Below are 61,585 nucleotides of genomic sequence, written 5' to 3'. Positions count from 1 at the left end.
CCTTTAAAGTGAAAGTTTGCTGACCTCTGCTCTAGATCTAAATAGTTTAGAAGAAATATAGGGAACAAAGGAACATGTTAAGAAACACCATGGAGATGCAATCAGCAAATTCAAAACGTGGAAAATTCTATAAGATTAACAACTTAATTTCTTAAACAAATAAATGATAGTAAACATTTTTTAAAGGGTGGGAGAGAAAACCTATACCACTTATGAGACATATGACTTTAATGCAATGTGTAGTCCTTTAAGAAGAAAATGATTCAGAAGTCAACTTAAAAATATGTATGTAACAATCAGGGAAATTTAAATACTGACTGTATATTTGATGGAATTACTACTAATTGTTAAATTGTAATAACTGCATTATTTTTATGTTATTCTTTTAAAGAGTCCTTCCCATTATAGGGGTTTGGGAGTAGGGAAAATGGGTATATACAAAGTAAAAATGGACATGAAATGATAGTTAATTTTGTTATTAACTGTCATCATGGTTACCTATACCTATGGGTAAGTGAGGGTTCATTAAGTTAGTCTCTCTACTTTTGCATATTTTTGATATTTTTCTTATTATAAATTTGTATAAGAGCAAGAATTTTTAAGGAAATTATAAACGTTATTGAGAGACATTAAGAAGGCCTAAAAGGAGAGATATGCCAGTTTGTAGGTTGAAAGACTCAATATTGTAAAAATAAATGTCAGTTTTTTCCAGTTGAGTCCCAGTAGGGCTCACACCAGGGAGTTCAACAGCAACCCCACCCCCACCCCCCAGTAGCTTTCCAGCAAGTATTGTCAGCTTCCCAGTGGGGATTTCTGGTCCCAGGCAGCAGTTCCCTGCTAACCAGACTTATCCTCCTGACTGTGAGCAGCTCTGTCTCAGGCAACCCAGAGAACTTCATCACCAACCAGCTGGCTGCAACCACACTCTCTCCAGTGAGGTCTGAATCCCAGGCTTGGCTCCAGGAATTACCTTCCAAGTTCATTTGTTTCCTAAATACTCTTCTTCAGCCTTTGAGTATTCTTTTATGCCCTTGTAGTAGCTAATTCCCAACTAATTTTTTAATATTGAATAGTCCATGTTCAAATTGCTGTGTGGTTTGTCTCCTGAGTGGGACTGACACACTAGTAAAATTGAAGTTGTACGTGTATAACATGTGTGACCCTGCAATCACATGTATGTGTGTGTGAGAGAGACATGCACACGTGTGGGAAAGTACAAATACAAGAATATCCATAGCAATGTTGTTTAGCATAATCTAAAACTGAAAACAAATACAATTGTTGGTCAACAGGAGACAGATGGGCTGCAGGATGTGAGAGAAAGAGAGGAGTCAAGGATATCTCTAAGGTTTTTCACCTGAACAACTGGAACATAAGAGTTGCCATGTTCTGGGATAAGGAAGTCTGCAAGGGGAACAAGTTTGACATTTGCTGGTAATATCAGAAACCAGTACTAGACTTAAGCATGAGATGACAGGCATTCAAATGGAGGTGTTAAGTAGGCAGTTGGAAATGCAAGTCTGGAGGAACAGCCTGGGTTACCACTGAACCTATATATTTGGGGGTCCTCAGTGCACAGCATCCTTAGAGTCAAGAGATTGGGTAACGTCACCAAATGAGTAAGTGTGGACAGAAGGAGAAGGGGGCCAAAGGATGAACATGGGGGCACTCTTCTCAGATGACTGTCATAGTCTCGCTCCCCCTGCTTCAGTGTCACGACCACTCTCCTTCCCCGCCTCCAAAAGCTCATCTTCTCTCAGCATCCAGAGTGACTGGGATTAGATAACACCATTGTCTGAGTCTCTTCAGTGGTTTCCTGTTGCTCATAAAGTCCAAACTCCTCACCAGGAGTATCTGGCTCCTCCCCATGCCTTCACCTTACTTTATTCTTTCCTTCCTTTGTTCTCTACCGACCAGTTCCTCTATGTAGTGCTGTTTATTCCTCAAATACATGTATCTTTCTCATTTCAGGTCACTTGCACTAGCTGTTCCCTCAGCCTGGAGGGGGGAACCTATCTTTGCAGGGCTGTCTCCTTTTCCTTCAAATTTCAGTTCAAAATACCACCTCTTCACAGAATTTCTTCCTGTGCTCACTAGTCACTCTAACAAGTCACTCCGTAGCACTTTTTCACGGCACTGATATCTGACATTATCTTATTTATTCGCACATTGACTGTGAATCTCAGCTCCCCCATGGCAGTGCCTGGCCGTGTTTACTATTATATATTCCCAGCGCCTCAAAGAGTGATGCCACCTGTAGGCAGTCGATAAATATTTGCTGAATAAGTGAATGAATGACTTATAGGATTTTGCATACTTTTAAGTATCTTTTTTAGCTTCCAAATTCAGGGAGGGACTGCTGGGCTGCCATTTTTCTTTGTCCAGCCTTTATCTTTCTTTATGTCCACTTCTTCACCAGCTCCCCTGTGTCACAAAAGCCCAACAGTGCTGTAAAGATACTAGAAACAATATTTTATTCCGAAGCCTGTGAATCAGAGGATTGTGTAAAGAAGTTACTCCAATCTGAAAGCCTCGACACAGTGACGCGTTGGAATGTGCCCAGTGACTCCAGAAGGGGACTGACTGACACTCCTCCGGAGGAGTCACGCTCGCGCCTGGAGGCTGTGAGGGCCCCAACCAGGTCCCAAACAGCATCTGCTGCAGTGCCATCATGGGGGAGGTTCTGGCACAGTTCTTCATGTTTGTAGGGCTGCTGGTGTGCCTGGTCCACCTGGTGAAATGCGTGAGATTCTCCAAATGTATTTTCCTGCACTTCTGGAAAGTTTCGCCAAGGTCTTTCTTGAAGTCCATGGGACAGTGGGCAGGTAAAGAAAGTTTTCCATCTCTTGTTTTTTTTGTTGTTCTTGCTTATTATCACTGAGGTCTCAAAAGATATATTGCATCTTTTCCTTTTGAGAGCAAAGATGTAATTCCTTTGGGTTATTTTCATTTGGGAGGCTGGAAAGCACGAATGAAATTAGGATTGTCTGAGAAATGAGATGTGGGGCGTCAGGAGGATAATTAGGGAACAATGTGACTCAGTCCTTGCCTGGGTGCTTCTCCTCTCATTCTCACTAGTTGGGTTTTCTTATTTTTGGAGTTTCTGATGATACAAGTAATAGATGCTGCAGAAAATTATGTATCCTCCTCTTCAGATTTTCAAAAGCCCAGGGTGCTTCCATTTTCTTAAAGGGTGTTTCAACATTCTGAAGTCCAATAATTTAAATTCATTTTATTAAAAAAAAATTTCTCTGAGTCCTTTCAAGAAGTGAGGGTAATACAAAATCAAGGCAATAAAGATCTCTGTGGAGACATGTTTTTAAAATGGTTCTATATGGAATCTGGGTCTGGTTTGTGTCCCAAGTAGACTGATTAATTGCTGCCTCCCAGTGGGATTTAGCTCCTGGAACTGCCATGCAGAATTTCAGCTCCATACTGAGTTTAAGGTGAAGGACATGAGGCTATGGTTTCGGCATCTCCTTGAACGAAATGCTAAGTTTGCATTTCAAAGTTGGTGTTATGTGCTGGTGTCAGTCTATCAATAACCAATACTGTGGTCGGGCTGGCCCTTGTGGTTCTTACTGTGATTGCAAGGTGGTTTTCAGCAATAACCATCAGGACACTTTAAAAAAAAAATAAAGGTTTATTACTTTCAGGACCTGGAAATTATGTAGGACACCTGGTGCCACATAGCAAGGTCATGGGCGCAAAGAGAGAGAGAGAGAGTGAATGGGCCTGGAGTTCTGCTTTTATTTTATTCTGGGGTGGGGGCCTAGGGTTTCACACGCTCACTCTTTAATGGTGAATTTAAAACATAAAAGCAGGAATTTAAAGCACAGGAAGAGAAAAAACAAGTGGTCCAAATGGTCAGTTATTGAAATCAATCAAGATTTTTAAAACAAAGGAACCTCATTTGGGGGAGATGGCCTGGCTCTTTACATGATCGTGTGGCCAGCATAGCTTTTATTAGAAATCACCATCTTTAAAGTTGATGCCTCTTTGAAGTTGATGCCTCATTGGCAATCAAAGTCAGGCACTTGCATTACAAAAAAGAAAAAAACAAAACCAAAAACCCAACTGTCAGGTTTTACACTATGGTTGGGCACGAAGAAATCCAATGATTTAAAAAAAAATAAGAATTTGTGTGGCTTTAGAAATACAATGCCCAGGCTAAATAGGAAAGATTGTAAACAGCCTTATAGGGCTGCCAGGTAAAATACAGGATACTCAGTTATATTTGAATTTCAGATAAATAAAGAATCATTTTTCAGTATATGACACCCCCAATATTATGTGCGACATTCTCATACGAAAAAATTATTTGTTGTTTACCTGAAATTCAAGTTTAACTAGGCATCCTGTATCCTTATTTTCCAAAGCTAAAAAAATTACTCTATGAAAATTGTTTGGCATGAATAAAATGCGTTTTTAACTGTTACTTGTTAATCTGGGGAAAGAGAGAGAGAGAGAGAGAGAGAGGATATGTGTGTGTGAGCACTCCCTCTCAGGGCAGTATGATGTCTCCAGTGAACTTGATAAGCAGTTTGAACTTGAATGTTCTGGATCCAAATACTCTGCATCACACAGATCCAAATGCCTGTGCTCTGAGGGGCTTAGTACTCTGCCCATCAGTGTACGGCAAAGCCCTTCTGAGGACACACGTTCTAAAAGAAGTGCATGTGCGGTCATATGTGGTTGATTTCCTAATTTTGTCACTGGTATTCTTTTTATTTTTTTGGCTATGCTGGGTCTTCCTTGCTGCATGCAGGCTTTCTCTAGTTGCTGCGAGTGGGGGCTACTCTTTCATTGCGGTGCGCGGGCTTCTCATTGTGGTGACTTCTCTTATTGCGGAGCACGGGCTCTAGGCATGCGGGCCTCAGTTGTTGCAGCACGTGGGCTCAGTAGTTGTGGCTCGTGGGCTCTAGAGCGCAGGCTCAGTAGTTGTGGTGCACGGGCTCAGTTGCTCCGTGGCATGTGGGATCTTCCCGGACCAGGGCTCGAACCCGTGCCCCGCATTGGCAGGTGGATTCTTAACCACTGCACCACCAGGGAAGTCCCATCACTGATATTCTTTATAGATTTGTGACCCTAAAGTCAGAGCCTGGGTTCAAATCCTGTAGTCATCACTTTTAGCAGTGTGGCCTTGATTGGGTTAAGAACTTTCTCTCCCTTAGCTTCCTCAAATATAAACTAAGGAAAATGATGTTCCCTGAATTATAGGCTTGTTTTGAATATCAGATGAGATGTGGCTGTGGGGTTGCCCATCCACATGGTCTTTCTGCATTTCTGTAAGCCGGACACGGAAGAGCTTTATTGGACCTACAATGCCTATTCCACTTTCTCCCTGAATTCCAGCAGCCTCATCTGTCACCCTCACCTAGACAAACTGATGCCTTCACATTCCCACCACCCGCCATGAAGAAGCTGCTAGTGGGAGCCCTGGTGCTCTGGGGTGTCAGAGCCAGAACCTCATTTCTGGCTTGGAAGCTGTGTTCCGAGGCCTGACCTGGACACTGGGGCAGAGGCAGCACTGAAGACTTTGCTACGCACCGAGGAGGGGGTGGAGGTGGCCAGGAACCTCAGGAGCCAGCTTCCTCCCCTCTTCTCCCTCCAGTCCATCTCATGCTGTGTAATTTAACTTGTAAATAATAAGGTCCAAGTGACTAAAAACAAAACCCAAAAATATAATGCACGGCAGAAAGTAAACGCTCAGTAGGTACCAGCCACTTATTGATGTTATCTTGACTGTAGTTCAGGCCTTGTACTGGGTGAATTTGAGGATGCCTGTGATGGAGGGGAAGGTGAGGCAGAAGACAACAACCCTGAGCAAAGTACCTCTACAGAGTAAAACAAGTCATAAATGTGGAGTCACTTAAAAGTACCCAAATAAACAAGTAAAATCACTGGTAATTATTACAATGAGGGTGCTTCTGCCTGAAGCACTGCCTGAAGTTTTTTAGCTTGGTCTGCTCTCCCTCTCAAGTAAACTAAATGTATACATAGCTTTTGTACACACTTTTGGAAAGCATATCCTCCGATTGTTGGTGCAAAGGTAAACTGCAGATATGTATATACTGAATTGTACTGTGTTTTGAAATTGTGACATTCACACGAATGAAGTTTACCCTAGAGCTCAGTCATTAAATATGTATGTGCTGTTGGCTATAAAAGGACTAGAAGGCCCATCTCATTGTTATCTATTAATCAATAGATCCAGTGAGCACAAGTTCTTTAGGTTCCTTCATGTCACTGCATCCTCTTTTTGCATTTCTGTATTTTCCTCTTTGTTAAGTTCTCTATCTTCAATGGGCTTTGATTGCTGCTGTCCTGTGAGAGTGAGGATAGGAAGTGGGGAGAACTCAACTTTTAGTAGGAACCTTGAAATGTCCTTACAGTGATAATTGGGTGTGTGGGTAGAGAGATAATAGCATACACTGCTTGTCCTTGATGAATTAAGGCTTAGAAATGTCTAAACCCTTCTGGGGTCTGAATAAAATGTTCGCTGGCTAATGTTCTTTGTTTCATTTTGGAGCATGTTTTTCATAGCCTCACCAACCCTTCCCCCCAGACCCCATCCAAAAAAAGAAAAAAATGCTTCATTTTGAACATTTAGTGAAGGGAGTCAAGGCTGGAAACTTCACAGTTGAGCGGAGTAGGGCTGGAGAGCAGAAGGGCAGTGCTTTGGAATATTGTGTCCTAGAGAGTAGGCCTGCAAGAACATGTAGCCAGCAAGAAAGGGGTTTAAAGATTAATTCTATCCTTTAAAACCATTTCTGCTTTTTGCAGTGATCACTGGAGCAGGAGATGGGATTGGGAAAGCTTATTCATTCGAGGTAAGTTGTGTCCCTGGAGACTTTCTCCTCCCCTTTTATTAAACACATCATAGTCACATGACTCCCACCCCAAACACTAGTTTTCTGATTATAAAAGCAATGGACATTCCCTTATGAAGGAAACTATTTTCTATAAAAAAGGAAATTTAAAAATCATAATCTCACCGCCTGGCTACCTTTTAAAAAAAATACAATGATATTCAAAGGTGGCAGTATCTCCCCTTAGGAGTTGTTTTAGGAATTTATGGGGACACTGTTATTTCCTAGGGTAATTGTACCATAAGCATTTATATACTTAAAGCAATAAAAAAATTATAAACTACTTTCCTTTTATTTACCCTTTACATTATAGCTAGGGCATATGTTGATTTAAAAATCATTTGTGTAGGTAGGAGATATATATATATATATATATATATATATATATATATATATATATATATATATAAAACTTTCACTTCAAGAAGATTAATGGGCATTAAAAAATATAAAGAGAGAATCTGATAGGGCTGAGAGTCACTGGAGTGTGATTAGTGTCCTTGAGTGTTTCCTTCCAGGGTTTTTGTTTCTCTGTAGATAGATAGATAGATAGATAGATAGATAGATAGATAAGTAGGTAGTTACGCTTTTCTAAAAATGTGTTTACAGCTTACGTAGTTTTGTATGCCATTATTATTAGTATTATTACAAGTTCGACATTTTCACTAATGAAGTATTGTTTCCTGGAATTCCTATATATTTTCTTTCTTCCTTGTGCCTATTATACTAACCTCTAGCACCATGTAAAATACAATAGAAGAAATAGAATCCTAGAAATTATGAGGATGGCTGTTAAAAATCAACACCTTAAAAACATAATGAAAAGCACTTCAATTATGAAAACTACATTCAACAATAGTGTAGTACTCATGTGGTTTCTTGTTCCTGAAGGCCTGTGTCATGAGAGAGGTCAAATCATCTTCTGTGAAATGAACATTGCAAGGTATATTGGAGGTACCTGATAGATACTTCTGGTTTTCTTTTTAGTTAACAGAGCTGAACCATACCACTTAAAAGCTCCGAGTGCTGGTCTTTTGGGTCTACCCCCCATCCTCCATGCCCTGAAGATAATTTCTTTGGTACTGACATTCTACTTCAACTCTGTTTTTTAATTCCAGCTAAAGAGTTCATCTTTGCTCTTATCCTAATTTGTGTATAGCAACTTTCTGATGATCAGTAGTGCCCAACACTCAGTAGATGAGTGGTTATATTTGAGTGTTGAGGTTGGAAAGACCATGTGCCAAACCCTTTCCAAAGTCTTGTATCTTCCATACCCCAAATCAGAAGGAAAGTTTTTCTAGCTATTTGTGTTAAAACTATATCACCTCTTATATAACTGTTTTTTCACCTTAGACCAGTTTTCTGGAAAGGGTCTTATCTTTCATCTTTCATTTTATCTCTCAGTTCTCTGGAGAACTCAGGTTATTTCTTTATGATTTTCCAGATTCTTTCCTCAAATTCATGCTGACCTGATATACCTATGGCCCCCTTGATATCTTAAGACTCAGACACTTTTCTTTCTTCTTAGAGGAGACCCATGTGCGGATTCCCCTTGGCAATTCATTTCCTTACTCTTTCCAAAAGCAATGGCCTGGGGGTCAGGAGCTATGCGTTCCAGTCCTCATCCAGAAACTAACTGTCTGCAGATTTTGGACAAGTTACACATCCTTTCTGGGCTTCCAGGTCTTTATGAGCACAAAAGATGTCTCCTAAGAGTCTTCAAATTCTAAACTCTGTTTCTCTTCTAGACTAATTCTTGCTTTGCTCTTCTTGTAGAATCTTATTCTCTGTTTCCTTTTGTTCTTTTCTAAGGCTGTGTTACACAATTTTCTGGGATCCCTACCTTTCTGTCATGCAGGATTCCCTCTCTCCCAGAGAGCCTGTTCTTGTCTCCCTGTTAATTGCTGCTTCAAGGAAAGCAGTTCAGAGTCTGGAATGCTATGGATTGTAATGGTTAAGAATTCGAGGTTGGGAATGGATCAGATGTCCGTTCAAACTCTGCCTCCAATATGCTCACTGCAGAATTTCCACATCAATAAACTGGAGGTGATGATAATTCCATCTGGGCTTTTGTAAAAGTTAAACGGGATGAGACGGGCAAAATGCTTTGCATAGAGCAAGCTCTCCAAGTTTAGCCACTATTATTATTGGATATTTAATCTGTGTTTTCTTTCCCATATATTGCTTTTCTCTTTCTCTTCTTGAGAAAGAAAATGTGTTGTACTTACCCATATTTTTACTCTTTCTATTCTTTCTTCTTCCCTGATGTTCCAAGATTTTTTCTTTTGTTATTTCCTGTCTGTTTAGAGAAGTTCCTTTAGTTGTTCTTCTACAGTAGCTCTGCGGGTGACACATTCTTTGTTTTCCTGCATCAGAGACTGTCTCCATTTCCCCTTCATTCCTGAAGGATAATTTTGCTGAATATAGGATTTATAGTTGGCAATCCTTTCCTTTCAGCACTTGAAAAATGTGTGCCACTTCCTTCTGGCCTCTATGATTTCTGATGAGTCTGATGTTATTCAAATCATTTTCCCCTATAGGTAAGGTGTTGTTTCTCTTTCATTGCTTTCAAGATTTTTTTCTTTGTGTTCAGTTTTCAGGAGTTTAGTTATGTTTCTTGGTGTGGGTTTCTTTGGGTTTATCTTGTTTGAGATTCACTCAGTCTCTTGAATCTGTAGGTTTATACCTTTTCACAAATTTGGAAATTTTTCATTCATTCTTTCTTCAAATATTCTTTCTGCCTAGCTGCCTAGCCCTCTTCTCTTCTTCTGGGACTCTAATGACACAAATGCAAGACCTTTCTTATAGTCTAGTGGGTCTCTGAGATGCTGTTCATGTTTTTTCAGTGTATTTTTTCTCTGTTTAGATTGGGTAATTCCTGTTTTTTTATCTTTAAGTTCATGGATTCTTTCCTTGGTCTCTCCATTCTGCTATTGAGCCCATCCGTTGAGTTTTTAATTTCACTTTCTGTATTTTTCAGTTCTAAAATTTCCATTTCATTTTTCTTTATATCTTCTATTTCTTTGCTGAAATGTCCTATTTTTCATTTGTTTTAATTGTGTTTGTGATTGCTCTCTGAAGCATTTTTACGATAGCTGCTTTAAAATTCTAGTCAGATAATTCTAACATCTCTGTCATCTTGGTGTTAGCATTTGTCCATTGTTTTTATCTTACTCAGATTGAGATCTTCCTTATTCTTGGTGTGATGAGTTTTTTTTTTTTTAATTGAATCTTGGACATTTTTGGTTTTATGTTATGAGACTCTGGATCATATTTAAATCTTTTGGTTTAGGTCTGTACTGACATTGCTTCAACAGGGGGAGGAGGGGGTGCTTTTTCCTACCAGGTGAGGTAGAAGCCCAGCTTTACTACTTGGCCTCCTTTGGGGGGTGCTGCCTCCTTGTTACTGCTGGATGGGTGTAGGAGTTCTGGCTTCTCATAAGCCACTCTGGATTTTCGGGGCAAGAGTGCATCCTTACTGCTCCCCACAAGCAGTACTTGGAGGAGGTGGTCTCACTATCACTGCGGTGATGGTATAAGTCCTGAATCTCCACTAGGCTTCCTCTGTCATCATCCCAGGGGAAGGAAGAGGGGAGAGAGCAGAAGGGGTGCTCTGGCACTGTCAGGTGGAAGTGGAAGTTCAGGTCTCTGCTGACATGGTGGGTGGGGTGGCTGGGATGAAAGTTCCAGCTCCCTGCTCATCCTTCTCTGATGCCAACCTGGCAGGGGGTTGGAGTCCTTGTTAGGACTCAACCTCACCAGAGTGGAAGTGTTAGCTCCCCACTCAGCCTTTGGAGGCAGGGGTGGCAATAGGAACATAGATTGTTTTTTTTGAGTTGTTTGTCTGGAGTACGACAGTTATTGTCTAAAGTTTTCTGCCTTGCTAGGCTGCCAGTTTTTGGTTCTTTGGTTAGAGAGAGCAGGCTTTTATTGGGACTTTTTATGTCTGCACTGTTGGTGTTTCTGAATATCCAGCTTCTCCAGCAATAAGTCTGGGATATATGAGGCAAAAAGAAAACCCAGGAGACTCACCACCGGTTTCCTCAGGTCTCAAGGCCCATAGCTGATCTTCTCACTATCCTTTGGAGTCTTCTTATATTTATTTTATGTATTATGTCCAGGTTGCATGTTTTAGTTGCATTTCATGGTAGAAATAGGGACTTTGACTCCAACTTTCCAGTAGCCTATTCTATATTACATTTTAACCTAATCTGTATTTGTATTTAGAGTGGCAATAGTGACTTTGCCTCCTTTTAAAGGAATTTCAAGCATTATTGGAAGCAGCGTGAAAAAAATTGTGGAGAGGGATGGGCTGGAGGAGGAAGGACAAGAATGGGCCTGGTCTTCATGCCTCTGAAGCCTCTGCTTCACTCTGTATTTCACACCATTTCCATTCCTTTGGCACCTGAATTCAAGCCCCTTATTTTATTTACTGCCACACAGAAGAAGCCCTGTCTTCCCTGGCATTCCCACCACCTGTTATAGATTAGCAGCAACAAGCACCTTCCTTGACCTAGGCCCTAACACACAGCAGAAGGAAAATGGTCTATTCATCACAGCAGCAGTCATTCTTCTTTTAGCACAGTGCCTGGCAGGGAATTCTGGGAGAGGGCGTGCTTCTGGGGCTTAATTCCCTGAAGGGGGGTGGTGGCAAAACCCACGTATGGAGCCTGTCAGCCTGGACATTCTAGAAAGAAGATTGAGCCCTGCTCAAAAGGACAAAGAGAACATGCTGGCCCAGACCACCAAGTGTTCTCCGTGCCCCCCTCCTGGCTCAGACCACTTCACATGGAACCTTTAAAAAGTCTATGGCTCTTGGGCTTCCCTGGTGCCGCAGTGGTTGAGAGTCCACCTGCCGATGCAGGGGACACGGGTTCGTGCCCCGGTCTGGGAAGATCCCACATGCCGCGGAGCAGCTGGGCCCGTGAGCCATGGCCGCTGAGCCCGCGCGTCCGGAGCCTGTGCTCCGCAACGGGAGAGGCCACAGCAGTGAGAGGCCTGCGTACCGCAAAAAAAAAAAAAAGTCTATGGCTCTTGAGATAAATGGCACAATTCAGGAGAGGCTGGAAGCACACAAGGCAGAGAGCATCCTTTGTGTTGAAAATGCAAATTGTTTTCCATTTAATGGACAATCTCCCCCTCTGGAGGCTGATGAAGTGAATTGTGAGACGAAGGTGCTTAATTCTTTAGCCATCCTTTGATAGATTCCCAGACTGAAAATGAGGGCTGGAGGTGGGGGTGGGGAATTTTCCAGGAGAGAAAGAGAAGACTTCATGATATCACTGGCCTTAAAATGGGACAGTTCTTATTTTTTTATCTTTTAATTTTCTATTTATTTTTAAAGTTTTAAGATAGACTTTATATTTTAGAGCAGTTTTAGATTGACCACAAAATCTTGCAGAAGGTACAGCAAGTTCCCATATACCCCTGTCTGCACACACACCCCAGAGTGGGAAGTTTGCTACAGTGAACATACACTGGCACGTCATTATCACCCAGAGTCCATAGTTCACCTTGGGGTTCACTCTTCTTGGTTTAGTTTTTCCGTGGTGGTTGTTTTTCAGGGGAAAGTGTGTTACAGGCTCAGCTGAAGATGAGTTTCTCTTAGAGAACCTGTTTCCCACCTTCTCCTTTGCTCAGTCTGGTCTGAATGAAGCTTTCTTTACCTAGGGTCAGTCAAAATTGACACAAAAGTCTTTGAGACATTTTCTGTGGCTTATTTCTTTTCCATAACTGTGTTCCAGCCAAAATGTCTGAGTAAACTTCTTTTTATGTCATTTAAAAATATACTAGGAAATCAACTATTTAAAGGAACAACAGATGCAGAGTATCACCCTTAATTACATTCTATATACGTCTAGATATTGATTGATTGTCCTTTTACAAAGTGAAACCTCACTAGATAGGATCCAGGCCCGGGGTGGGACTTGTTATAATACTTTATGGCTGAAGATCAGCTGTTAGACTGAATATAATTTACTTTAAAATACTTCAGCATGCATAATATGATATGCACGGGAATCAGTTTTTTATTTTAAACAGCTTCTTGAGATATAATTCATGTACCATAAAATTCACCTGTTTTAAGTGTATCGTACAATGATTTTTAGTAAATTAACCAAGGTTTTCACCATCGTCACCATCCAGTTTTAGCACATTTCCATCATCCTAATAAGATCGTAATGAGATCACTCACAACTGGTCACAGTTAATCCCCCATTCCCATCCCTAGTCCTAGGCTGCCACTAATCTTTTCTGAACACTTCATAGGAATGCCGCCACACAATATGTAGTCTTTAGTGCCTGACTTCCTTCATTTAGCACAGGATTTTTGAGGTTCACCCATGTTGTAGCATATGTCAGTGGTTCTTTCATTTTTATTGCAGAATAATATTCCATCGTATGGATATACCACAATTTGTTTATTCATTTACTAGCTGATGAATGTTTGGGTTGTTCCCATTTTTTGGCTATATACTATGCTGCTGTGAACATTCTTATATGCTTGTTTTCATGGACATATGTTTCCATTTCTCCTTTTTTTTGGCTGCATCGGGTCTTCGTTGCTGTGTGCGGGCTTTCTGTAGTTGCGGCGAGCAGGGGCTACTCTTTGTTGTGGTGCACAGGCTTCTCATTGCCGTGGCTTCTCTTGTTGGGGACCACGGGCTCTAGGCGCACGGGCTTCAGTAGTTGTGGCACACGGGCTCAGTAGTTGTGGTGCACGGGTTTAGTTGCTCCACGGCATGTGAGATCTTCCCAGACCAGGGCTCGAACCCATGTCCCCTGCATTGGCAGGCAGATTCTTAACCACTGCACCACCAGGGAAGTCCCTCCATGTCTCTTGGGTAGATTACCTAGGAATGGAATACAGCACCACACCTAGAGGTGGTGTGTGTTGAGTTTCTTCTACTTGCCCCTCGGGATTCACCCTCCGCCCTTCTTCGCCCTGCTGTGTGCCCTAGGAGGCTGCCCTGCACCAAGGGCCTCAGATGGCTTCTGGTTTCAGTGGGGTTTGGTGGGGGTTGGGGGACACTGGCAACAGGTAAGAGAGAGAGAGAGGAGTGTGAGGTTGGGTTCCTTTCTGCTCTCTCCCCGTGGGCTGGCTGTATCCCTCTGCTGAAGGCCGCAGCTCTGTCAGGCAGCCCTCTCCACCCTCTGGTTCTGGTAACTGTTCATCCCCCAACCCTTTCAGGTTCACAGGTGACAACAGCTCTGCCCTTATTAGCTCCAGAATCTCGTGGGTTCTCTACACACTTAGTCACACTTTGTAAATCATCCTTTTATTAAACTCTCTTCTAGGTACCCAATTTGAGTGTGCTGTTTTTGCCAGGACCTTGGCTAAATCCAGGTTTTAGTTAATTTTTAAAGATGCTAAATTAGAGTTCATCAATATCTGTGCTTTAGCTAACCTGACTTTCATTAGAGGGTTTGCCCCTTAGCCTAAGAGATGTTATAAATAATTTTCCTGAGGAAGTGCCTTCCAAGATATGTGGATTAGCTAGAGATATTGTACAGGTACTTCTGCCCTCCTGTGAGCAAGGATGTAAAATCTGTGAGCGTCGCAGAGTGGTGTTCTTGGCCTTTAACTGATTTGGCCCCATGTCCTGCTGACAGTGGGGGATTCTCTCACCCTACCCTGCTAGAAGTTTGACTGCACTCTGCCCCCAGAACATTATCATATCTGCCTGGGATGAGCCTTCACAGAGTGCCTAAGGGACAGAAAGCTGGGACTCCACTGAGCTATAAGAATAGGTTCATGACTATTTAGATGCCAGCTTACTAACGAATGTTTCTGTTGGTAGGATTTGGTCTGAGGCTTGTTTAAATCTTATAACACACCATCTGCTGGCTGGTTGTTGGGGAGGAGATCTGTAGCCAAAATCTATCTCTAATTACTGGAGGCAACAAGAAAACCCAGTGATTATGAACAACCAAACAGGCTTAGGTCAGAGAAAGACATAATATTTAATGCCTCCCAGGGTTCCAGCCATTCAGGGTTCTAGTCAGCTCTGCCCAGTCCTTAGGAGCATGTGCAGCTGCCCTGGTCTGTACAAAAAGCAGCCCAGCTGACCCCAAGCAGCACCAGCCCCTCTGGCCTCCCAGCTCATCTCAGCCCCAGCTAAGCACAATACAGCCCCATACAGCATCTACTCACTTCACATCCCCAATTCTCTTTTAAAAAGCACTGTTACCTAATTTTCCTGTATTTATTTAGCTTCTTTTAGCTTCTTTTTTAAAATTAAACTTTTAATTTTGAGATGATTATAGATTCATATGCAGTTGTAAGAAAGAATACAGAGAGATCCCATGTACCTTTTACCCAATCTTGCAAAACTATTCTACAACATCACACTCAGGATATCAACATAGATACAGTCAAGATGCAGAACATTTCCACCACCACAAGAACCCCTTGTGTGGCCATTTTATAAACACCCCCACCCCCTCCTTCCTTCTTTCCTCCCTCCCTCCCTTCCTCCCTTCCTTCCTTCCTTCCTTCCTTCCCTCCTTCTTTCTTTCATTATTTCTTTCTTGACGTATAGTTGATTTACAATGTTGTGTTACTTTCTTGCTGTTTAGCAAAATGATTCAGTTATACATATATATATACATCATTTTTATATTCTTTTCCATTATGGTTTATTACAGGATATTGTTTCCAGTTTTGGGCAATACTTATAAAGCTTCTATAAACATTTGTATATAAGTTTTGTGTGAACGTAAGACTATTTTTTCTGGAATAAATGCTCAGGAGTGCAATTGCTGGCTGGTATGATAGTTGCATGTTTAGTTTTTTAAGAAACTGCTAAACTGTCCCCCAGATTGTTTGTACCATTCTCACCAGCACTGTATGTGTGGTCCATTTTCTCCACATCTTCACCAGCATTTGGTGTTGCTATGTTTTATGTTAGCCATTCTGAGAGCTGTGTAGTAATATCTCATTGGGGTTTTAATTTGCACTTCCCTGATGGCTAATGATGTTTATGTATACATTTTTAATTCAAAGAAGTATAAGGAAGAAAACAGCAAAAAGGCCATCATCTCTTTGCCCAGATAATTTCTGTTAAAGATAAAATAATACAGGCATAAAATGAGAAAACTCAAGCAGCACAGAAAAGCATACAAAGGGAAATAAAGGCCTCTCCTCCCTCACCCCTGCCCTTACCTGGCCCTTCTCTGTAAAGGTCACCAGTGTTCACAATGTCTTGAGATTCTTTTCAGAAAAGGTAAAGGAAAACCATGGCTATATTCATACTTACCTGTCGACATGGATGTTGATAGTACAGAGTAACTTCAGCGTAACAATCCAGACACTTTCCTGATTAGTGGGTGGCTCTGTCCAGTTCCTTCTGTCTTGCTTCTTGTCTATCTTATAAGCCTTTGCGCTACTCTTAAAGGCTGGAGCTGGGTCATAAGCATGTCTGTGTCCTGCAGCCCACTGCCAGCACTCAGTCCTATGGCCAGACATAGGGCAAGAAAGGCCAGGAGTGTCATCTAGTCACATGCCCAGGAAGAAGGAAAGTAATTTATAGTCTCCTAGCAGAATTCACACCTGTATGTTTAGTTTTTGCCCACATGAGCACAGATGGGATCCTGCTTCACACAACCATAAACCCTCTTCTAAACTTTGCTTTGTCCATTAAATAATGTAATATGGAGATCTTGCCACAGCAAAGGCATACAGATGGCCTTCATTCTTTTTAATGGTTTCAGGGTTATCCTATCCCAGGGATGTACTATGTCTCTTTTATCGGCCTCTTAGGGATGGGCACTAGGGTTACTTTTGGTTTTTGTAGTTACAAATAATGTTTCAAGACACACCCTTGAAGATAAACTTACACATATCCAAGTATACATCCCTATCAGTAAGATGGCTGGCTCATTGGGTATGTGCATTTAAATACTGGATACCATTGCCAGATGGTCCTCTATATGATTGAACCAATTTTAACCCATCTTATATTACTATAAATTTTAATACTTATATACATATATATGTAAACATTATAAAACTTACTTTTTGTCACTTTAATATATATAAACATGCATTCTTGGCTATTAATGCCCACAGAATGCTAGAAGCAAAATATATGACTAAAGATTGTCTGGTTTAATTGCTCCATATCTGGGCAATTCTAGTGCCACCCCCAACGTCTAGGATGGTATGGATGCTACAAGCTCCAGTGTGACAGGCAAGGCAGTTAGAATGCTTCTCAAGACAGCGCTCCTGTCAGTTACAGGTAATGGCACAGTGTGGCCCCTTGCATTAAAATCCCTTGCCTTAGCCCAACCCAAGAAAAACCAACTGCTTTGCTCTATTCTTGAATATTATCACACCTTTACTGTCAATATATGATGGTGTCTTATGCCATTTCAGGAAGGAAATTCTTCTTCCTAATGTCTAAATTACCCTAGTCTAAATTACTCCAGCTGCACTCTAAGCTTATTCTCTTTCATCTTCCCTTAAATGAAAGCATCAGCTTTTAATTATTTTTATGTTTCCTTGGATTCACTGCTTTGTTCCTGTGTGTCTTCACTTCAACCCTATACTTTCTGAACCAGGCTTTGAGTATCCTCAATTCATTGTAGTATGTCATGGTTGTGTGTGTGCGCGCGCACGTGTGTGTGTGTGTGTGTGTGTGTGAGAGAGAGAGAGAGAGAGAGATGTATCAAACAAGAGTGTACATAATATCTAAGTGTGGTTACAAAAAAAATTAAAATGAGTACAGTGTCTCTTATCACCAAACTTAAGAAATAGGGCATCACCAGTTTCCTTGAAGTTTGTCATATAGGCACATGTCATGCCTTTGTGTTTCCCCTCCTCACTCCCACAGATGTAAGCACTATTAAGAACGTTGTGTTAATAATTTCCTTACTTTAAAAAAGTTGTTACACATGCGTGTATCCCTCAACAACATTTGGTTGCATCACTTGTTTTGAACTTAATATAAATTGATTCATATGTCTTCTGTAATCTGCTTCTTACTGATCAATATTGTGCTTTTGAAATTCATCCGTGCTGATGTGTGTAGAACCTGGTTCATTCATTTTCAGTATTGTATAGTATTCCATTATATAAATTGACCCCATTTAGTTATCCATAGTAATTTAATTCACAATGGCAACAGATAAACATAGGATATTGGTGGCAGGAACAGCTAAGTTTCCCCCCAAATCCCTATTCTCCCATTGTATAAAGTTGTAGCTAGTAAGTGGCTATCCAACCAGGGAACTTCCCAGATTCCCTTACATATAGCTGGGGCTATGTGACATTTTTCCAATGAAATCAGGCAGAAACGATGTGTGTCATTTCTTGGTCAAGGTGGTTGAGGGAGGGGATATATCTTCTCTACCCTCTTCTGATCCTTGTACTGGCTGGATATCAACAGCTAGGGCAATCTTAGAAACCTGGTGTTGAAGGTGGAAATGCCTTTCTCAGCTGTGGGTCCTGAAGGGCTGTGTGGACTAGAGTCTGTTATACAAAACAAAAACCAAACTTCATTACGTGAAGCCACTGAAATTTTGGAGTTATTTGTTACAGCAGCTTAAGTTATCCCAACTAATGCAAACTAACAAGAAATGTCCAAGATTTACATGAAGAAACTTCTAAAAGTTTTAGAAGAATGCATAAGATCTGAATACATGGCATAGTACGGATAACTGATTAATGCAAAGATGCAACTTTTCCCTTAAATCTCTCTAATTTCAATATAAAATGTTAAAAAATATAATCTTATCATTTACTTGGAAAATTAAACTAAGAAGATAACACAAGAACATTTTGAAAGAAAATAATAAATCATAGGGACTTCCTGTATGAGACACCAGATATCAAAGCCTATTATAAGATTATCAGAAGTGGCACTGGCATAGAAGTTAACAAATAGGCCAGTGGAACAGAACAGATAGATTAGAGACAGATCCACGTACATATGAGAATTTGGCATAAACATTTCACATCAGGAAAAGATGGACAAATAGAAAATTGTTGCCAAAACAATGAGCCACCCATTTTGAAAAAAATAATGCTAGATGATTTCAACCTCACACTATTCTCAAAAATAAACAACAACAACAAAAAATAAAAAACTACAAGTGTTACAGGAAAATGTATTTATATCCTTGAAGTTAGGGAAAATCATAAAGGAAATTCTAAAAAAAAATAAGGAAAATATTCACAAACTTGGTAACATTAGAATTAATGTTTTGTAATGTATGGAAAGAACACCATAAACAAAGGAGAAAATAATTACTGCATATATAGTAGGCAAATAATTAATACCAAGTATATGTAAAAATAAAGCTCCTACAAACTTATAAAAAAATGACAACCCAACAGTAGAATGGGCAACGGGTATATTCTGGTTATATCCAGACAAAACTATAATTCAGAAAGATACATGTACCTCTATGTTCATAGCAATACTATTCACAATAGCCAAGACATGGAAACAACCTGAATGTCCATCAACATATGAATGGATAAAGAAGGTGTGGTACATATATACAATGGAATACTACACAGCCATAAAAAAGAACAAAATAATGCCATTTGCAGCAACATGGATGTGTCTAGAGTTGCAACATACTAAGTGAAGTAAGTCAGAAAACGACAAATATCATAGCATATCACTTGTATGTCTAGAGTTGCAACATACTAAGTGAAGTAAGTCAGAAAATGACAAATATCATACGATATCACTTGTATGTGGAATCTAAAATATGACACAATGAACCTATCTATGAAACAGAAACAATCAGGGGCATAGAGAACAGAGCCGTGGTTGCCAAGGGGGAGGAGGTTAGGAGAGGGATGGATTGGGAGGTTGGGGTTAGCAGATGTATGCTTTTATATACAGAATGGATAAACAAGGTCCTGCTGTATAGTACAGAGAACTATATTCAATATTCTATGATATGTACCATGTCTTCTTTATCCATTCCTCTGTCAATGGGCATATATACAATGGAATATTACTCAACCATAAAAAAGAACGAAATAGTGCCATTTGCAGCAACACTGATGGACCTAGAGATTGTCATACTGAGTGAAGTAAGTCTGACAGAGAAAGACAAATATCATATGATATCACTTATATGTGGAATCTAAAAAAAATGGTATGAATGGACTTATTTACAAAACAGAAATAGAGTCACAGATTTAGAAAACAGACTTATGGCTACCAGGGGAGAAAGGAGGGTAGGGAGGGATAAATTGGGAGATTGGGATTGACATACACACATTACTATATATAAGATAGGTAACTAATAACGACCTACTGTATAGCACAGGGAACTCTACTCAATACTCTGTAATGACCTATATGGAAAAAGAATCTAAAAAAAATAGTGGATATATGTATATGTATAACTGATTCACTTGCTGTACAGCAGAAACTAACACAACATTGTAAATCAACTATACTCCAATAAAAATTAAAAAAAAATAAACATACTGGGAAAATTTAAAAAAGAAGATGCACTTAAAAGTTCATTGATGACGAATGAATAAACAAAATGTGGTGTATGCATACAATGCAGTATTATTCAGCCTTGAAAAGGAAGGAAATTCTGACACATGTTACAATGTGGATGAACCTTGAGGACATTATGCTTAGTGAAATAAACCAGTCACAAAAAGAGAAAAACAAAAAACAAATAAACAAAATATTCTATGATAAACCATAATGGAAAAGAATATAAAAAAGAATTTATATATGTATAACTGAATCACTTTGCTGTACAGCAGAAATTAGCACAATGTTGTAAATCAACTATACTTCAACAAAAATTTAATAAAAAAGGGTATATGCTGGTAATTCACATATAAACATACAAAAAAATCAGTCCCACTGATAGTTGGAAAACTGCAAAGCAAAACAGTAGAGAGATGTAATTTCTTGACTTTTAGGTTGAAAAATTTGCTAATATAATATATGGGCCAGAGTGTGGAGAAGTAGAAACTGTATTTTTGATGGTACAGTTTTAAGGGAGGATATTTTGCCAATACTGTGAAAATTTAAAAAGCATGTACCTTTTAACACAGCATTTCCACTTCTCCTTGGCTATCTACTCTAGGAATTAATTCACTTGTATATACAAAGAGCAGTATTGAAGGGTTTTCACTGTAGCAATATTGGTAATAGGAAAACTTAAATGCTCACCCAAAAGTGAACTATAGAGCACTATGAAGCAATAAAAATGTGGCTCAGCATGGACTGACGTAGAAATAGATACAATACTTAGAGATAAGACACATCATTAAGTTAAAAAGACAAGCTTATAATGCCATTTATAAAGTGTGAAAAGAAAGAAATCCCACAAAACAAACTTCTATTTCTGTATGTACTTATAGATGCATGTAGATGCAGAGAGAAAGTTAGAAAGGAGGATCAATACCAAACTAAAGACAGCGGGAGCCTAGCGGTGGTGGGGAAATGGAACCGTGGGTGTGGCTTAGTGACAGCTTTTACAGTGAGAATGTGCTTGTGCATTTAATAGTATAATTTAATAAATCAAAATAGAAAAATATGTAAATACTGAGGCTTCAGCTCCAGAGATTCTTAATTGGATGGTTGTGGTGGGAATTGGTGTTTATTTTTGACGTCTTCCTGAATGATTCTGATACCACAGGTTTGAATATTGGCTATTGGAGACCATATAGTAAAGTCTTCAGTTCAGCTTCTTATGTGTTTTCTATAATAGAACTCCTTGTTAAATCTGGCATAGTGCTTGTTTTGGCAACATATACACTAAAACTGAAGTGATACAGTGAAGATTAGCATGGGCCCTGTGTGAGGATGACACACACATTGTGAAACATTCCATAATTGTGAGACATTCCCTATAGGTAAATTTTATGTCCTGTGTATTTTACCACAATTTAAAAATATAACAGTTTCATTTAATTAAAACCATAGAGAAGGATTTCAGTTAACTGGGACCTTTGTCACTAACTCAAATGTTGTCTGTCTCTGTTTATTTTATTTTTTAAAATTTTTTGTGTCTTTTTTTTTAACATCTTTATTGGAGTATAATTGCTTTACATTGGTGTGTTAGTTTCTGCTTTATAACAAAGTGAATCAGCTATACATATACATACATTCCCATATCTCTTCCCTCTTGCGTCTCCCTCCCTCCCACCCTCCCTATCCCACCCCTCTAGGTGGTCAAAAAACACCGAGCTGATCTCCCTGTGCTATGCGGCTGCTTCCCACTAGCTATCTATTTTACGTGTCTCTGTTTAAATGAACATGGGTTTTTCCATTTGTCTTCAGGCAAAGCTCTATCTTTTCTCACCTGTAGCATTTTTAGGTGTGAGGAGTCTGGGCCTGTCCATGACAACTCAGCACACTGCGTTTACCTGTCTCCTATGCTATGTTCAAGCACACCACTTCTGCACACTGTCGCTCAGCTCCCATGAGTCGAAACAGTGTCCAATCTGAAGAGAGTTCCTTCTGATCTCAGGGAAGCATCCGTTTACCCTCCAGTTTCCTATTCCATTTTCTGTCCTGTTGGGAGCCAGAAAACAGAAAGAAAGGGCTCAGGTCCATGACTGTGCCCAAGTGAAGAGAACCACAGGAAGAACATTCTTGTGAATAGGAGGCAGCTCACCAGGTCGCTGCAGAAATATTGTTTTTTATTATGGGATGCTACTCTAGGCCCTGTTACATAAATTATAGTATAAAATCCTCCAAATTCTGAATTCCACCACACATCTGATCATAGGTGGTTTAGATAGGAGGGCATTCAGATTGTGGATCTGTGCAAAAAAGCACTTAGAATAATAATTCCCGGCACATAATAAACACATGCAAATAAACTACTGTTATGTCACATTTAGCCTGGCCCAGTGTGGCTGTTTTACTCATAACCCAGAAACCTTTGTCACATTCTGCATATTTAAACTCAGGAGAAGCATGCACATCACCCTGTGACCAACTGAGTGATGCCCCAACTCACCTTTAATGTAACAAACCTTCCCTGTCTGCTTATCACCTCCTTTTTGGTTTTCCCGTCTCTACCCTCAGTTAGCAAGACAGGGACTCAATGTCGTGCTTATCAGCCGGACACTGGAAAAACTACAGGCCATTGCTGCGGAGATTGGTGAGTGACCCCAAGAAATAAGGGAGATGTTTGTGGAGCCCACCAGCCAAGTCTGCTCCTGTCCTGCCCGTAGAGACATCAGCATCCCTACGTCTGCTCTCTGGAGGCTGGGGTACCAGCCTCCTTAGGGCAGCCCAGTTTACAAAGTTAAGTGCAGGATATAAGTGGCTTTAGTTCACTTCAGTTTAGTTCACCAGGGGTTCTTCAGGCTGCATGAAGCAGGGGCAGACTCACCCCACAAACAGGTCTACTCTCTTCTTTGGTCTAGCGTCTCCATATCTAGAATCAGACTCCCTCATCCAGAGGCCTCAGCTGTCTGATTGCTTGTGCTACTCCCTTCAAAAGCAGGATCTGGGCTTCCCTGGTGGCGCAGTGGTTGAGAGTCTGCCTGCCGATGCAGGGGACACGGGTTCGTGCCCCCCGTCTGGGAAGATCCCACATGCCGCGGAGCGGCTGGGCCCGTGAGCCATGGCTGCTGAGCCTGTGCGTCCGGAGCCTGTGCTCCGCAACGGGAGAGGCCACAACAGTGAGAGGCCCGCGTACCACACACACACACACACACACACACACACACACACACACACACAAAGAAAAGCAGCATCTGTGTTTGGGACTTCACTTCCCTATGTCTATGCTGTGCTCCTTGCAGTAGGGTGAGGGACAATGCTTACTGCTAGTTGTTAGATTAAAAAAAAAAGATTTGATCCAGGGCTGCCACGTATGGTTTTGAAAGTTGTACACTATGCAACCCCAAGAGACAGCATTTATATTATAAAGCTTTATTATTATGATCCACTCTGACATGTTCTTAGTTAATAATGATCATCCTATCCCTTTCTGGGCATTTGCATTTTAATAATAATTACTAATTTAGTAATTGATAAATTCCTGAACTCCAAGGAATGAGTTTTCAACTATGAAGACTCGTGAAGACCATAGCAGGCTGTCTGGGGGAGAGCCTTATTTCTCTGGAGAGAATCTGGGCTTAGAGAAGGCTGTGGGAGGTGTGGGGTTGAGCAGTCGCAACGAGGAGGCTCAGTGCCCTTGAACCAGTGAATTCTGCTTTTGTTTTCTGTCTGGATATCAGAAATAACTTTGACCCAGGACTAGGACATTCTTCAGTGTTTCCCTTACAGTGCTAAAGTGTACTTTTTATCGTCCTTTTGAAAAACAAGTAGTGTCTTTGAACTGCCCCCAAACTTTGCCTTAAGATCACTTGCCCCAGAAATATTGGGTCTAATTGCAGAGCTAAGCAGGCAGCAGCTGGTGAGATCTGCCCATTGCTTTTATATCTAAGAAAGAGCTCCTGCACAAGGCAAGTTCACATAAAACAGTGGAAAGAGGATTGAACTTGGAGGGAGCAGAGTTTGGGTGCCCTTGGTCAAGCTAGTAAGCTTCTCTGAGCCTTAATTTTCTCCTCTGAAAAATGGAGAAAATACCTACTTTACAAGGTTGTTGAGAGGATTAAAAAATATATTGTGAGGGCTTCCCTGGTGGAGCAGTGGTTGAGAGTCCGCCTGCCGATGAAGGGGACATGGGTTCATGCCCCGGTCCAGGAAGATCCCACATGCCGCGGAGCGGCTGGGCCCGTGAGCCATGGCTGCTGAACCTGCACGTCCGGAGCCTGTGCTCCACAACAGGAGAGGCCACAGCAGTGAGAGGCCCACGTACTGAAAAAAAAAAAAAAAAAAAAAATATATATATATAGTACATGTAAATGTTTTATAAATGCTAAATCGTTGGACAAATACAAAGGGTTTCTGAGTGTATGTGACGAGGACCTGACACTCACTGAGCAGAGGCATTGCAATTTGCTCTTACAGCCTTTAGTCCAGGGGTCTGAAACTTGAGCATGCACCACGGTCACCCCTAGCACATGTGAAAACAGATCACCAGGCCATCTCCCAGGGTTTCCCGGTTCAGTAGGTCTGGGGTGGAGCCTGAGATTTTGTGTTTCTAACAAGTTCTCAGTGATGTTGATGCTGTGGTCTGTGGACCTTGCTTTGAGAATCACTGCATTAAGTCTGTTATAATGTCTTTACTTGTCACTGTAGTAACTCTTAGTATCCCATCATTCACAAATCTTTTAACACATCCCAGCATTTATCCGAGGCTATTTCTTTTTTTTTTTTTTTTTTTTTTGGCGGTACGCGGGCCTCTCACTGTTGTGGCCTCTCCCGTTGCGGAGCGCAGGCTCCGGACGCGCAGGCTCAGCGGCCATGGCTCACGGGCCCAGCCGCTCCGCGGCACGTGGGATCTTCCTGGACCGGGGCACGAACCTGCGGCCCCTGCATCGGCAGGCGGACTCTCAACCACTGCGCCACCAGGGAAGCCCCCGAGGCTATTTCTTGTTTCTGATTAAGGTGATGGGCTTGTGCTCTTAAGTGTCTATTCAGGTAGTATAGGAGCATTGGGAGGACATGGGCAAGAGGGGGATTTGGACTCCTGTTCATTAAAAAATAACTGTTGTCTCTAATGCAGAGTGGACGATAGGAAGTAGTGTGAAGATTATACAAGCAGATTTTACCAAAGATGACATCTATGAGTATATTAAAGAAAAACTTAAAGACTTAGAAATTGGAATTTTAGGTAAGTAAATTATAAAATGCAAAGCGTGTTGTAATAAATCAGTGAAACAATTATCTTAGTGATACTTGATTATTCAATAGTAGCTTAAACTTAACCCATGACTATAAGCTGTAGCATTAAACCAAATATTAAAGTTCAGTTCTTCAAGAGGAATTACTGGATTAACAAATTTGTACATGACTTTGGAATGTAGCAAATCTACATATTTCAATCTTCCCAACCATATTTCCTAGTATTAAAATATTTTTCTTTCACTGAACTGATATTGACATTTGGCAGGAAGACGGAAACTTTGGTCTAAAGGAATTAGTTTAGCAAACAAACATCACTGCAATTGATCCATGAAATAGTGAGTCAGTGTGGTTATCTGAGGACTGATTTTCTCATTTGGGAAATGAGATACAATTTTTTTCTGAGATAATTTATAGACAATCTGTTTTGTAACCATATCACAGTACAGTGCTTGTATTGTACATAGAAAGAAGATTTTGATTTCTAGAATAATTACATTTTTACTGATAAAAGTGTAAAACATGTTGCAGGAAAACTGGAAAGAACAGATGAGCATGTAAAAGAGCTATGAATTTCTTGAAATCCTGACAGCCTGAGATAGCATCTTGGTATATATCCTTCCAGATACATACACACATATTTTCAAAATCAGGATTAAACGTATGTACTGTTTTGCAACATTAAAAAAAGTCATACATCACTAGTGTTCTCCCAGGTTTTTAAAACTCTGAGCAGTCATAGTTTTGAATGACTCCATTGCATCCCACCCCCATGATTCATTTTATGTGCATTGTATTATAGGACCACAATTTCTTTCTCTCCAGTTTCCTCACTGTTACCAAATGATGTTGCAACGAACAACCTTGTATATAAATCTTTTGTACACGTTTCCTTGGAAAACTTCCCAAGAATTCCTGGGTTGAATATGACAATTTTTAAGGCTTTCAATAGACATTTGCCATGGGCTCTTCTGACATCTTTTTATTTTGCCTCTTTTGGTCAGTCAACAATGTCGGCATGCTTCCAAACCTTCTCCCGCGTCATTTCCTTAACACGCCGGATGACATCCAGGTAGGCCTATACTCTTCTGTGGATGTTTTCCTCTCACGTGGTCCTGAGCACCCTGGCTGGGTAATCACCAGGGCCAGGAGGGGGTAATGGGATTGTATTCTGTATTCCAGGTGGATGACTGGAGGTCTCCCTTTCTTTTCGCCTGAGTACTTGATACACAGTCAAGGGTACTGCTGTTCACGACTATCTCTAGGATGAGGACATCTTCCCTCTTCTTCACACACCAAAATTTACCTGTGCCAGTCTTTCGGGGATCTGCACTTTGCTTTCTAAGGGAGTAATTCTGCCTAACAAATTCATAGCTTTGTATTCATGGCTTTCTTTGTCTTCCCAGGTAATAAGATTCATTCCACTTTCAGTGTGATAGAAGCCCCTCGCACAGACTCTGTGGTTGGGGTTGTTGTCAGTTCAGCCAGCTTGACTCGGACCCATGACTGCCGTTGCTGGCCATGAGCAAATTTACTACGCGTTTAACAGTCTTCGAAGGCACTATATTTCGACACTTCCTCAGGCCCTGACCTTTGAAGTAGTGGGGTTATAACAATTCTGAACAGGCTAGCATGCTTCTATTCCCTGATCCCGCAAGTATTCCTAAGGTTCTGTGTAGGCCCCACGTCTACTGTGTGGACAAATAATGCCAGATTCCTTGGACCCTGCTGAACATCCTCACCGGCCACACGTCTAACTCCACGGTCCCTGTTTCTGGCACAAGTTGGTGTCTCTCCATTAAGCGGGTTCCGTTCTTGCTTCTCTTTATTTACGTCTGCATTTGTACTTGTCTATGTGTCTGACCCTCTTTTCCTCTGTCTGTCTTGGGTGATTCTAGCAGTTTCTTTAACTGCCCTCTGTAGCCGGGTACCTGTATACCTTGTGTTATACAACCATTCACCTTTCTAATGTCTATGCTATTGTCTTCTAGATCACATATACTAACTTCCCTTCCTTCAGCTGGAAATTAACCATCTCCCTTTGAAAAACTGTTTCCGTATTCCTGCTGAAATTTTCAAGGAAACTCTTAATTGTTTTTGTTTTTGTTTTTGTTTTTGCGGTACGCGGGCCTCTCACTGTTGTGGCCTCTCCCGTTGCGGAGCACAGGCTCCGGACGCGCAGGCTCAGCGGCCATGGTTCACGGGCCCAGCCGCTCCGCGGCACGTGGGATCTTCCCGGACCGGGGCACGAACCCGTGTCCCCTGCATCGGCAGGCGGACTCTCACCCACTGCACCACCAGGGAAGCCCGGAAACTCTTAATTGACTTCTATTCAAGATCACATTCTTATAGAATCATAGTGTGGATGTCAGATGTTTCCCTGTTCTAGTGCATTCTGAATATCAACTAGGAGCCTAATTTGCAGGCTGCGGCAACCACTCAGACACACTTTTGCCCGCTTCCTGGTTGTTTAGCACTGAACACTTTCCAAGAGAAGTTCTCAGATGATCTGGCTGATTCATGATTGTGATTTTTTATTACAGAGCCTCGTCCACTGTAACATCACCTCGGTAGTGAAGGTACGTGATCAATGTATGTGCTCAGTGCATTAAAATGTAGTAGCTGTTGGATCTGGCAACTCAGGAGAATTGGCCCCTTCCCTGTAGATGCAGAATTCTTTAAAATTGAACTGTCCTTTAAAATTGAAATGAGAGACCATGTAGTAGCCTTTTAATTGTCTTGTTTGTTTTCATCAAGAAAATACAGTGCATTCACTCTCCCTAGCATCTGAATCCTTTTTCTGCATTCAGTTTTGTCACATGTCAGAACATATTAGGCCTGATGATGATGAAAATTATTCAGGATTCCAAAGCAACTTAAAAAAAAATAGTATCTTCTTGTGATTTGAGTCTTTGTAAACGGAGGAAAGCTCACTCAGTGTGGAAAAAGGACGGAGGGTGTGGCTTGGATTTTATAGACTCTTGTTGTTCAAAAACTATTTGTTGAAGTGAAGTTCAAGTTCATATGTATTCTGATCCCAGATCAGTTACTGGACAGCATTGGGCCTGCTATTTAGCCCCTTTGAACATCAGATTCTTCATCTGCTATTAAAAGAGTATTGAACTAATTGATGTGTCAGGTGCCATTCAGCACTCAGGTCCTTTTATTAGAATTAACTGCATACGCGTTTATAGGCATGAGTACCACAAAGCTATCCTATGCTGTGTCTTTGTGTGAATAAGAAAAAGGGAGACAAATTGTCTGTGCAGACAATTTGGAGAAAGGTGCTGCTTAAGAGTGGACATAGCCCCATGCGTGGTGAGTAGATGATGCTTTTGTGTGAACACAATATTTCCCTTCCCTCTGGATGATGAGAGCCCTCTAAATGGCTTGTGAGTGAACCCTGGGCTTTCAGCGCACACTCACCCCCACAGCTGGGCACGTTGCTCGGTACACAAAGTTCACAGCTGTGCCTGGCAGCCCTCATAATCACTCTGGATGGTCCAATGGAACTTCAGCAATGACTCAGGTAGGACTGATTTCATGGAACCGGGACCCTTATTGGGGAGCAGCGGGGGGCTATCTCGTCTTCACAGCATGGACTGACGGGGAGAACTGGTTTCCCAGAGGAAAATAGGTTCCTATCAACATCAAAAGAGGGGATGGATGCTGAACAGACCAAAAAAAAATGTTTTTCATGTGGCTAGAGTTGAGCTGACAAAAATTATTTTCACCATTGGTTGTTTTTTTTGTTTTTGTAAGTATACTGGTATTTTATAGTTTCCTGCTCAGTTTTTATTGGTACATACATTCTTTTTATGCTGAGCAATCAATGGCTTTTTAAAATCCCCAGCTGATGTAATTGAAGGTTTTATACGTTCCACTGTTGTCTGCAGCCTTACCACTAAAATCTTTCACATTAATGGATACATTGATCTTTCAGTCTTGGTTCATTTGATCACAGGGTTTCCCAAATGTATTTGACAACCCTCTGACTCTTTTAGCAGAGAAATGCTTTGATTTTCAAAAAAATTATTTTATATCTTGGTAGACACTAACTTCCTTAAGTAACAAAGAAAACAAATTGAAGTTTAGCTTCTAAGTATGCAATGCCCAAATTGGCCACGCTGGTTGGAAGCATGACTAGTATCACTTAATTATTCCAAAGGAACCATCTGGAAACACTAGAGTTCTCTATCAAGCGCAGAGATGGGAGAATGAGTTTGAGGGCAAAGGGAACATGGGATAAGAGACTAAATACTGGAACCTTTGAGACAGGGACCCACAAAGTCCAGTGTTGTATCTCTAATTGGGATCATTCACCCAGTCAGGCTTTTGGGAGACTGAGAAATGCTGTTCAACAATGCTCCAACTATATCCTTAATGAAGTTGGGAGAAGCAAGGAAAGGGTGTTGACATGATCTACTCCTCATGCTTCTCTCACCTCCCTCAAAATCCAGGGTTTCAGAAGGCAGTCCAGCCTAGGAAGCCCTCACCACTCCCACCCCTGCTGCTTCTCCAGAGCAGTGAAAATATTATCTGGAGGCTCCCAGGGATGAGCTTAGGGGCCTTCCTAGGAAATGCAGGGCCCTAGACAGCATGAAAAATTAGGCAAACTTGTCTTCTGGTCCCCAGTGTCCTCTATTTCTCTGCCTCTCCCCATCTGTTTGGATGCTCTCTGTCTCAAACCTGCTCCCAAGACAGGGCCTGATTCCACTCAACTGTACTTTCAAGAACATTTTAGTCCATGGATTTGCCTCTTTCTTAATTCTTAAAATGGGTGCCTTAAAATTATGACATGAAAAGCTTGCTTAATGAAATATTTAAGCTCCAGAACTGGCAGGGAAGACTTCTTCCAGGGACAGTAGGTTGGGGTGGGGAAGGGAGTTTTCAACGCTGTTGTAATTCCAACAGACCAGCAGACATGTTGTATCTAGGGAGCTACTTCACAGACCACCTGCAGGCCGCCAATGAGGCTGCTGTTGAACTGAAGAGATGTCCTTCTCCATCTCATACCTTGTATGTGAGACACACATGGACACTTGTTAGGTTTCCTGACAGCCCCCTAATTCTAACTCCTGTGTGAGTTTTGTAATGGCCAAACTACTTTTGCCTCTCTCCCAGAATGAAGGGTATCTGGGGAGCCTCAGTGTTGGTCCCACAGACATAAGCCAATTTCCATAGTTTTTCACTCCCTTCATTTTCCAGGAAGACTTCAGTTTTATGAAGAAGAAACCAGAGGCCTCTGAACTGTTTGCCATTTGTCTTAGTTGTCTTTTATGGGTTCCAGCTAGACTCTAGTGTTGTCAGAATTACCTCCAATGAGTGTCAGCAGATTTTCAAGGCCATCTGAGAAGATGAACCTGTTTCTCCAGTTTCCTCCAGCACCTACTTGCTAAGTCCCCACGGCACATTGCTACATAGTTCCTTTGTCAGGGCTTAACTTTGCCCTTCTCTTATAGATGACACAGCTGATTCTGAAACACATGGAATCAAGGTAAGGTCTTTCCTTGGAAAAGCCATGGTCTGCCTGGCCTGGCAATCAGCTGACTTGGGGACCAGGGGCATAGTGTTCATCTGCTGCTGCTTTAACAAATGATAAAACTATGATGAAAAGACATGGAGATTATGGTTGGACCAGGCCAGCTTTGCAAGCAGATAAGCATATTTGCAGGTCAAATGTAGCATATACTGGAGGGAGGAAGAGAACAGCAGTTTCAGCAGACATTGTGTTCGAAAAAATAACTCACAGTGAGTATAAAAGAAACTTCAGAAGTTGGCCTGAGACCAAGACCATCTCTTTGTTATTATGCATTTCAGCTCTTGTCAGAATGAATACTCCAGTTTTGGGGTAAAAATCACCACCCCATCAGTGTCTCTATTTATTCCATGTTTTAAATCACCCTATTACAATGCCCATTTGGGAGCTGGTTTTCCTCAGGTGGTATTCACTAAAAGCAAATGGTCCATAGCTTTATCTTACCTAGAGAAAGAAGGGGCTTGGCCTTGTATTCCAATTTGCAGTTTCTTAATTTTTCTGGATTGAATCCACCTAGTTGGGAAGGATTAAGGATATTGAATTTCAAAAGGGTAAGTAAGAACCCCAGAGACTTGTGTAGGAGTGCCTGTGTGAGCAGATGATGGACTGTCAAATTCCACCCAAGACAGGATTCTGCATATGACATCTGTCCTGTTGTGGGTCATCTTTATGAGTCAGAAGGGACCTTGAGCTCATGTGGTCACATTTGAGAGAGAAGGACCACTTCCCCCTTGAGTCTTGTCTGAGCTGAGTTGGTTCTCTGCATTTTGGTGGTGGACCTTTGCTGTAGCAGAGCCCCTGTTTCCATTCACAAGCTCTTGAAGTCCACTGACTGCCGAGTGGCATCACGGTGTGGTGTAGTTCATGACTGAGGTGAAGTTCCACTCACAGTTCTTGGAAGCAGAACACTTAGCACACATGGAAACCTAGAGAGGATGGAAGTTTCCCAGCGTTCCCATGAGCCCCTCTATTTTCTTCCTTCTCAAGGTGTCATCAGGCAGCAGAGCAATTGAAACTTTGTTTCTTGCCCTTTAGGCGGAAAGGTCTCATCTTGAACATATCTTCCGGGGCGGCCCTCTTTCCCTGGCCTCTGTACTCTACATATTCGGCTTCCAAGGTGAGTGACAGATGTGGTCCAAGCCTCCTTCTCCTTCTTCCTTTTGCTTTTCCCATTTAGCATTTTCCTTTGGATCATCTGGCAAGGCGATGGACTGATTTGCCTAGAGACACTCTTCGAGGTACAGGGAGGAGCGAGTCAGCCAGTATCTGGGTGCAAATTAGAAAAAGATGCTGCCCCTGGGCTGATGAAGCCTCGCAGAAGCACAGCCGGGCAGGCGCAGCCCCCATGGAATTCCGGCTCCCACTCACTTCCTTGCCTGGGAGCCCGGCGCTCCTCTGGCCAGCAAGTAACATTGTAGTTTCCCTCCATCCCAGAGGCCTCATCAGGTGTCCTCTTGCCCTAGCCATGAAACAAATCTTTGGAACTGTGGGTGCTCTAGACAAGGCAGAGCTTCCCCCGGGTAGGGTATCTATACGCAGTGGCCCTAGGTATGTATTTATTACAAAACTTATGTTCCTTCTCATTGCGGGAGCTCTTCCCAGACCAAGAAATGAAGTTCTAACTCCCATCAAGACAAACTGCTGCATTTTAAGGTGAAGAAGATAAGCTCCCTGTGGTGTCCTTTGAAATCTGAGTGAATTGGCTCTGACAGAGAATCAAGTCCTTAGATGTTTCTCCTTCTTGCTCCAGGCTTTTGTGTGCACATTTTCCAAGGCACTGCAAGCAGAATATAAAGAGAAAGGAATCATTATCCAGGTAAGGTCAACAGTTCTGAGTCCTTGGGAATGGGAACTCTGGATCCCCATGGTGCCTGGGCCACTGCTTCCTGCAGGACAGGCTGTGCATGTGTGACCAGGAGAGGGGGTTTGGATGACACCATGTGAATTCCTATGACCATAGAGGTGGCAGTGGAGCCACCGTGGTTCTGCCTGCTGCTGCCCTCACCATGCCCTGGGTGTTGGAGAAGGAAATGGGGTGGGATGAGTGAGTGCTCAGAAACACTTGCTACCCAATGCTGCATCAGGACAGAAATAGGTTCTTGTCTAAGCATCCTTTACTCTCCGACCTAGATAGAGGGGACAGGCTCATGTGGGAGGAATTGTGGAGAAGGAACAAAAGAAAACTGAGCACTTGGTCCATGTTGGAAGAGGGGAGAGGGTGCTTCGCCTGGGGGCTGTTCATCTGTGATGGAACACAGAGATCTCCACACCCTGGTTCTTGAGCACTTGGGGAAGAGGTGCTCTGCTCTCCATTTCCCCTACAATGACAGAGTGGTCATGGAGTTGACCTTGTCCTAACTGTAAACAAAGCTGGGTTGTCACTGCTGTCTGTAGGCTGAGCAATATGACGTGCTTCCTTCAGCAACACAGTTAACTCTAAGTGGTTTCTGGAACCTGGCATAAACAGTTTACAGAGGTTTTTGGTTAACTGTTTGGGAAGAAGTTCTATGACATACTATTAGGGATGAAAAAGGCACACTCGGTTATATTTTTAAAATTACTGCTGCACATACTGATTTTCAATTAAAATACCCAGGTGAGAGTATCTCAGTATAAATTAACCAGCTATAGGATGAAGCTTATTCAACTGGCAGATGTGAGTTAATAGCAGGAGCTTTGTAAATAACATCATCTTCCCAGTTGTAGTGAGTGATTGTAACAGACTTGTCAATAGACTACAGTCCCATTCTCTGCCCTGCTGAACTAAAGTCTCACCTAAAAGAGATTCTTCCCTTCTATCCGTTCTCCAACTCCCAGCTGAGGACGGATTCCTTTTGCAACAGCTCTACCTTATATATGCTAAGTTTTCTGCAGTAAAAAAGAATCCCTAAAATCTCATTGGCTTAAAACCACAAAGATAGATTTCTCATTCGTGCTACACATTCACTGTGAACTGTCAGAGGGAATTAGCTCACTGTCGTGACGCAGGGACCCAGGCTGATGGAGCAGCCGCCATCTTGGATATTGTCAGTTGACATGTCAAAGAAAAAGTGGTAGGAGTTCAAGAGACTTGCTTTGATAATTAGAGGCTCTGACAACTACTGAGTCTGTACTTTAGAGCCCATGAGCCACAACTACTGAAGCCTGTATGCTGCAACTACTGAAGCCCATGCACCTAGAGCCTGTGCTCCACAACAAAGAGAAGCCACTGCAATGAGAAGCCCGTGCACTGCAATGAAGAGTAGCCCCTGTTCGCTGCAACTAGAGAAAGCCTGTGCACAGCAACAAAGAACTAACAGAGCCAAAAAAAAGTCACATGTCACTTTTGCTCATACTCATTGGTCAGATCTGGTCACATGGTCCCACCCAACCATAGGGACCCAGAAAGTACAATTCTATCATGCGTCTGGAAGAAAGAAGAACTAGAAATATTTGGTGAACAACACTAAATATTAGTGTTGAGTATCAAGTCTTAGCATCATCTCGATCTTGATAACTGTGGGCCAGAGATGCTGTAGCTGCTAAGTTAGTGGGTTCTGTGGGGCAGAAGGTGTGGGAGGAGGTGAGGAAGGGGGAGGGAGCCCCTTCCCTCATGCAGAAGGCTCAGAGCTGCTCCAAGTCCTGGAAGAGACACTGTGACATTCTGAAAACCAACTGGTCTCTCCAAACACGCATGTAATTGGTGCTCAATAAATATTTGTAAAATTCCTGAGGAAGTATGGACTGTACTCTTGGGTTTGATTTTCAAATCCCAGTGCTGCCATCTATCATCTGAGTGTTTTGGACAGCTTGCTTAAACTCTGTGAGTTTGTTTCCCCATTTGTAAAACGTGGTTTATAATAGCTGCTTCTCTGGGTTACTGTGACGATCTAATGAATAAATAAGTATGCAAATTTAACCAATATTTATTGAGCCCTTGTTTTATACATAAAGGTGTTTTGTCAACCAAAACTCACTGTAAGAATGGAAACACTTTTTATTATTTCCCTATCTGAAAACTGGGTTTGAAAATACAAGCTTCTTATATTTTTCTAAGAATACACTTTGAGCTCTTTGGAAGAAAAGTGTTATGCAAATTAATAACTGCATTCATTTCCATGAGAACCAGTTGAATTGAATTGACTGACATACATTGGATTAAATTATGAAACAACGTAATTTCAAGTATGATGAGGAAAAAAAACGTGATGTGACAAAAATTTCAAAGGTGATGTGAAGAAAAAGAAAACAAGCATGGATTTTTTTTTTTCCCTAAAGATGCCAAGGTCTCTGTGTCTGGGAATAAAGTAAGAAACCCCATTATGAAACCTCATGCCAGGCCACAAGGTGGTGAGACCACCAGTGGAAACATGGTATTGGGTTTTCAGGGTACAGTGTGCTGTTGTTTATTTGTCTTACCATGACAGGAAAGATTATGAGGTATGTGCCACTCCTGGCTCCTAACCGAAGTGTGAAAGTGGGAATCTAAAATACTTGAAAGTGCTCCAATTTGGTTATATGTGTTAGAAATAAATTTCTGTGATAGGGTTGCCAGGTAAAACACAGGACATCCAGTTAAATTTGAATTTCAGATAACAAATAATCTTTTGAGAATAAGTGTGTCCCATGCAATACTTGGGATATAATTAAACTGAAAAATTTTTCCATTGTTTGTCTTCAAATATAACTGGGTGTCCTGCATTTTCACTTTCTAAGTTGGGGAACCGTGCTGTAAGACAGAGCTCCTCATTCACCCTGTGTGCATTTGAACCACTTGGTGTTGTGTGGCTAAGGCCTCAGCTTGAGTTAGTTGCCACGTTAAGCCAGAAACTGACCTTTCTGATTCCCAGCTCTGTGCTCGTTCTATACCTTTAACTGTTCTATTATCGTATAGTAGCCTGAGACTTTTTAGGGGGAGAACAGAGTTGGGACATGAAGGGATGGTAAAATGGGTATTAGTTTCTCAGGCCTGGGCAGATTGCTCCTGTGTTACGGTCTTTATTTCCCATTGTAGGTGCTCACCCCGTATGCTGTTTCAACCCCGATGACAAAGTATCTAAATACCAACATGATAACCAAGACTGCTGATGAGTTTGTTAAAGAATCACTGAATTATGTCACGATTGGAGACGAAACCTGTGGCTGCCTCGCCCATGAAATCTTGGTAATTGATAACTTCTCCTTTCTTGAAGCAAGGGAGGACAGACAAGCAGGGGGCCCTAGCAGGGCTTAGCCAGCTCTCCCTTGCTGTTGGAGCGTTCAGCCGTTCTCTGTCACGCAAGGATAATGATGCCAGAGGTATACTGCTGAGGGTAGTCCAGCCTGTGAAAAGGTGTATCTAGCAAGGGGAAGGAGAAGCTGAAGCGCTGGGTGCCCAGCCTAGAGATAACTCTGAAGTTGGCAAATCTCACCCTTGGCCGCCTCACCTCTGCCCTCAGAAAGTAAGGCGGCTCCCAGAGCTTTGTGAAGGTCAGGCCAAAACACAGGGTGCTTCCCTGTAGGGGCTGTTGATGTCCTTGGCCCTCTGTGCCAGGAAATGTTTAACTCTCCGGGAAAAACCCCAAAATAAAACAAAACACCTTGATTTGTAGCGTTTGCTGATTTCCATGACTGATGTTAAGTTACCAGTGTGTTGTCACTGCACATGAATTCAGGAGGAGAGTTCACGATTGGCTCTCGTGAGAAAGTACAAGCTGGTTCCTGTACACCACGGACTTCATCAAACATGGAAATAAAGTCTGAAGTATAGGGCATGAGGAGTTCTTACCATCCCTGGGCTGCTTTTAGGAAAAAACACAAACAGGAAACAAAGGTAGACTTGAGTTTCACACTAATACTGAAAACAAACAGTGTCAGGGTAGTTCTGTTTCCATCATCACCAAAGAATTTTAGACAGATCTTTACTTTCCCTTCATATGTCAACTTGCTCCTCTGCCTCATACGTTTTTCTACCTTGGGAATTAGGCTTCTTTATTTCTCTCTTTCTCTTTCTGATGCTAGAGAGATTCATGGGTCAAGGCACTAAATCCTCCCAAAGCATTCAGCTGTCTCCTGGGACTCAGTACTGAGACTCCGGCAAGAGATACTGAATTGTCTTAGCTGATTACTTGCTACTTTTACTGTAGAATCTCAACAACGTGCAGAATCGCCGTTTGAACGCACAGTGCAAAGTGGACAAGCAGAAAGAATATAAGATCTTTATTTTGCCTATTGCCGATCTGGTTTTTCTTCAGACCACTACTTGCTGCATGGCACGAAAACAAATTAGTGGAATGTCTAATGAGTTTAAACTTAGTTTGATCTGATCATCTAAACTGTCCATTTAGGAAATAGGCTGTCCATTATTTAGAGAAAAATGTTCGGTCTTGCCTGAGTGTCCCTTCTTCTTCTGGCCTCTCTCACTAAAATGACACTGGGGAAAGAGTCCCTATGAATTCCTGCTGGTCCTTAAGTGTGTGTGGCTGGTGTCCCTAATCTATCTGATGGTGGCTCACCTTGCTGGTTTATGTCTGTGGGGGGTGTGGGGATAACTCCTTCTGTCCTTTTGGCTAGGCCAATGCATTCCCCAGCTACTGATGGCTGAACATGCCTGAATCTCTGCTACCTCCCTCATCCAGCCAGAGGCCAGCTGTCCATCTGCAACTTTGGTTCACAGAGGCCCTCTGGCTCTCTACTCTGCATCAGCACCAATTTGAACCTGAGGGATGCTGGAAAAGCAAGTCTCAGCACTTACCTCGCTGAGATAATATTCTGTGGCTGCACTCCAGAAGAGTGGAGGCAGTAAACCCTCCTTTGCTACCATTACTTATTTATCACACTTCCCTATCCTTCACCCCAGGCCCCCAGCCCTCCAGCGTAAGCTCAGAGGACACACATATCAGAGGACACACATCTGGCCACGTCTTCCTCTTTCTCTCTTGTACCTCCCACCATCTCCAGGGCAGAAAAAGTACAGGCTTTTTGTATGCTTTCCCGGGGTCACATCCTGTTCATCTCAGAGGGATTTAGGTAGTTCCAGTGGATAAGACATCCTCTTCTCCCCTTAGCAGAACTCTATACTTTTAGTCCTCCAGGATATTGATTTTTTAAATGGAATCCATTAGCATTTAGAAAATGTTTTCTGGAGACAATAGCATGGCTTGCAAGACAATTGTCTTGCTACATACATACTGTAATCCAATTCTAGATGTCAAAAGTTGAATTTTTTTTTTTTTTACTTTTCTCTTTGATTTCTTATGTAACAAATTCTAATCTCTACTGGTAAACAGATGCCAAAAACAGTAGGAAAAAGTCTTTGTGCCTGGGGAAGCAAAAGAGAAAACAAAGGAAAACACATCAATCATTAAAACCATTAAAACCAATTTTGAATGTGCCAGGGTTTAGAAAGATCGTTGAATCTAAAGTTATGGGTAATCAAGTGGAATCAACCAGTAAACAAGCAAGTCTTCTATTTCAAAGAGGTGAGGCAAAGACAGGATGCTCTCTACCCTCAAGGAGTTTTGGGGTAGCAGTTGAGGTGGAACTGGAGCCTCTACCTAAGAATCCGTGTGGAACTTGGGGCTTCATAGTTACCTCATTTAATTTTCCTAAACATCTTGTGAGACAGGACATTTGGCTCCCCTTTTACATTGAGGAAACCAAAGCTCAGAGCTGGATCAGATCAGATGAAGCTTAGATGGATCAGATGGCCCAAGACCACCTGGCTGGTAAAAGTGATGCAAGGGTTTAAGTCCATTTTTGCCTGATGCCAAACCTTTTCTGTTTCCTTCTACATGGCGTCTCCAGGTTGGAAGAAGGTAGATAAAGATGGGGATGGGAGAGGGGGCCTTTTAGAACATTTTCTGGGGACCTGGGATTTCAGTTTATTTTATTTATGCCTGAATTCAGTAAGCCAAAACATTTAGTTCAAGACAAAGCTAATGGAAGGGCTTGATTTTGCTGCGAGAAAAATGAAGTTCCTGAAGAAGATGTTGCATTGATTCATAGACTTGGCCAGTGGAAGAAGAGCTCTACTCTGGTTCCCAGGAACCACCTTTAGTTTCCTGCTTTGGGATACCTCAGAGGATTGCAAAAATCTGAAGGTTCAAGCTGCCTACAAGGCTCAAGTTTTCCTCTAGTTGAACTTCTGTTGTTTTGTAGGTAGACTGAGGAATGTTGGATTAACTGAATCACACTGTGGACAAAATGATTACTTCTGGGGGCCTGGACCTGCCTTATAGGACACAAGTGTAACTTGAGGGCAAGAACCTTCCAAGGCCTGTGCCTCTTGCCTGAAAAGCATTAGGCATTGGTGCCTCAACTTGAGGCTTCCCCCCCTTTTCAAAGCAAATACTCCATGATAATAATTTACACCTTGCTATGACTCATTTCCATTCATTAACTCTTTAAAAGAATTTTTTTCTTCCAGTTTTATTGAGATATAATTGACATACAGCCTTCTATAAGTTTAAGGTGTACATGAAAATGATTTGACTTACATGAAATGATTACCACAGTAAGTTCAGTGAACATTCAGCATCTCACATGGATACAAAATTAAGGAAATAAAAAATTTTTTTTCGTTTGATAAGACCTCGTAGGATTTACTCTCTTAACAACTTTCATATATAACATACAACAGTGTTAACTCTATTTATCTTAACAACTACTTAAAAGATTTGGGACTTAACTTCAGTCATCAGATATACATTTTTAAAGATGATGAATATAAATTGAGATGTTTTCTTGCAACTTCCTTGCTCTTCTTTTCTCCCAGACACTTATGTTTTTGTCTATTAAAGGCAAGCATTCTGAGCCTGATCCCGTCATGGGCCTTCTACAGCAGTGTGTTTCAGAAGATGCTCCTGACTCGCTACATGGACTACCTCAAGCAGAACGCCAACATCACATAGTCCTGGTGGGCTGATGTGCCACCCAACATTGCTTTCTTCACCAAGTTCTGCACTGGCCACAGAGGACCCAGGAACAGACCAGTACCTGTCACCTCCCTGAAGCTGGAGGGCCCATGTCACAGACCCAGTACTTAAAATTCAACTTTGTTTTGCAATTTTACTCAAGTCTGGAGATCTTTGGGAGAGCTGTGATGTAAAAACATGTGTTGTGCAATGGGGTTTTAATAGTTGGAGAAGGTGAGGGTGTCTATAGGTAAAACTGGAAAATTTTCTATATGGGATTATAATATAATGTGGTGAGAAGAAAGCCTCTGATTCTTTGAATATTGGGAACAATTGTACCTAGTAATCTACTTTTATAGCTATATTAAAGAATGTTTGAAATTACTAAACTTTATCAAGACTGCTGTAGTCCTAGGGCGCTCACTGGTTCTCAAACTGGCTTCCTCAGAGACCCAGGAAACTGTCTAGGAGAAGGGGTGGGGCAACAGCTACATCAGGACAGTTTCTGGGGACCCCTCATTTCAGCTAATGCAGCACCAGATTTTTCTATTTCAATTTTATTTGGGATTCTGTGGAAGACTGTGTTTATAAAAATAAAAACAGAAAATATGTTGCTAAAAGTAGTTTCAAAAACCATTGCTCTAATACAGGAGTTGGTATCTGTAGAAATGAGTTTTTACAGGCTCCAGCCCTTGGGTTGCTGGACTGAGGGCTTTAATTGTTAATGCATATGAGGTGGTGTGTTAGGGAACTTCTGTCCTTCAACTCTTGAGGGAGTTGGGGGAGGATCATGCCAGCTGGTGACCCTGCATTGTCTGGCATTGGTCAAGAGTGCTTCCCCAAGACATCATCATGTTCTAGGCACTGCCAATGCTTCGTGGCACTTATCTTTTCTGAGAAGGTCATTTGCATTTAGATTGCATTTAGCAGCAAAGATTATGTGCTGCTGCTCTAGTTTTAAAAGGATTCTGGGATATTTGGTTGGAATTTATGGGACATTTTTATGTTCTGGAGGAAAGCAGAGGATAGAACATTTAAAACCTCAGTAAGCTTAGAAAGTGGACTATAATATCATAGCTCTTATTAGACCTTCTCTGAGGAAAAGACTGGGAAAATTTGACCATTTTAAAGTATAGATATCTACTTATATTTTCTCAGTTATGGGTAACAATAGCAACTATAATACAGGACGCTTTTATGTACTGATTATTAACCTGGTGTCTTTCAGTCCTAAGCTCCACCTTTTATGCTCTGATCTATGGTGATGGTCTGGGGAAGCTTCAAACTCGAGTCCTAAGACACTCACACCAGCTGGCTTTGGGTTAGATTCTGCCTAGGGGAGGCAAATTTGGGAGAGTAAAAGGAGGTAGAAGGGGCTAGGGAAATTTCTTCATGTTTGTACTTCTGTTGCCATCACTCTGCAGAGAGAACAGCTTTAGCCAGACTCAGCACCAATCAAGAGGCAGCCTGTAAGGATCTGAGCACCAGCCCCACAAAGCCCTCTTTAGGTATCTGCGCATTACCATGCAGGGGTCCCCCTCTAAGCATCCAGTTCCCAGAAGCACCACCTCCTCCTTTTTGTTCCACCAGCCCTGCAGTTACTGATATCTGGGTTACTTAGTATCCTCTTTTTGCTCTTTCAGCCTTTCAACTTTGGTGTTACCAATTCCCTCTCTTAAATTCCCTCTGTTTGAAATACTCAGTGTGCTTTTGTTTTGTTTTTGTTTTTTGTGACTGGACGTAACTGAGCCTGGACCTGACATAGTCTGTCACATTGATTATTTTGCTCGATCTCTGAAGCAGCCTGGATGGGTGGAATCTCCATTTTACAATGAAGAATCAAAAACTCCTTATCAGTCAGTATCCCAAGAGGAAACAAAAGACATGTTTGAGCAATTCGAGGAATTCATTGCAAATGTGTGGGAAGGGTGTAGGTAAGTCATCAGAGCTAGTGCTGGAGGGGCGCTTTTTCTACCCCAAGGCCTGAAGGGGCTGGGCAAGGACCAAATACTAGAAGAGAGAGAGAGAGAGAAAGGGAACTGTGTAAGAAGCACTGCCTCAGAGGAACTGCAATCTTTGGCTGAGAGATGCTGCCAGGTGGTGGCCACTCTATAGAGAGGCAGAGGGAAATTGCGATACTGTGGTTTAGAATGATAAATATATATTTCATTTTCATTCCCATTCTTTGGAATTTCCTAAGTGATAAGAGCAACAAATGTGTCAATTGTTGTTCATAATGAGCCCCTTTCAACTGCACTTGAGTTTAAGTTAAGGAGGTGGCTTTTAGAAAGCCCCTAAAGATGACAGTTGGTTGCCAGGGGAACCAATCATGTGATTAGAGCTGGAACTTTTAGCCCCGCTCTTCAGCCTTTGGGGAGGGAAGAAGGGTGGAGATTGAGTTCAATCACCAATGGCCAATGAGTTAATCAATCATGCCTCTCGTGAAGCCTCCATAAAATATGAACTATAACTATGGGGTTTAGAGAACTTCCGGGTTAGTGAACGTGTGGAGGTGCTGGGAAGGTGTTGTGCCCACAGAGGGCATGGAAGCTCTACACCCCTTCACACATACTTTAACCTATGCAGCTCTTTCTCTGGCTGTTCCTGAGTTGTATTCCTTTATACATAAACTGGAAATCTAGTAAGTAAACTGGTTTCCTCAGGTCTGTGAGCCATTCTAGCAAATGATCAAACCTGAGGAGGGGTTGTGGGAACTTCTGATTTACAGCCAGTTGGTCAGAAGCCCAGATAACAGCCTGGACTTGCAATTGACATATGAAGTGGGAGCAGTCTTGAGGGACTGAGCCCTTAACCTGTGGGATCTGATGCACTCTTCAGGTAGATAGTGTCAGAATTGAGTTGAATTGTAGGACATCCAGTGGGTGTCCAAGAATTGCTTGCTGTGGGAAAATCTCCCTGCATAGTCGGTGATCAGAATTACTTGAGAGTAGACAGAGGGTTGAGTGGAAAAACAGGGGTGTTTTACCTTTACTGGAATGATACCCAAACTTCATTCTCCTGCTGTCTTCTGGGCCTCCTGCTGGTGCCTCCCATTGGCCATATCCAACTGGAAGCTCACTGATGTAAGTCATAAGGTTAATCTCCTGAGATACCAAGTTTCGGGTGGGGAGGGGGAAGGGTAGAGGCTGGATCTGGAGAAAAGGGATGCAACATAAGCCCCACATATTAGGTGATTTGTCCAAGTCGTACCATTAATAGTTGGTAGCACCTGGATTGGGACATTGGGCTTCTTTCTTACTACACTTCACTCTATGTTTCAAAAGGGGTAAAACTTTAAGCCCAAAGAGTAAGCATCTCATTGTGGAATTTATGATATCAGCAAAGTGGGGGGTATTTTACAGACATTAAAGGCTAATCTACTTAAACGTGAGACAATCATGGTTGCTTGCTGTACCAGTTATTATTGCTGTGTAATAAGTGATGCCCAACTTAGTAGCATAAAATGACAACAATTTTCTTGTGCTTACAGATTTTGTGCATCAGAAAGGGCACAGTGGGAAGGTTTGTTTTGCTCCATGATATCTGGGGGCTCAGCTGGGAAGACTCAATGACTGGAAATGATTCAGCTTCCGGAGCTAGAATCATCTGAAGGGTTGCTTAGTTACGTGTCTGGCAATGGATGGGAGTTGCTGCCTGGGACCCCAGATGGGGCTGCAGGATGGAAACCTACGCATGGCTTCTCTAAATGCAGCTTGGTTTTCCTCACAGCATGGTGGCTGGGTTCCAAGAATGAGCATCCCAGAGAAAACTAGGAGGAAGCCATACTGTTTATATGACTTAACCTTGGAAGTCGCATGGCATCATTTGAAAGCCCTCCCAGATTCAATGGGAGGGAACACAAACGCCACCTCTTGATGGGAGAAGTATCACATGTAATAGGAAATATTGTTGTGACCATCTCTGGAAAATACAACGAGCCACACTAATTAATTCTTGTTTGTCCTGGCCTATATCAATTATGGAGAGTTACTTGGCATTTCAACTACTGATGGAGCAACTCATAAAAGTGTAGATACTGTGTTTCAAAACCTTTACTTCAATCTCTGGTAAATTGGCCTTTGGGGAAGAACTTCTACAACCAACAGCTTAGGTGAGAAAAGGAATGCAGTTCAGCTAATAAAACCTGGGGCAGATGTTAGAGATAAATTTTTAGTTGTGTGATATAGGGGTTTTTCCAATGTATTAATTCTGGGTAGATTTGAATGATTGATTATCTAACAAGCTTTCTGAGGGTCTTTAAGAGAACATTTCCTCATAGGAAAAGCCCTAAGATGTTGGACTGGATGAAATGAGGGTAGAAAAATTCTGTATTTTAAGATCTTTATTCCCATCACCACTAGCACTAGATAATAACTAACATTTGTTGAGTACTAATAATGTGTCAGGGACTATGTAAATCCTTCCTATATAATAACTTAGGAAGTAGGTAGGAAATCATATTATTATTGCCTTCATTTTACAGATGAGGAAACTGAGGCACAGAAAAGTTGAGTAACTCATACCGATTCACCTGACCAGTGAGTGACAGAGCTGGGATATGAACGTGTGTCCTCTTCCAGCATCTGTAGGCTAAAGCACTATAGTATAGCCCTAACTGTCTGGATAAGGTTCTTTAATTGGGAGTAAGGCCAAGGGGTGAACACTATTGCCCCCAACTTTGTAGTTTTCACTTTCACATGTCCTGGAGAGAGGGGAGGAATTGGGCTTTGCAACCAGGCCCACGTGTCTCGATTTCAACACTGACCATTTTCCAAATTCACCATCATCTGGGAATCATTTGGGAACAGCGAGGCTTGCCAAACTTCACAGAACTTTTGTTTCTGCTGAGGAGTACTGAGCTCTTGTTCCTTGCCTGATTCTCTTCTTTTTGTTTGGAGGTCTTGGGAGCCTGAGGAACGGCATCAGCAGCTGGTCATTCTTCCAGCCTTCCATCTGTATTACCTCCCTGGATGCCAAAGGCGGAAGAATCCCTCTGACAACACTTGGAGCAGGAAAATGAGGTGATTATGGGCTGCTGCTCCGAAAAAGTTGGGAGCTGTTGCTGGGGCAGTTCCCTGAGGCATCATCCATTTCTTGTTCTTGTGGGATGGGAACCAGAACGCCCCACTTCAAAAAGACTTTTTTAGCCAGAGCTTGCCAGAGAAAGCTGAAGACGGTCATCCCAAGGTCAGCATGATTTTAATCATGTTTGTCTGCGTCCGATGCCAAAAAAGATGATTATTCTCATTGTAGTTTATCCACTGTGCTTAAGGTGCAGTCTGTTTTAACTTGTGACTGCCCTCTAATGGTCTAGGACAGAGATTGTTGGTTTTTTTTTATATATATATAAACCTATAGGAGTTTAGAACAGAATTCAATTTGGGGAAAGAAATCTCTCAAATTATTTTTACTTCTTTTTTTTTTAATTAAGGTATACTTGACATATAACATAATATTAGTTTCAAGTGTACAACATAATTCGATACGTGTATATAAAATGATCAGCACAATAAGTTTAGTTAACATCCATCATCACACGTTTACAAAAGTTTTTTCTTGTGATGAGAACTTTTAAGGTCTACTCTCTTAACCCCTTTCAAATATACAACACAGTATTGTTACCTTTAGTCCCCATGCTGCACATGATATCACCAGGACTTGCTTATTTCATAACCTTTTGACCACCCTCACCCCCCCACCCCACACCATGCCTCTGCTAACCGTCAATCTGCTCTCTGTATCTATGAATTTGGGTTTTTAAAAAAGATTCCACATATACAGGAGATCATACTGTATTTGTCTTTTCTGTCTGACTTGTTTATCTTAGCATAATGCCCTCAAGGTCCAGCCTTCAATTCTTTCTTTTTTTGAGCTACTTTTGTGAGTGTGTGTGTTTGTGTATCTGTGTACGGCATCATCAAGAGAGAAAGAAGAGGAGAGAAGAGGAGAGAAACTGTTTCAGTTTCACACACTCTGACAAGATGGCTGACAATGGGCCAAGGCACTTAGCCTCTTCAGTAAAATTACCTCAGCAGTAAAGTTAGAAGTTTTTATCACATGATCTATAATTTTCAATTCAGCTCTTATAGTCTATGCATCTCAAGTAAGTTTTGCAAATAAACTTTCTTTCTCAATCCTTAAAAAATAATTTTCCTGATTATAAAATACATGTAGTATAGGAAATATAGAAACTATAGAAGAAAGAGAAGAAAATAAAAACCACCATTTATCCCACCACCCAATATTAGCCATTCTTCATTGATTATGGATTTTCTTTTATAAATTTTCTCTGTGTGTGTGTCTAAGTGCAGATTTTATATTCTGCCTCTCCCCTTAAGATTATAGCATGAGATTTCTTTGTGTTAATCAGTATTCAGAAAATGATTTACAATGGTTACTTAAATGACTCAACATCGTTTATTTTACCATCTTTTTTTTTGCTTTGCATTTAGGTATTTTCTTACTTTTAAAATCTTAAAAATAACTTACACCTATATGCATCCTTTTTTTTTTTTTTTGCAGTATGCAGGCTTCTCACTGCTGTGGCCTCTCCCGTTGCGGCATGTGGGATCTTCCTGGACCGGGGCATGAACCCGTGTCCCCTGCATCGGCAGGCAGACTCTCAACCACTGCACCACCAGGGAAGCCCCACCAGTATACATCCTTTATATGCATCTTTTTTACAGTTGTTGATGTTGATGTTTTGAGTATTTTTATAATGGCTTTACTAATTCACATACTATACAATTCACCCATTTAAAGCATACACTTTGATTGTTTTTAGTATATTCAAAAATTTGTGCAGCCATTGGCACAGTTAATTTTAGAACAATTGTTTTACATTTCATCACCCCACATAGGAACGCCATGCCCATCAGCAGTCACTCCCCATTCCACATGCCCCCTCCCCAGCCCCACGCAACCACTAATCCACTTTCTGTCTCTATGGATTTGCCTATTTTGGACTTTTAGTATAACTGGAGTCATATAATATGTGGGTTTTTTTATTGGCTTCTTTCACTTAGCATAATGTTTTCAAGGTTTATCCATGTTGTAGCAGATATCAGTACTTCATTACTTTTTAATGCTGAATAATATTCTATTGTATGAATAATATCACATTTTGTCAGTTGATCAGTTGATGGACATTTAGGTTATTTCTACGTTTTAGCTATTATAAATAATGCTACTATGAACATTTGCTTACAAATTTTTGTGTGGACATATATTTTCATTTCTCTTGGGTATATACCTAGGAGTGGAATTGCTGGGTGGTGTGGTGACTCTATGTTTGACCTTTTGAGGAACTGCCACACTGTTTTCCAAAGTGGTGATACCATTTTTACATTACCACCAGAAGTGTATGAGGGTTCCAATTCCTCTATATCCTCACCAGCACTTGTTATTGTCTATCTTTTAAATTATAGCCATCCTAGTGGATACGAAGTGATACCTCACTGTGGTTTTGATTTTCATTTCCTTGGTGGCTAATGATGTTGAGAATCTTTTTAAGTCCTTACTGACCCTTCACTTTCTTTGGAGAAATATATACTCAGATTGTTCGCCCTTTTTTTTTTTAATTTAACAACTTTATTGGAGTATAATTGCTTTACAATGATGTGTTAGTTTCTGCTTTATAACAAAGTGAATCAGTTATACATATACATATATCCCCATATCTCTTCCCTCTTGCATCTCCCTCCCTCCCACCCTCCCTATCCGACCCCTCTAGGTGTTCACAAAGCACTGAGCTTATCTCCCTGTGCTATGTGGCTGCTTCCCACTAGCTATCTATTTTACATTTGGTAGTGTATATATGTCCATGCCACTCTCTCACTTTGTCCCAGCTTACCCTTCCCCTCCCTGTTTCCTCAAGTTCATTCTCGAGTAGGTCTGCATCTTTACTCCCATCTTGCCCCTAGGTTCTTCATGACCATTTTTTTTTAGATTCCATATATATGTGTTAGCATACAGTATTTGTTTTTCTCTTCCTGACTTACTTCACTCTGTATGACAGACTCTAGGTCCATCCAACTCATTACAAATAAATAAAATTTCATTTCTTTTTATGGCTGAGTAATATTCCATTGTATATATGTGCCACATCTTCTTTATCTATTCATCTGTTGATGGACACCTAGGTTGCTTCCATGTCCTGGCTATGGTAAATAGACCTGCAATGAACATTGTGGTACATGACTCTTTTTGAATTATGGGTTTCTCAGGGTACAGGCCCAGTAGTAGGATTGCTGGGTCTTATGGTAGTTCTATTTGTAGTTTTTTAAGGAACCTCCATACTGTTCTCCATAGTGGCTGTATCAATTTACATTCCCACCAACAGTGCAAGAGTGTTCCCTTTTCTCCACACCCTCTCCAGCATTTATTATTTCTAGATTTTTTGATGATGGCCATTCTGACTGGTGTGAAATGATATCTCATTGTAGTTTTGATTTGCATTTCTCTAATGATTAATGATGTTGAGCATTCTTTCATGTGTTTGTTGGTAATCTGTATATCTTCTTTGGAGAAATGTCTATTTAGGTCTTCTGCCCATTTTTGGATTGGGTTGTTTGTTTTTTTGATATTGAGCTGCACGGGCTGCTTGTATATTTTGGAGATTAATCCTTGGTCAGTTGCTTTGTTTGCAAATATTTTCTCCCATTCTGAGAGTTTCCTTTTGGTCTTGTTTATGGTTTCCTTTGCTGTGCAAAACCTTTAAGTTTCATTAGGTCCCATTTGTTTATTTGTGTTTTTATTTCCACTTCTCTAGGAGGTGGGTCAAAAAGGATCTTGCTGTGATTTATGTCATAGAGTGTTCTGTCTATGTTTTCCTCTAAGCGTTTGATAGCGTCTGGCCTTACTTTTAGGTCTTTAATCCATTTTGAGTTTATTTTTGTGTATAGTGTTAGGCAGTGTTCTAATTTCATTCTTTTACATGTAGCTGTCCAGTTTTCAGAGCACCACTTATTAAAGAGGCTGTCTTTTATCCATTGTATATTTTGCCTCCATTATCAAAGATAAGTTGACCATATGTGCATGGGTTTATCTCTGGGATTTCTATCCTGTTCCATTGATCTATATTTCTGTTTTTGTGCCAGTACCATACTGTCTTGATTACTGTAGCTTTGTAGTATAGTCTAAAGTCAGGGAGCCTGATTCCTCCAGCTCCATTTTTCTTTCTCAAGATTGCTTTGGCTATTCGGGGTCTTTTGTGTTTCCATACAAATTGTGAAACTTTTTGTTCTAGTTCTGTGCAAAATGCCAGTGGTAGTTTGATAGGGATTGCATTGAATCTGTAGATTGCTTTGGGTAGTATAGTCATTTTCACAATGTTGATTATTCCAATCCAAAAACATGGTATATCTCTCCATCTGTTGGTATGTTTAATTTCTTTCATCAGTGTCTTATAGTTTTCTGCATACAGGTCTTTTGTCTACCTAGGTAGGTTTATTCCTAGATATTTTATTCTTTTTGTTGCAATAGTAAATGGGAGTGTTTTCTTGATTTCACTTTCAGATTTTTCATCATTAGTGTATAGGAATGCCAGAGATTTCTGTGCATTAACTTTGTATCCTGCTACTTTACTAAATTCATTGATTAGCTATAGTATCTTTCTGGTAGCATCTTTAGGATTATCCTTGTAGAGTATCATGTCACCTGCAAAGAGTGAAAGCTTTACTTCTTTTCTGATTTGGATTCCTTTTATTTCTTTTTCTTCTCTGATTGCTGTGGCTAAAACCTCCAAAACTATGTTGAATAATAGTGGTGAGAGTGGGCAAGCTTGTCTTGTTCCTGATCTTAGTGGAAATGGTTTCAGTTTTTCACCACTGAGGACGATGTTGGCTGTGGGTTTGTCATATATGGCCTTTATTATGTTGAGGTATGTCCCCTCTCTGCCCACTTTCTGGAGGGTACTTTTTAAATCACAAATGGGTGATGAATTTTGTCAAAAGCTTTCTCTGCATCTATTGAGATGATCATATGGTTTTTCTCCTTCAATTTGTTAATATAGTGTACACATTGATTGATTTGCATATTTGAAGAATCCTTGCATTCCTGGGATAAACCCCACTTGATCATGGTGTATGATCCTTTTAATGTGCTGTTGGATTCTGTTTGCTAGTATTTTGTTGAGGATTGTTGCATCTATATTCATCAGTGATATTGGCCTGTAGTTTTCTTTCCTTGTGACATCTTTGTCTGGTTTTGGTATCAGGGTGATGGTGGCCTCGTAGAATGAGTTTGGGAGTGTTCCCCCCTCTGCGATATTTTGGAAGAGTTTGAGAAGAATAGGTGTTAGCTCTTCTCTAAATGTTTGATAGAATTTGCCTGTGAAGGCATCTAGTCTTGGGGTTTTGTTTGTTGGAAGATTTTTAATCACAGTTTCAATTTCAGTGCTTGTGATTGGTCTCTTCATATTTTCTATTTCATCCTGGGTCAGTCTTGGAAGGTTGTGCATTTCTAAGAATTTGTCCATTTCTTCCAGGTTGTCCAATTTAGTGGCATATAGTTGCTTGTTGTAATGTCTCATGATCCTTTGTATTTCTGCAGTATCAGTTGTTACTTCTCCTTTTTCATTTCTAATTCTATTGATTTGAGTCTTCTCCCTTTGTTTTCTTGATGAGTCTAGCTAATGGTTTATCAATTTTGTTTTTCTTCTCAAAGAAGCAGCTTTTAGTTTTATTGATCTTTGCTACTGTTTCCTTCATTTCTTTTTTATTTATTTCTGATCTGATCTTTATGATTTCTTTCCTTCTGCTAACTTTGGGGTTTTTTGTTCTTCTCTCTCTAATTGCTTTAGGTGTAAGGTTAGGTTGTTTATTTGAGATGTTTCCTGTTTCTTAAGGAAGGATTGTATTGCTATAAACTTCCCTCTTAGAACTGCTTTTGCTGCATCCCATAGGTTTTGGGTCATCGTGTCTTCATTGTCATTTCTTTCTAGGTTTTTTTTGATTTCCTCTTTGATTTCTTCAGTGATCTCTTGGTTATTAAGTAGTGTATTGTTTAGCCTCCATGTGTTTGTATTTTTTTACAGATTTTTTTCCTGCAAATGATATCTAGTCTCATAGCATTGTGGTCAGAAAAGATACTTGATCCGATTTCAATTTTCTTAAATTTTCCAAGGCTTGATTTGTGAACCAAGATATGATCTATCCTGGAGATTGTTCCATGAGCACTTGAGAAGAAAGTGTATTCTGTTGTTTTTGGATGGAATGTCCTATAAATATCAATTAAGTCCATATTGTTTAATGTATCATTTAAAGCTTGTGTTTCCTTATTTATTTTCATTTTGGATGATCTGTCCATTGGTGAAAGTGGGGTGTTAAATTCCCCTACTATGATTGTGTTACTGTCAATTTCCCCTTTTATGGCTGTTAGTATTTGCCTTATGTATTGAGGTGCTCCTATGTTGGTTGCATAAATATTTACAATTGTTATATATTCTTCTTGGATTGATCCCTTGATCATTATGTAGTGTCCTTCTTTGTCTCTTGTAATAGTCTTTGTTTTAAAGTCTATCTTGTCTGATATGAGAATTGCTACTCCAGGTTTCTTTTGATTTTCGTTTTCATGGAATATCTTTTTCCATCCCCTCACTTTCAGTCTGTATGTGTTCCTAGGTCTGAAATGGGTCTCTTGTAGACAGCATATATATGGGTCTTGTTTTTGTATCCATTCAGCCACTCTGTGTCTTTTGGTTGGGGCATTTAATCCATTTACATTCACAGTCATTATCGATATGTATGTTCCTATTACCATTTTCTTAACTGTTTTGGATTTTTTTGTGTAGGTCTTTTCCTTCTCTTGTGTTTCCCGTCTAGAGAAGTACCTTTAGCATTTGTTGTAAAGGTGTTTTTGTGGTGCTGAATTCTCTTAGCTTTTGCTTGTCTGTAAAGGTTTTAATTTCTCCATTGAATCTGAATGAGATCCTTGCTGGGTAGAGTATTCTTGGTTGTAGATTTTTCCCTTTCATAACTTTAAATATGTCCTGCCACTCCCTTCTGGCTTGCAGAGTTTCTGCTGAAATATCAGCTGTTAACCCTATGGGGATTCCCTTTTATGTTATTTGTTGTTTTTCCCTTGCTGCTTTTAATATGTTTTCTTTGTATTTAATTTTCTTTGTATTTAATTTTTGATAGTTTGATTAGTATGTGTCTTGTCGTGTTTCTTGTTGGATTTATCCTGTATGGGACTCTCTGTGCTTCCTGGAATTGATTAACTATTTCCTTTCCCATATTAGGGAAGTTTTCAGCTCTAATCTCTTCAAATATTTTCTCATTCCCTTTCTTTTTCTCTTCTTCTTCTGGGACCCCTATCATTCGAATGTTGGTGCATTTAATGTTGTCCCAGAGGTCTCTGAGACTGTCCTCAGTTCTTTTCATTCTTTTTTCTTTATTCTGCCCTGCAGTAGTTATTTCCATTATTTTATCTTCCAGGTCACTTATCCGTTCTTCTGCCTCAGATATTCTGCTATTGATCCCTTCGAGAGAATTTTTAATTTCATTTATTGCATTGTTCATCATTGTTTGTTTGCTCTTTAGTTCTTCTAGGTGCTTGTTAAACGTTTCTTGTATTTTTTCCATTCTGTTTCCAGATTTGGATCATCTTTACTATCATTATTCTGAATTCTTTTTCAGGTAGACTGCCTATTTCCTCTTCACTTGTTAGGTCTGGTGTGTTTTTACTTTGCTCCTTCATTTGCTGTGTGTTTCTCTGTCTTCTCATTTTGCTTAACTTACTGAGTTTTGGGTCTCCTTTCGCAGGCTCCAGGTTCATAGTTCCTGTTAATTTTTGTGTCTACCCTCAGTGGGTAAGGTTGGTTCAGTGGGTTGTGTTGGCTTCCTGGTGGAGGGGACTAGTGCCTGTGTTCTGGTGGATGAGGCTGGATCTTGTCTTTCTGGTGGGCAGGTCCACATCTTGTGGTGTGTTTTGGGGTGTCTGTGACCTTATAATGATTTTAGGCAACCTCTCTGCTAATGGGTGGGGTTGTGTTCCTGTCTTGCTAGTTGTTTGCCATAGGGTGTCCAGCACTGCAGCTTGCTGGTCGTTGAATGGAGCTGGGTCTTAGTGTTGAGATGGAGATCTCCTGTAGATTTTCGCCGTTTGATATTACGTGTAGCTGGGAGGTCTCGGTGGACCAATGTCCTGAACTTGGCTCTTCCACCTCAGAGGCACAGCCCTGAGACCTGGGTGGAGCACCAAGAGCCTATCATCCACATGGCTCAGATAAAAGGGAGAAAAAATGAAAGAAAGAATGAAAAAGATAAAATGAAATGATGTAAAGTTATTAAAATAAAAAAAATTATTAAAAAAAATTTAAAGTAATGAAAAAGAAAGAAAGAAGAGAGCAACGAAACCAAAAAAGAAATCCACCAATGATAACAAGTGCTAAAAACTATACTAAGAAAAAAAGAGAGAAAGAAAAAAAAAAAAAAAAAACGGGCAGACAGAACCCTAGGACAAATGGTAAAAGTAAAGCTATACAGGCAAAATCACACACAGAAGCATACACATACACACTCACAAAAAGAGAAAAAGGGAAGAAAATATATATATCATTGTTCCCAGAGTCCACCTCCTCAATTTGGGATGATTCATTGTCTATTCATGTATTCCAAAGATGCAGGGTACCTCAAGTTGACTGTGGGGATTTAATCTGCTGCTCCTGAGGCTGCTGGGAGACATTTCCCTTTCTCTTTGTTCGCACAGCTCCTGGGGTTCAGCTTTGGATTTGGCCCTGCCTCTCCATGTAGGTCGCCTGAGGTCGCTATGTTCTTCGCTCAGACGGGACGGTTTTAAAGGAGCCGCTGATTCGGGGGCTTTGGCTCACTCAGGCCGGGGGGAGGGAGGGGTACGGATGCGGGGTGAGCCTGTGGCCGCAGAGGCCAGCATGACATTGCACCAGGCTGAGGAACGCTGTGCGTTCTCCTGGAGAAGTTGTCCCTGGATCACGGGACCCTGGCAGTGGCGGGCTGCACAGGCTCCCGGGAGGGGAGGTGTGGAGAGTGACCTGGGCTTGCACACAGGCTTCTTGGTGGCTGCAGCAGCAGCCTTACCATCTCATGCCCGTCACTGGGGTCTGCGCTGATAGCTGCGGCTTGCGCCAGTCTCTGGAGTTCCTTTACGCGGTGCTCTTAATCCCCTCTCCTCGCACATCAGGAAACAAAGAGGCAAGAAAAAGTCTCTTGCCTCTTTGGCAGTTCCAGACCTTTTCCTGGACTCCCTCCCGGCTAGCTGTGGCACACTAGCCCCCTTCAGGCTGTTTCCACGCAGCCAACCCCAGTCCTCTCCCTGGGATCCGACCAAAGCACAAGTCTCAGCTCCCAGCCCCTGTCCCCCCCGGCGGATGAGCAGACAAGCCCCTCGGGCTGGTGAGTGCTGGTCTGCACCGATCCTCTGTGCGGGAATCTCTCCGCTTTGCCCTCTGCAGTCGTGTTGCTGCGCTCTCCTCCGTGGCTCCGAAGCTTCCCCCTCCGCCACCCCCAGTCTCCGCCCGCGAAGGGGCTTCCTAGTGTGTGGAAACCTTTCCTCCTTCACAGCTCCCTCCCACTGGTGCAGGTCCCATCCCTATTGTTTTGTCTCTGTTTCTTCTTTTTTTTTGCCCTACCCAGGTACGTGGGGAGTTTCTTACCTTTTGGGAGGTCTGAGGTCTTCTGCCAGCATTCAGTAGGTGTTCTGTAGGAGTTGTTCCACATGTAGATGTATTTCTGGTGTATTTGTGAGGAGGAACGTGATCTCCGCGTCTTACTCTTATGTCATATTGAAGCTTCTTTTTTGTTTGCCCATTTTTAAATGAGGTTGTCTTTTTTATTCATGTGTGTATAACTTTACTGATTATTTTTTTGAAGTAGGGTTTCTGGAGGAAAAGGTCTAAACATTAAAAAAAACTCCTAATGCTTATTTCTAAGTCGTTTGTAGAAAAGTTGTATAAATGTATACCTTCATCTTTAGCAGTGGTTCTCAACCGTGGGTGTGATTTTCTACCCCAGGGACCTTTTGCAATATTTGGAGACATTTTTGGTTGCCTGAAGTCAGGGAAGGAGGATACCCCTGCTATATCTCATGAGTAGAAGGCAGGGGTGCTTCTAAGCATCCTAACAGTGCACGGTATAGCCCCCTCCCTCCACCCAAGACAGAATTACCTGGCCCCAAATGTCAATAGTGCTGATGCTGAGGAACTCTGATCTTTGGTTTATGAGGGTGTCTATCTCAATGTACCCAGGTTCCTGCCAGCTTATTACTACTCTATTTCTAAGGTGTCCAAGACGGTGGCTGAATCTCCAGCCATCACATCCACACTTAGGTAGCAAAATGGAAGAAAGGGATGACAAAAAAGGAACAAGTGTATGCCCGTTTTGTTTTAAGGAAGATTCCTAGAAGCTGTCACATGATATATTCTTTTCTTTCTCATGGGCAGACCTTAGTTTCAGGGCCACACTTATCTACAAGAAAGGCTGGCATTCTGTGACATCACATGAAAATCTCAAGACTTGTATTACTGTGAAAAAAGGGTAACCGAAACGGAGAGACAACAGCAGTCTGTGCACAGTTTTTGCCCTCTTTTTACAGGTAAGGATATGGAAGCTCAGGGACATACATAAATGTCAGACCTGAGATTTGACCCTAGCTCTGTCTGATAACAAAATTCATGGGTTTTTTTTTCTGTTATATCATATCACCTTTCACTTAAAGTTTTAATGATATATCAAGACATGAATCAATTATAAAACAAGGCAGATATTTTTAAAGTGTTAGAATATGTGTCAGAGAGCAGTAGACCCCCAGTTCTGGCTGTGGTTTTAAAAGCTCCCCTGTGCCAGCCTCATGCCGGTGCTGTGACTCAGCCTTTGGAGAGAGCACATAGGAATCTGTGCAGCAGAGGCCCCTGTCTGGGGCAGGGAGTTGGGCAGCTCATCAAAAAAGTTGGTTAAACCTGGGAATCCTGGAGGATAACACATACCTTAAACATTTTAACTTAAAAAATTATTATGGAAAATTCCAAACACACACAAAAGCAATCACAATAGTTTAAGGCACTCTCATTATACTTTTCAACAGTTATCAACATTTTGCTCTTCTTGCTTCATCTATAACTTCATTTTCTTCCCAGCCCCTACTTGAGTTTTAAAATTCCATTTTCTTTAGGTTAAATTTACATAATTAAAATATACACATCTTAACTGTACAATTTTGAAAATGGCAGGTGTGTGATCCACAATCTTATCAAGATATCAAACATTTTCATTACCCCAGAAAGTTTCCGGAATTCCATCCCTATAGATTAGTTTTGTCTGTGCTAGAATTTTATATAAGTGAAATCATACAGTCTGGGTTCCTTTGTGTCTGGCTTCTTTAACTCAGTATCATGTCTGTGAGGTTCACCCGTGTTATCTCACTCACTCCTTTTTACTTTTGAGTATTATTTCATGTAGGAACATATCACAATTTGTTTATCCACTCTTCTCTTGACGGACATTTGGTTTTCCAGTTTGGGTTATCATGACAAATGCTGCTATGAACATCTTTGCCTAAGTACTTTTGTGAACATATGTTTTCATTTCTCCTCGGTTTATGTCCAGGAGTGAATTTATTGGGTCAAAGGGTTGCTGTATTAAACATTTTATTTTAACTTAAAACATATAAAAGTGTATTTCTTTGCCAATCTTCTGATGTAGGGCCAAGTCCTTTCCTTTAAATATGGGTCCACTGATTGGAATTGCAACTTTACTTTCTTACATAAATCACACAATATAATGCGTCAATTACAGCATATATATTTTATTTCTTTAAAGGGAAATGAGAACTTGACATTTAAAAGCAATCTGAATGCAGAATCCTTTTGGAGTATCAAAATCCCCCCAACGATATTTTACAGTTATCCACAACGAATTCTACTGTAGTAATTTTTACTGATTTCCTCTTATTGAGTCTTTTCAAAGCATTAACCTTAGTTTCATAATAATAATAATTCTCTTTCTTTTTATACCAAGATTTTGTTGGTTTATATAATTTTTAATTCAATAGCATAATTATAATAATAAATACAACTGACATAAACAGGTTTGGGAACAACACAATGCGTCTTCATAAGCACTAAACTCAACTGGTAGGAAGAAATGAAAGGGTACTTAACAGAGAGGAGCTTTATACTTGGTAGTAAATGTTTAGTAAGCATACTCACTGATTTGCAGTCAGTATGTTTTTCAGAGAGAACTAAGAGTACCCGTTTGCTCTGGTTACTATTGCTGTGTAATGAATACCCCACAACTTAGCATAAAACTATTATGCTCGTGGATTTTGCAGGTTTTGAATTGAGACAGGATATAGTGGAAAAGACTTTTATCTGCTTCAAGATGCATGAAGCCTCACCTGGACGGTTTGATGGATGGAAGTGACAGCGTCTAGCAATTGGCTAGGACCTCGGCTGGGGCTGTAAGTTGAAGCCTCCCCATGTGGCTTGAGCTTCCTCACAGCACAGAGATCTTGCTTGGCAACTTAGGGTTTCAACAGTGTCCCAGTGAATTTGTAGAATAGGCATTGCTTTTTGTTTTCGTGTTTTTTGATCTAGTGTAGAGTTACTTTTGTTCATTACAAATAGATGATATTGAACGTCTCTTTATGGACTTTTTTGACCATCTATGTATCTTCTTTGGTGCAGTGTCTGTTCCAGTCTTTTACCCATTTTCTAATTGGATTTTTTTCTTATTATAGAGTCTAGAGAGTTTTCTATGTAGTCTGCGTGCAAGTCTGACATTTGCAGCTGTGACTTGCAACCCCGTTCCCCAAGTCTGTGTCTTGTCTTTTAATCCTCTTAACAGGGTCTTTTGCAGAGCAAGTATTTTTTTTTTGTGTGTGTGTGTGTGTGTGTGTGTGTGTGTTACGCGGGCCTCTCACTGTTGTGGCCTCTCCCGTTGTGGAGCACAGGCTCCGGACGCGCAGGCTCAGCGGCCATGGCTCATGGGCCCAGCCGCTCCGCGGCATGTGGGATCTTCTCAGACCGGGGCACGAACCCGTGTCCCCTGCATCGGCAGGCGGACTCTCAACCACTGCACCACCAGGGAAGCCCAGCAAGTATTTTTGATTTTGGTGAAGTCCAATGGATCAAAACTTTCTTTTGTGAATTGTGCCTTTGGTGTCATATCTAAAAATTTTATGCCTAATCCTAGGTCACAAACATTTTATCCTGTTTTCCTTTAGAAGTTTTGCAGTTTTACATCTCAATTTATTGTCTATTTTCAGTTAATTTTTGTATGATGTGTGAAGTTTAGGTTGAAATTCATGTTTTTGCCTATGAATGTCCAATTGTTCAAATACCATTTGTTGAAAAGACCCTTTTCCATTGAGCTGCTATTGCATCCTTGTCAAAAATCAGTTTGCCATCCTTCTGTGGATCTATTTCTGAAAATTTTATTCTGTTTCATTGATTTATGTGTCTATGCCTCTGCCAATACCACATTATCTTTGTTGCTATAGCCATAGTAAGTCTTTTTTTTTTCTTTTCTTTTTTTGTCTGTGGTGTGCAGGCTTCTCTCTAGTTGTGGCTTGCAGATTTTTCTCCCCCTAGATGTGGCATGCAGGCTCCAGGGTGCATGGGCTCTGTAGTTTGCGGCACACGGGCTCTCTCCTTGAGGTGCGCGAGCTCAGTAGTTGTGGCGTGCGGGCTTGGTTGCCCCAAGGCATGTGAGATCTTAGTTCCCTGACCAGGGATCGAACCCACATCCCCTGCATTGGAAAGCAGATTCTTTACCACTGGACTACCAGGGAAGTCCCCAATTAAGTCTTAAAATCAGGTAATACTTAAAAAAATCATTTTAGTGATTTAGTTACTTTGCCTCTTCATATAAATTTTAGATTTAGCTTGTCTGTATCTACAAAGAATCCTGTTAGGATTTTTTAATAGGAATTGTGTTAAACTCGTAGATCAGTTTAAGAATTGACATCTTTACTGAGTTGAGTCTTAATAATCTATGAACATGTTATGTCTTTCCAATTATTTAGATCTTCTTTGATTTCTTTCATTACAGTTGGGCAGTTTTCAGCATACAGATCCTGTACATTTGTTTTTAGATTTATACCTAACTCTCTCCTTCTTTCTCTTTTCCCTCCACCAATTATAAATGGTCTTATGTTTGAATTTGTTTCCAATCATCCATTGCTAGTATAGAGAAATGCAATTAATTTTTGTGTGCCGATCTTGTATCCTGCAGATTTGCTAAAGCCACTTATTGGTACTAATAATGTTTTTGTAGATTCTTTGGTATTTTCTACAAAGACAGTCATGTCATTTGGAAATAACAGTTTTATTTCTTCTTTTCTAGTCTGTATGACTTTCTTTTTCTTGCATTATTGTACTGTCTAGGACTTCTGATACTATACTGAATAGGAGTGATGAAAGCAGACATCCTTGCCTTATTTCTGATCTTAGGTGGAAAATTCAGTCTTTATCATTAAGTAAAATGTTAGCTGTGGGTATATAACATCTTTTCTAATGTCTGCATAACATTCTGGTACATTTAGCCAATGCTTCTTTTGGCATTTAGCTTGTTTTTTATTTTTTGCTATTACAAACAATATTTCAATAAATATTCTTACTGCAAATCTTTATGCATTTCATAGTTGCACCCTCCTAAATGTTCACACTCTCTATTTTCCTCCTTTTACTATGAATGAAAGGTCCCTGCTCTTATCCAAGACCACTGGTCCTCTGGTTTCCCTCCCACCTTTCCTATAATTATCTCCACTCCTTTCTTTACCATCAGTTAATCTCCCACTCCTGGCTCACTCTCATCAGTATACAAACAAGCTCTAGCATGTGCCATTAAAAAATGTTTCTTCCTTGTCTCTATGTCATCCTTTGGCTGCTGCCTCCTCTCTCTGTCCCCTTTCACAGAACTTCTCAAAAGAGTTTTCCTTTGTCACTGTCTCCGCTTCCTCACCTCACATTTTCCCTTCAACCCATTCCAATCAGCCTTTGTTCTCACCTCTCCAATGAGACTATGCTTGTCAAGGACAGCATTGACCCTTATGTTGCTAATCCAGTGTTCAGTTTCTTATTGTGATTGTCACCCATATACTCTTCTCGGAACACTTTCTTTATGTGACTTTATGACACCACACCCTAGTTTTCTTTTACCTCCCTGGTTGCTCCAGCACATGTCTGCTAATTAATCCTCCCACCAGCCATGGCATCAGGATTGTGTTCATTTAGTAAAATGAACCGGGAAATTTTTCATTTGTTTTTATCCTACAGGACAGTTTAAAAACCAAAGGCATTTTCAATTCCTTGAAGGTTTGAAAGAACTTGCCTCTGAAACTGTCTGGGCCAGCATATGTTTTTTGGAGATGATTCTTAGCTAATAACACTCAGCTTGTTCTATTGCTATTGACTCATCAACATCTTCCTCTTTTTCTTTTGCCCGATTGTTCCCTGCTTGTTCGATAATGACTTAAAGCGTGGACTACTAGATTAGAAGACTTTATTTATTCTTTTTACGTTTAATAGTCCTTATTCTTTTAATTCTAATTTATTTTATTTCAGATAGGTCTAGGGGATGTTGTTGTATAAGGAGAATGAGGACATTTGTAAGGTTAAGCAGTGAATTTGCCCCACACAGACTGTAGAATTAAGGGAAATAAGACAGTTGAAGCATCTCCGTGGTCTTCTCTCCTCTTCCACCTGGCACAAGTTGCAGAATTTTTCAAAGTGACCCTAAGACTCTGCTCTGCTTTGCCTGGAGAATGAGCTCTCTGGGATCTCTCCTCTCCTGGCAGGAGGTGCTGCATCAAACTTAGTCTCCCACAGGATCCTTAGCCTCTTCCCCTCTACTGGTTGGAATGGCTACAACTTCCCAAGGTCCCTAGGTGTTGGGCAGTTGCCTTTCCCATATAACTCTGGCACCCAAATCCATACTGGTGCCCAAGTGGTTTGCACATCCCTTTGTTGAGCTGGTTCCTCTTATGCTTTCCCTATAACAGAGGGCAATGAGGTGGGAGACCTTCCCCTGGAATGCAAAGGTACACCACGTCTCCAGCAGAGAGCGTGGCCCTGGAACTCACCTCATGGGAACAATGCTGCTCTTTCCTATTGAGTTTCCCCAGCGGTATGGGCTCAGTTGTGTGATCTGCCTTGTCACTATAGATTAATTTGCATTTCCTAGAAATTTATATAGATGGAATCATACAGTATATATTCTTTTTTCGGTCTGGCTTCTTCCACTCAACTATTTTGAAATTCATCCACGTTGCTATGTGTATAGATCATTCGTTTTTGCTGCTGAGTAGTATTCCAGGGATGAACTGTACAACATTTTATTTATTCATTCACCTGTTCATGGGCATTTGGGTTGTTTCCAATTCAGGGTTATTACAAATATAGGTGTTATGACCATTTATGTTCAAGTCTCTGTATGGACATATATTTTCATTTCTCTTGGGTAGGCTTGGGTAGCCTAGGAGTAGAGGGGCTGGATCATATGTTAAGTATGTGTTTAATTTTTTAAGAAACTGCCAGACTGTTTTCCAAAGTGGCTACACCATTTTATATTCCCACCATCAATGTGTGAAAGGCCAGCCGCTTCACATTCTTGCAGGATC

General features: G+C 41.1%; 1 protein-coding gene across 1 annotated transcript; it reads left to right on the top strand.

Moving 5' to 3' along the window:
- Positions 1 to 2,671: 2,671 nt before the first annotated feature.
- HSD17B3 (hydroxysteroid 17-beta dehydrogenase 3) lies at positions 2,672 to 39,988 on the top strand (the record flags this gene model as incomplete). Its single annotated transcript, XM_082657281.1, has 11 exons — positions 2,672 to 2,825; positions 6,787 to 6,833; positions 22,904 to 22,979; positions 25,461 to 25,568; positions 26,584 to 26,651; positions 28,123 to 28,158; positions 31,042 to 31,076; positions 32,154 to 32,235; positions 32,869 to 32,934; positions 36,112 to 36,261; positions 39,878 to 39,988. 11 exons carry the CDS (start codon positions 2,672 to 2,674, stop codon positions 39,986 to 39,988), a joined length of 933 nt encoding a protein of 310 aa, XP_082513407.1.
- Between the last annotated feature and the right edge of the window lie 21,597 nt (positions 39,989 to 61,585).

The sequence above is a fragment of the Grampus griseus genome (genome assembly GCF_964374135.1).
Source record: "Grampus griseus genome assembly, chromosome: 6".
Classification (NCBI taxonomy): Eukaryota; Metazoa; Chordata; class Mammalia; order Artiodactyla; family Delphinidae; genus Grampus; species Grampus griseus.
The sequence above is the reverse complement of the archived record's forward strand: the minus strand, read 5'-3'. Positions and strand labels throughout refer to the sequence as shown.